We start from the raw sequence: 72,089 nt of genomic DNA, 5'->3' as shown, positions 1-72,089 counted from the left end.
ATCCAAGCCTAAGCGGCTAAACCAAGCTGTCCCTAACTATGTGCTTGTGGCGTGAAGGTGTCAAGTGAAAAGCTTGAGATTGAGCGGTTAAAGTCGTGATCTAAAGCAAAAAGAGTGTGCTTAAGAACCCTGGACACCTCTAATTAGGGACTCTAGCAAAGCTGAGTCATAATCTGAAAAGGTTCACCCAGTTATGTGTCTGTGGCATTTATGTATCCGGTGGTAATACTGGAAAACAAAGTGCTTAGGGCCACGGCCAAGACTCATAAAGTAGCTGTGTTCAAGAATCAACATACTGAACTAGGAGAATCAATAACACTATCTAAATTCTGAGTTCCTATAGATGCCAATCATTTTGAACTTCAAAGGATAAAGTGAGATGTCAAAACTGTTCAGAGGCAAAAAGCTACTAGTCCCGCTCATCTAATTGGATCTAAGTTTCATTGATATTTTGGAATTTATAGTATATTCTCTTCTTTTTATCCTATTTGATTTTCAGTTTCTTGGGGACAAGCAACAATTTAAGTTTGCTGTTGTGATGAGCGGATAATTTATACGCTTTTTGGCATTATTTTTAGGTAGTTTTTAGTATGATTTAGCTACTTTTTAGTATATTTTTATTAGTTTTTAAATAAAAATCACATTTCTGGACTTTACTATGAGTTTGTGTATTTTTCTGTGATTTCAGGTATTTTTTGGCTGAAATTGAGGGACCTGAGCAAAAATCTGATTCAGAGGCTGAAAAAGGACTGCAGATGCTGTTGGATTCTGACCTTCCTGCACTCGAAATGGATTTTCTGGAGCTACAAAAATCCAATTGGTGCGCTCTCAATTGCATTGGAAAGTAGACATCCTGAGCTTTCCAGCAATATATAATAGTCCATACTTTGCCCGAGTTTTGACGACGCAAATTGGCGTTTAAACGCCGATTTCCTGCCCTATTCTGGCGTTAAACGCCAGAACTGAGTTACAAGCTGGAGTTAAACGCCCAAACTGACACCAAAGTTGGCGTTTAACTCCAAGAAAAGTCTCTACACTTGAAATCTTCAATGCTCAGTCCAAGCACACACCAAGTGGGCCCCGAAAGTGGATTTCTGCACTATCTGCACTTAGTTACTCATTTTCTGTAAACCCTAGTTACTAGTTTAGTATAAAAACTACTTTTAGAGATTTATTTTACATCCAGTTTTCATATTTCGAAACTGAGACCATTGTACACATTTGGAGGTTGGCCTCACGGCCATGCCTGGACCTTCATCACTTATGTATTTTCAACGGTGGAGTTTCTATACCCCATAGATTAAGGTGTGGAGCTCTGCTGTTCCTCATGAATTAATACAAAGTACTATTATTTTTCTATTCAACTCAAGCTTATTCTTATTCTAAGATATTCATTCGCACACAAGAACATGATGAATGTGATGATTATGTGACACTAATCACCATTCTCACCTATGAACGCGTGCCTGACAACCACTTCTGTTCTACATGAAAACAAGCTTGAATGCATATCTCTTAGCCTCCTGGTTCACGATCAGAGTCTTCATGGTATAAGCTAGAATCAACTGGCGGCCATTCCTGAGATCTGAAAAGTCTAAACCTTGTCTGTGGTATTCCGAGTAGGATCTGGGATGGGATGACTGTGACGAGCTTCAAACTCGCGAGTGTTGGGCGTAGTGACAGACGCAAAAAGATCAATGGATCCTATTCCAACATAAGTGAGAACCGACAGATGATTAGCCATGCGGTGACAGCGCATTTGGACCATTTTCACTAAGAGGACAGACGGTAGCCATTGACAACGGTGATCCCCCAACATACAGCTTGCCATGGAAAGGAGTATGAATGATTGAATGAAGACAGTAGGAAAGCAGAGATTCAGAAGGAGCAAAGCATCTCCATACGCTTATCTGAAATTCTCACCAATGAATTACATAAGTATTTCTATCTTATTTTATATTTTATTTATATTTTAATTATCAAAACCTCATAACCACTTGAATCTGCCTGACTGAGATTTACAAGGATGACCATAGCTTGCTTCAAGCCGACAATCTCCGTGGGATCGACCCTTACTCACGTAAGGTTTATTACTTGGACGACCCAGTGTACTTGCTGGTTAGTTGTGCGGAGTTGTGAAAAGGAGTTGAGATTAAAATCGTGCGTACCAAGTTTTTGGTGCCGTTGAGATCAAAATTTTGTGCACCACACGTGCGGGCGTTGGATGGAGGTACTCGACACGGATTCGATTTCAAGACACTTTATTAAATCGAACAGGTCTAGTCGGACAAATATTTGAGATAGGTAATCGAATAAGTTATTCGAATAACAGATCGAGCAGTTATGTAAGTGGAGAAGGTTAAGGCTTTTACCACGTGAGGAATTTATGAGTAAATGTTTATCAGCCAAAGGGCGGGAACGGTTACCGCGGAGTGCGCATACAAGGCTGTGTTTTGTAATTAATTATCAGTTACATAAGTAGATTATAAATACTAGAAAGTTTTAGGGAATAAAGGTTAGAACTTCGTTTCAGAAATTACTCACGCATTCTCACATCCCAACGACTTTCTGAGTTTGCCTTGAGTCAATTATCTGTAGGTTCCTTCCATTTGTCTTTACTTTCCATTTATAATTCCAGTAAATTTTATTTTTCAAGCAAGTTTATCTTTCAAGTTAATTTATCTTTCAAGAATTCTTTAATTTCCATGTCCAATTTACATTTCAGTAAATTTAATTTTCAAGTCAAAGCCCTTTGATCTAGTCGAAGGCACCTTTACTGCTTTGTTTAAATTTCAACGCAATCTTTCCAATTTCAGTTAATTTACTTTTTGAAAACTTCATTTTTCATTTCTTTTGTTCTTCTACAAACTTCGATTTATATTTCATTTCGATTCCCGTCTAATCGAAGACGCTTTGATGCACTTATAGAAAACTGGTACCTGCAAAAGAGGAGTTGGTTTCGCTCCCAGACCATTAAAATCGAACCACCATCGATTTGCTAAAAATCGACAAAAGAATTTCTATCCTTATAATTTCACCATAAATCCAATTATACCTTTTAACCTATCACATACATCTCTCTCACTCTCAAACACTACTGAAAAGTGAAAACTATCAAGAACTATTTTTTTATCTTTTTTGTTTATGATTTATTGTGTTTAAAATATGAATATAGTCTTGTTGAACTTTAATATCTTATAAATCATGTTGTATGACTGCAATTTATGAAATTGAACATTTTAATTCAAATATGTTTGGTATTTTGTTGTATATTATGATCAAAAAAAGAATTATACAGGTTTTAGTATACCAAATATGACTAGAATAGTTTATTTTTTTCCGATTAGTTTCAAAACCAAAAATAACAAACAATACTATTCCAATTAAATTAGATGTGGTTTGGTTTACCTTGGATAGGAAAAATCAAACCAACCAATCTAATTAGGGTTCGATTACGGTGCTGAAGTAAAATTTTTTCAGCACCTGCTGAAACGAGGTGGATGTAAGCAAATCTCAACACGTGTTATAGTTGTTGGTGCAGTAGCAGACATAGATTGAAAAATAGCAGTGGTGGCAGGAATTTAAATGGGTTAATTACGATATGAAATCCCGTAATATGAAAGCATTAAGAAGTTATTACTTGTTAATGTGACACATGTTTTTGTTGATTTTTGTTGTTATTGGGTATGGGCTGTTTGGTTTTTGATGGAACTGGATTGGAAAGGCGAAGTTTGGTCAGAAAACAATTATGGGCTACGTAATATGACAAGAATAAAAATAGAAACAAAAGCAAAAATCAAAGAATACTTGTAATAATAAATTAATAATAAATTCAAAATGAAATAGTTAGGATAGTATGCGAAAACAAGCTATTTATCTCTTCTGGTCAATTGTGCCTTCGATTTTGTGTGTGTAAAATTATTGAGTTTATTTTTTAGTGTGTCAGAAAAATTAATAATAATAAAAATAAAGGTATTAAAAAAATAAAAAATTTAGAAGTTATAATTTATATATATTTTTTATTTTTTACTTAAAAAAATATTTTTAACACAATAAATAAATAAATAATATTTTTATATTATTGTACCTAAATATAATTATTAGATAAAAAAATATTTTTATATGAGATAACTAAATGTGAAATTACTTTTACTTTTTAATAAAATTTTTTAAAAATATAATAATAAAAAAAATTTAATACTTTTGATATATGTAATGTATTGAAAAAGTACAAAAATTAATTTTTATAATAATTTTTATAAAACATTTTTTTATAGTATGCTTAATAGAGCACAAGTTAGCAAAATTCTTTAAAAAAATATCGTTTGAAAACAAAATATATCGTAAAAAATCATTCAAACAAGCTTTTTGTTTACTTTGACAAAACATTTTTAACCAAAAATTTAATATCCTATTTTAACATTAGCGAATTAAAAAAAAATTATACACAATTTTAACAAAAACACTTGTTTTTCAAATTAAGAAATTAATACACCCACTAATACTATTAAATTTCTATTTAATTACCACAACTTTTACTAGAGCACATGTAATTTTTTTTCCTTTCCTTCTCATTCTTATTACTATTGCTTTCCCATTTTCTCTTTTTTATGTATTGTTTATAAGAATGTACGACTATACCATACTTTATCTGATGTATGACAACAACAAAAAAAAAAGAAAAAAAAACCATCAATATACCCATCTCTTGATAGGCCCAATTTTAATCCTTAACTGTCTCCAACTTCATTTTAATATAAACAAAATACTGATTCTATTGAATAAAATGATACGTGGCCGGTACAATAAACCCCAACCCACGATAGCAACAAAAAATTTCCTGTTCAACAGAAAAGGCCAAACCCAAATATTTAATCAACATTGGCTACCGATTACGCGGAGGTAATTACGCCCTGCCAAAACTGCAGTGCCTCGAGTTGTCTCTGTGCGTGCAACACAATCAACACACACGTCCTACTCTCCTTCATGCCAAGTCACTTAAGTATGTGCTGAAAGAATCTTACTTCAGCACAGTAGTATCCGCTATCTAATTAAAATCGATACAATTAGAATGGTTTTTTCTATCAAAACAAACCATTTCGCATGCAAACACCCCTTATACCGGTTAACTTAAGTATCTATATATATAAGGCAGAACTAATTTTTTTCAGTCAACATCAATTAATATTTTTAAAATTATTTTATTTATCTTAAATTCTAAATCCTAAATCAACTATTAACCTCAAACTCTAAATTATAAATCCAAAATCCTAAACTTTTCAAAAAAAAAAATTAAGAAGTAAAAATTAGCTAATATTAACTAATTAAAAACAAAAATATTATTTATACATTAAAACCAACCCTTAAAATCACCCACCATAAAATATATACAAAACACGAATATATAATAACCAATTTAATTGACTTTTTTGTGCTCATAAAATATTTGTTAAATTAATTGTTAACATCTAATCTAACAACTAAATTTCTTGTGAGTATTGAGTTACTAATTAATAAGGTTGAGATTCATAGCATGCGCCCAAATTAAAACATCATATTGCAACATATTAGATATTGGAAATTAGCTACTTCATAGCTATAGTTTTCTTCTAACAAATAAAGTGTAATGCATTGTGTTTGTTTTATGGACCTTCAAAAACGTGCACTTACCGGGGAAATAAGAAAAAAACATTTACAACAGCTTCGGCTCCAATTGCAGAAATACTTATTGATGTCATTATATTCTTCCAAGAGTCAATAATCTCATAATACGAAACTTCTTACTTTTCCCTATTAAAATGTAAATACAAAAATAAATTCTTAGTATAAAAGTAGCCAGAAAATGATTATCTTTCAAATTAAAAAACAAAATAGAAAAAAAAAAGACCATGGATATTTAAACAACTTTAGAAATTAGAGAAGCATCTATTGAGGACCTTGTTCAACAACTCCATGCCACTTTGCTCTTGGAATATGCTATTTAGACAATCGTCAACAAAGAAAGGGTGAAGATGATGGGCACATTGAATATGAACATCATGTCAAAACCAATCAGTATCACATTTTCTTTTATTCTATCTAAAGAAATTTCACTTGTCATGAATAGTTTTTGGTTAAGAACCACTAAAGAGGACAAACGTATACTAAACAAAAATTGCTCCATGTTACAAAAATGAAAAAATTAATTGTCCAGAAGGCAGAGGCTATTGAGAGACACCAGTATTTGCGCCTTGGTCAAGATCTGAAAATCTCGAACCAACTTGCGTGGAAAGCCTCATGAATTTTTCGGCGCACCTGAGAACACATGTTTCCTCTTTCTTGGTTAGGGTTTTCCGATAAAATGTATCGACACAATCCTTGAAACATCGCTCCACTAATGAATTATACATCCTTAGACTGCAATTTTAATGTAACAGAAAACAAATTAACAAAATCCACCTTATGCTACAAGTAAACAATTTCTACACCAAATGGACCTAACCATAACTTCTTCATTCACATCTCTTCAACTTCAAACTCTATAAATAGTTGCATTGCTTTAATATATGCACAAAACAGTGTTAGTTTAATATGTAATTTTGCCAGAAACTCGCATTTAAGATTAGAAAGCTATCTCATTTTTTGCTTCAGTTCTTAACAGTTAACACACCCAATTCTAAAGTATCCAAATGAATAAGAAAAAAAGAAATATGATATTTCAAAAAGACTAAAAATAATGAGAAATTCTGCATAAAACAGGGAACTAGAACAAAGCAATTTTTTTCTCATTCCAGCACTATAAGCATTTTTCTACATGGGAGTACATTGATTGGTGATGGCTTCAGACTTGTCTGAAAGGTGCTAGCTACATCTATTGGACCAGTCGGAAATACAAGCTTTCTTGCACCCAAACGGACAGGAGATGAACTCCATTTTCCCCTGGCATGCGACAACTAGTCGAGAAAGAAAGGAAGAAGGCCTAAACAAGCGAGACAAGAAGGAATTAAGGAGCTATTCCCTTAGTCTAGTGGCAGCGCTTAAAAATCATCATCTAACATGAGAAGGCAACATTTTTGATGCATCAACCGCAATAGAAACTATTTTTAAGCCATAGACTTCCCTGATTGATAACCTAATGATCTTAAACATTGAGTCAATTTGAGGATTCAAGATAGAACAGGTCGCATATGACAGGAATCGACAACTATATGGCGCATATAGAGAAGAGTCATTGAATTACTATGTAGAAACAACAATTCAGCTCCTAAAGAATCAATTCACTCAATTCAGCTCTCATACTAAAAAAAACACAACGATTTTAAAAGAAACACAACCCAATATTAAGTTGCCATGCTACCCATATCCTAAATAATAATCTAACAATTTCATATGTGAGCAACATGTGAAGTTCAATCAAGGCTCCATAAGTTCATTGGCAACAAATCAACCTAAAAAAATTAATAATAATTTTTTTTTCTTTTTTTAAGATATAGCTTCCAACTTCAGATCCCAATCTAGCATTCAATCCTCGGGGTAATTACCCTTCCAAATTCCAATATAGAAACCTCACAAACAACTAAATACAACTAAAAAGTGAATAACAAAACAAAAAACGAACCAAAGCTCCGAATCCATTATTTCAAAGCAACATTAAAATAAATAAATAAATAAATAAAATTACCTGTCTCGAATTTGTAGCTGGTCTACCATGGTGGACATTCGTTGCTTATCCTCTTCAGGAAGATCAGACATGCCACTAAAGATGCCCTTATCCATCTCCAATTTACACGAACAAGAATGAAACAAAGCAAAACAAAACGGTTAACAAGGTTTTGATTTTATTTGTAATTTGTTCTCGCTTCTAAGGTATTGGTGGGTTTTTTTTTTTGGTGACTTTTGGTGGGTTTATAGTTTTGTCAACTTTTTAGAGGGTTTATGTTTTAAGGTTTATGACAAGTAAAAGAAAAGGAAAGATAATAAAAAGAAGCGCGCAGGTTAAACCCTAAAACTTGCACAGCAAACAGTTTCAATATACATAAATTAAAGGCTCGATATTGGCCTATTGGGTTGAGTTACGGGTCAACCCGATTTTAAACCAAATAAATGAAAACATGAATTATGGAGAGAAAAAAGTAAATGAAGAACGGGGCTTGGGCTCAGATTTCTATTGGCATTCACATTTCCCCCTTATGGCACTTCTCTGTAGGTCGGTTAGTACAATTGTACAAACGCAGAGCAGATAGGTCTTCTCATTTTTTTTTATTATTATAAAATGTACTATTTTATTATATATTTTTTTTAAGTAAGATAAAAAATAATAAAAAAAATATTAAATGGTAAAAAAATACACTTAATAAAATAATTAAGAGGATCAATTTTTTCAGCACGAATCTCTTATGTCTTTCGAAAGAAATTTGGAACATGGAGATTTCACAAAGATTAGGATGTTACTATGAAGGACGGCTCACAATATTATTCCGGTAAATTCTAATTTATTCAAAAAGAAAATATATAATTTATATGCAGGAGAAGAAAATCATTGAACATGTATTACTATCAAGGTTGCGATAACCGGATCGGTCAATAAACCGGTGAGGTGACTAGTTTACTAGTTTAGTGGTTCGACCGGGATTCAACCGGAGTTCAACCGGTTTAATTAAATATTAAATAAAATTATTAAAAATTTAATATATAATTTTATATATTTGAATTCATGAATTTTTAAGTAAAAAAATTTTAATAGAATTTAAGATATAAAAAAAATTGAAGATGAAAAGTTCATTGATAATATTCAGATTTAGTTAAATTTATTGATAACTTTAAAATAATTAACTGAGGCAGAATTTTCACTCAAGCTGCAAAAAATTAAAGATCTTGCAGGCAACATTGTCAAGCCAAGGCTAATTATTCAACATCAATTCTCTTATACAATTCAATTATCCCTTTTTGGGCTGCCAATATACAATTCAATTGAATAACACATTGATGAAATTTCTTATTGTGCAACAAGCCTCTTATAACTAACCAAACCCTAACTAAATTCAACAAATTCAATGCTTTTCAACAACAAAAACTCAGAATACAGAGTTACAGACAACTCAACCTCCAAATCCAGAAACAGAAAAACTAAGTGAAACAATTCAAATTAAATTCAGACTCACATTAAGGAACAACCCAACTCAGAACACAATCCCAATTCAGAATCTAGTACAAAAAATCAACTCAGAAGCCAGAATCTTAGAAATCAAAACTAAAGAAGCAGCGGCTTACTGGAGACACGGCGAGGGAGGAATGACGGTGGTGACAGTGAGCTCAGAAGAGGATCATCAGTTTCTTTTTTTTATTTTAATTAAAGTTTCAAAACCAGATCAATTTCAGTACTGCACCATTCAAACAAAACAAATCAAATTCAAAACAACACAATTTACACAAAAATGTATACATATATACACAAAATTGAATCAGAGGAAACAGATCTAGAGAGAAAAATAAATTGTTCATAATATATGTAATTTGTTCATGCAGCTTGACAATCACAGAAATCAACTGATTCAGGTAAAATAAAAATTTCAAACTATTTCCATTCAGAAGCAACAAAAATATTCATGAAGCAGCAAACCGAAGCAGCAAACAGAACAGGCAGCATAGAAAATCAAAAACAAAAATCAAGATCAGAACATATTCAGAAGCAGCAAACAGATTGAAATGGTAATAAAAGTGTTCGAGACTCAACACGACTTGAAAAACAGATTGAACCTGAAGCATATTTAACTGGATTCATATGTTTTTTTTTTAAACTCAGATGCCCTGTTATTTATTTTTTTTTTTTCAAACAGAACAGGCGAGCTCGGCCGGTGGTGGTCGCGGCTGCTGTGGTTGGTTGTGGGTGGCGAATGAGGAGGCGGGCTCGGCCGGTGGTGGTCGCGGCTGCTGTGGTTGGTTGTGGGTGGCGAATGAGGAGGCGGGCTAGGTGACGTTCGGCGACGAGAAGGCGGGCTCGGCCGGTGGTGGTCGCGGCTGCTGTGGTTGGTTGTGGGTGGCAATGGTGGCCTTGGTGGGTGAAAGGAGGCTGGCGCCGAATGCTCAGATTAGGTTAGGGGAAAGGGGAAGAAAGGGGAAGAAAGGGTAGCTCAGATTAGGGTTAGTCATTAGTGGCATAGTGGGTTACAGGGTTAGGTTCGCGTACGCCTTCTTCTTTTTTTTTTTTTTTAAACCCAAAACGACGTCGTTTGGCATTGAAGTTGCAAACCACTAAACCGCCAAAAAATCGGACGGTTCTTCCGGTTCGTCGATTAACCGCCGGTTCGACCGGTTTTTCTACCGGTTTTTTGCCAGGCGGTTTTCTACGTTACCCGGACCGGTTAGGTAATCGGTTTCTGGTTTTTTTGGTTGAACCGGCCGGTCCGGTCCGGTTTTTAGAACCATGATTACTATTGTGCGGCTGGACAAGAGTTACTTGGTTTAGAGCTAAATGCAATGTACAATAACGACCGACACTGTAGTGTATTCTATTTGGGTATGTGCCTAACTAACATGTTGGAAAAAAACTAATAAAGTGTTCTAAAGAAGATTTTGAAATTAGTTAGAGCAAAATAGGTATCTTAAGCAGCTCATGTGTAGTTCATTAAAATGGACGTGTTAAAGATTTTTGCTACTATGGTGTCAGTCCAAATGCAAGCTGCTGCGTTTTATCCATTTTATTTTTTTTTTTTGTTAAACAAAATAACCAAATGTAGGATGCGTTAAGCCTTTTCAAGAGTTTAAATTTTTTTTTTAATTTCTGTTCAACCCAAATGCAGGTAACGTTTTATGCTTTTTCAATATTTGAATTTTTTTTATTTTCTTTTTGGCCCAAACGCAGCCTGCGTTTTGGGTAGCGATAGCAAAACGGGTCGAACCCGCCGGGTCAAACCGCCAATATCGCCAAAAAAGTTAATTAGTTTCAACCTTAGGATTGTCAGCTTTGGCGATGTCGATAACTGACCTGTTTTCTCGATAATGGGGTTTTATTGGGAGGAAGATTCTCTCTCTCTTTCTGGTAGAGCATGAAAATTTCTTTTAATATCTCTTAAATGAATGGTAAACTCATTACATGTTGGTGGAGATTTTGACTTGGGTATATTCAGCTATTTACAGCTCAAAAATAATCGATTGACTACCGTTGAAAAATCATGTCAAATTGATGTGCAATGCACTTAACAATCACAACATTCGAAACTCTTTGGGGGTTGAGAAATTTGAATGTGGTCAATTGATGGCTGTGTTGTTCTCCGCTAGGAAGTTTTATTGTATTGATATTTATAACAGAAGATTGTTACAGATGAAGATTTCATGTTAACATTAGTTAGCTACTTTAGTCATTCGGAAAATGGATGATTCCATGTACTGTATTGCTTGCTTTTTTACTGTTACAACATGTTTGAGATTTGTAGCTTCACTGGTTGCTCATATAATTCTCATCATATAATAGAAGCATGTGGCGGTAGTTTCTAGGAATTATGAAACAACATGCTTGGGTCGTGAACTGCGCCTTTCGCTTTGTCCATGAACAATTCTCATTAAATGTGGCTCGCATGGTTAAAATCAAACCCTGTTTGTTTAAGTCACCAAAAAATGAGTAAAAAAAGTCACAAAAAAAACCTTGTTTGTTTAAAATATTTTTTCAAGTAACTTTGGTAGTTATATTCGAAGCAGGATTTTTTGGTAGCCTATTTTTCTTGTTTTTCTTTTACCTAAAATATTGGTAGTTATATTAGTGCCAGTGCTTACGTAACCAGAAGGTGCTTATAATTGTTCATTTCCCATACCTTGGTGAAGTAATCCCATGTACATAGAATAATCTTAAAAGTTGACACTACTAATGTTTGTACTTATTGTACATGTGAGTTTTGAAAATATTTTGTATTGGTTTAGTTATATTTCAATTTTCCATGCACCCTCGCCTTTAGGGGTAGGAGACATCTCCGAGACCTAGATATGGTCTAACCAGGAACAAAAAGTGCAAATACTACAACCACTAGAACAGCCACAAATATGCATCTTAAAAACAGTACATGAAGGTTTACTAAATCATGCTTGATGAATTTAGAGAGGTCCGAAAGACATAGTTGACGTGTAACATAAGCATCCATAAGTATAGTTTGTTTTACAAAAGTTAAGTGTATCTGTTGCACACTCTTTGGAGACTATGGTTGGTTTGTGCCCATTCTTGAAAGGTGCATATCCAGTCGTACCTCATCTGTAACTCCTGACACTATACCTATATCGAGTTTGAACATGAGAACGTGTTATTTTATGATTATAGCGTATTGCAGTGTATTTGAGATGCAGGTTAAGAAAATTTCCACTGCCATAATGATAAATGCATCATATGAGTGAGGATTTTACCTGTGTAGGTCAAATGTGTCATGGGTTACATAAGGAGTTGCATGAAAATAGCCACAGAAGGTTGCCGTACCTAGCTCCCAAGAAGCATTGCACAATTAAATAAGTAGCTGGATTACATAATATTATACAAAAGGTTGTGGTCTCTCAGCCATTAAATATTCAAACAAGCATTCTCAAAAGAGATTTAGGTGAACATGTGGGTTAGTTTGTTGCTAGGAAACTGGTGGTTAAGTTCCTCTAGTATTCCAACGCAGCTTGGATGACCTCCATGCGCTTGTCATTATGGTACTTTAGCACCATGTCAACAGCAAATCTCATACGACTATACTCTGTAATTTTCTGCAACCAGAAGGGGTTTCAATTAACACATTTTCTCATAATACTACAAACAAAATCCTAAGGTCTATGGTGTTTGGGTATACCTCAGTCTCATATGGGTTCCACAGGTGGTACATTATCATCCATTGTGCAACGTACATGCCGCAGTCATTGCTGGAACAAAAAGTGTTTTACTTATGTTATTTTTTTTAAATCTGGTAACACATTATTCTGATTTAAGTGACAAGAGTTAAACCAAAAGGACTTCTAGATGTTGAATCACTTCATCATGCAAAAAAAGTAAAGGATGAAAAAAATATATCATATCATAGATCACCATAGATCAATTGTTGACATCTCACTTAAGTTCATAGACAACCTAAGGTAACGAAAGTAGATGGAGTATCGGGGTACCTTCTGGGGTCTTGCCTGGTCACCTTAGGCTCCTTATTTTCGTAGTCACTACACAGAATCCTAGAATCGTCAGGTTGTCATACCAATTAACACTGTCTAGCACCTCCTCCAGGAAGATAGCCTTATGGTTGCATCACAGCATGCACAAAAAGAAGCATCTGCTCAGATGCTTTTTGAATAAAATGTAATGAAGTAATTAGTTTTTACGGGGTATGATAGACCATACCACTTTTTTAAGCTGCCAGAGCCACTTGGGTCTGTCATCTTTTGAGGGAAGGGAGTCCAGGTACACGAGCTGTCTACGAATGACATCAATCACAAGTAAAAACCAATGTCCATCGCACCAAATGGGATAGTAAATCTGCCGGCAGAAGCTAGCAACGGAATATTCACATGCTGCATTAATTTGGTGTCCACGACGACATTACTAATCTTATCAGGACTTACCTTGCATACCTGGTTGGCTTGGCCCATAAAGTCCTCTCGGATGGCCTTCAGTGTGGCATGTGGAATGGATTCCCTTTTGGTGGCAATTTGCTGTAACGACAAAGAAAACAAAAGAAAACACCATGCAAAGTCTTAAAATAAATAAAATTAGGTTAAACAGGTGAAATACTAATGCACTTTGAAAATGTATACTCGTATAGGGTGTAACATTTTTTAAATGGAGAATATTATGTGCAAAATTATTTTTTTACTTAAACACCCGTTCAACTTAAGTTTTATGTTTTTTTTTCAAGTTAAATTACTGTTTTTCAATCCTTAAATATAATACACCAATTTAATTAAATTTATTACCTACAACAACTTGATCATGGAACAATAAACATTATTTATTTAGACAACAACCAATTATTAGCAGCATAAATAAGGAAAAGATATTTATTAGAAGGTAATAGTCATAGGAGGTCCACTCACTGAGAAGGTTGTCGGCAAGAACCAATGAATCCTAGTGGAGTTTTCAGCCAGCATGTAGGCAAGCAGAATCAACACCTGTAAACACGCACAATGCACAATACTTAGGCATGCACTTCAGAGAAATCACGCAACTAGAGATTTGGGGATCATGTACACAACTTTTTTTATTGATTTTGTACTCACGTCACTAACCATGGGCTTCCTAGGCTCCAGAGTTCTGAGAGCACCCCTGGTAATAGCGCAGTGTTGGCTCCGAACAAGAGGCTAGCTGTAGTGTTCAATATTAGCAAGCATGATTTATTTCGAATTACTTATAACATGAGCTCAAGAATGTAGGTGACCATTCTTCTTAACGAAAAACGCATATCATTTATAACAAATATCTCCAAAAAAACATGCATTAGTATGAATGGTGGAATGAAAAATGTTGCTAGTATAGCAGTGGAACTTACTGTGACAAATAACGTGTACAACTGACATTTCAACTAATCTATTCAGTATATTATGCCATCGAAAACTAGAACAATCAGTCTTGAAACTTACTCTTGGTCAAGTTTTGTGTTGAATATGTACGCAGCAACGCATAGATCAAGGCCTACAATCTTCACGTCCTTGGTGGGGAAGAAAGTTAATGGCATACCCTGTAAGGAGAATCTCGTGTGCAGTTGTTAAGAATTGTAATCTAAAACATTTATGGTTTATAGACCAGTTACTAAGCATAAGGTTGTAAAGGTAGGTAAGAACTTACACGGGAAATATTTTTCCCAATCTCCTTTCTCCACTGGCTCCTATCAACATGCCTAATCTGTAGGAAGTTTTGTTGCTTAGCATATTGGACTGTTGGGATGGAGCTGCTACTGATGTGAGTCTTTTCTCCCTTGCTTCGGCCCACCCTAGAAATGCTTTCGGAGTTAAACACTTTCCTCCCTCCCCTTGGGGTTTCTCCCTTTGGGGCAGGGGTCGATCCATAGCGCCTCTATTTGTTTCTGCGCTTGAAGAGGAAGGTGTTGCCTTCTGGACTAGATGGCAACATCAGAATTGGGAGATAGTCAGGGTCGTTTTCAGTTGTTGTCGGAGTAGCATTTTTCTTTCACTTGTACGTTCGTAAGGTTGCTCCATTTTTCCCAATGGTCCCTTTGGTCATGGTGGTCTTCCCCGTTTTTGGAGAGTTACTTCCAATGTGGGGTGATACAACTTGCTGATTTATCATCTTTTTCACCAGTTCCACATACTCCTCATTTAGGAGTTTTTGGTTTCGGATAACGAATCCCACATCCGTGATGTTAGCTTCAATTTGGTTGATGCGTTCAGCCAAAGACGTGGTTGTGATAGGGTGTACAGTTTTCTGCGAATCCCTCATCCTGCAACAAAACCAAGGTTACTAAGTTATATCTGAAAGAAAATTGATGGAAAGTAAGTGAATGCTAATTTAATGTAAGTATAAATAATCAATGGAGGCATAAGGAAAGCTCTCGGGGCTGACAATGACGCCAGTTCCTTGATCTGTTCTTTGTCCATTGCCGCAATGTCTTGCACTTGAAGAACCTGCTCACACGGATCATGTCGGAATACATAACTATAATTGGAAAACAATGGTTTAGGGATTGCTATGGCAGGACGAAGATGTCTTTGCCGGCAACGTATCTCACACGATGCAGTAACCCATGAAGACAAAGAATGTATAAAAGTTATGCAAATAGGCTAAAACAAGTTATGTCGAGGGAGATGAGGAGATTGAGACCATGGTTGTGTTTGTTCGGTTCACTGGACTCCCACTCATATTACTTGGGCCATGCCACAGATTCAGGCCTCGTTACACCTACTTTTGGGTTAACTTTGTGGGGCCAAGTCATTCATGAATGGTAAGTTTTTAATTAGAGACTATTAATAACTGCTTGTTTCTTTTTTTTTTTTGGGGTTTGTTTGGGCCAGACAACCCAGCCCACCTTACGTCGCTTCGCCGTCCAATTTCCCTTATCCAATTTTTCTCTTGTAAAATAGACATTTGTCGATAGGTTTTTAAGGCTTCTTTCTTAGTCCAACCATATATAAACAAAATTATGCAAACACAAGCTGCGTCTCATTGTTATTTTTTGTTTTTTGCTGGATTCAAAATTTTTACCAATTTTAGTAATAACATGTATTCTTTTTAGATTTCTCAATAATATGCAAAATGATTATACAATTGTTTGACACAAACAAAATATTAATATAAAAGACTGTGAATGAAATCGAATGAAATTAAAATATAGTAATTTATACATATATATTTTGCTTCATTTAGTTTTTGAATAATCCGAAATAGAAACAACATATAACAAATAGAATAACACATTGATTAAGGTGAAATTTAAATTTAAGATCTCATATGTTTTATCTAAATTTTTCACTATAAAAGTACTATTAGTATTTTATTTGTTTCTCCTGAAATAAAAAATATTTACATATATGCGTACGTTAATTTGTGCACAATGTGACAAATATTTTTTATATTTAAATATAAAAAATTTCTAAATCATGGACATATTTCATTCATATGCTAAAAAATATAATAATTTCGTTAATTTATCCTCCGAAAGCGGTCTCAGGTATTTACATAGTTGAGTCTTTGGCCACATACATACACAAATTTGTCATATTAATTGGAGGTTATGAACATAAACACTGAAATAATTATGATCTAATAAGAAAAATAATACACTACTATTTAATAATGAAATGCACATAACATGACCTAACTTTTTGGAGATCAGGTGAACCATTTAATTTTTTTTTTTTCGAAAAAAAGGGTCTTAGAGACAAAGATCTGATAGATATTTTTTTACCAAGTACTTCCAACATATTAAATAAAGACATACCTATGAGGCTTAAAACAAGAATGAAAATGAGGTTTCTCACTTGAAGTATGTCCCACAATGGTAAAAACATGGTGTGAGAATAAACAATATGATAAAGTAACTTCATTTTTTCCATGTGATGTCCATTTAGTTGTTAAGATTCGCATGATGAATTATAACAAAAAAGGCAGGCAGATGAAATGGATATAGATACCTATTTCAGCTTCGAGTTGAACAATAAAAATGCCTAAACCTTCACAGGTGTAGTTCTCGCGGTAGTTGCCGTACTTCACGTAAGCCTCGTCAAAGCTTTGAAAATGTATACTTTTTTCTGATCTTTAAATATAAACAAATTTGTTAGCATGCATATGTGTAGCAACCACGAAGTGTAACGGAGGTGGATGAATTATTTCTTCCGAGACTCTATAGCCATCACTTAGGAAATGAAACAGTGTGGATGAATTACTCTTCTTTAGTCACGTTATTACTAAAAGAAGAATGGAGCTCTTTAAGTTTAGAAAAATAAGGGTAATCCGCATCAGCCCTTAAATTTTCGGTCAGTAGCATGTGGCATGATCCTTCGAAGTAGAGTTGAGAAGTCGATGTGACAATCGCAAATGACAATTGCAATTGAGTTGACATGATCCGCAGCTGGTCGTAACCATACACCATCACTTAACGTTTGCTATATTGGTGCATAATATTTTGCAGGTATCGTCGTCACAAACGACGTCTTATTTTTACGAAAAAACAAAAAAAAATATGAAAAAAACTTTTAACATATAAAATATTCAAAAAATTTATACATATCAAAGTATATGAAAAATATATAACATTAAAATATTAAATATTTAAATAATTTTTTATTTTTTCTTTATCAATATTGATATATTAATAAGTAACAATGTGCTTCTTATGTATACATTAAATGTATAACAATAACGGTAATAACGATAATAATAATAAACGATATTAATCAACATAATTAATCTATTATCTTTTAATTAATAATAAAAATCAAACATTTTTTTCATAAATTATATACGATAAATGATATTTAAAAAAAAAATACTCCACTAGATTTCTCATATACTCATTATATATTTTGTACATTACTTAATAATTAAAAATTTTTAATTTCAACCAATAATAATATAGTTATTTCATTAGATATATAAAAGTACAAAATATGAAAATTCCTTGTTTCAAATGCTTTTTCCTCTAATTTATATTTAAAAATTAAAAATCACAATAAATATTTTATAACAAAATTTTTTAATTTACTAATAAATATTAAAGTTAAACAAACGAATTCATCCTTATAAACTTCAACGGAATAAATTAATTAATTAAGTAATACCAACTATAAATTTTTTATTCTTTATTACGTATATTAAATTATTCTAGGGTTTAGGATTTAGAATTTGCCACTTAAGATTTAAGGTTTAAAATTTATGATTTAAAATTTAGAATTTATAGTTTAAGGTTTAGTATTTAGAGTTTTAGAATTTATAGTTTAAGTCTAAGGATTTAGAATTTAAAGTTTTGGATTTAGAGTTGAGGGTCAAAATTTAGTGTTTAGTGTTTCGATTTTATAGTTTAAAATTTAGGTCTTAGGTTTCCATTGTGATTCATCAAAAAATTGAATTTTGTTTTTGGATTTGAGTTCTAGCCACATGGATTTGGACCGTTCAGAATAATTCTGAGATGTGAGGCTGAAATTGATGAGTGCAGTTTTAGTATTTTCACTTTTAAAATTCATGTATTATAGTTGAAATTCTACCATCTATAATGAAGGCTGAATGTAAGTCAAATTATATTAAGTGTACAACCTAGGACACAGTAGCTGTGCAACCTCTTCTCTTTTGCTGTCTTTTATACTGTCGTTATAATATAAAAATAATTTGTTTCCTGCGTGATAAAGTTAACAGACATATTTGTAGCCACGTTTTTAATTAAATAATAATATATTTTTATTGAAATAAAAAATATATTTCAAACATGTTTCATATAGTTTGATTCGTGATTATTAATTATATTGAAAATGAGAATCATAAAATTAACTGAATGATTCTTGAAATATGAGAAGAGTGAGAAGAAAGACAATTTAATATAAGGTTGCGTTTGGAAGATACACCGAGAGAGATAGAGTCTGAAACTGATTAAATTAATTTTTTGTATTATGTTTGGTATAAAACGTACTATTAGTCAAGGCATTCGTTCTCATACCGAGGCGTATAATAGCATTAGTGCGTGAACCATCTGTCTCTTAAGTATCTTTGGTTTTAATTTTATCTACTCCCAAATCAAAAGTAATAATAGTATATTTAGTTCAATATTTATAACAATAAATAATATCACTGTTATAAGTTATTTAATTAATGTAAAATAATTTAATTTGTGATTATAATTAATATATATATTATCTACAAATAAATTAAAAAATAATAATTTTCCAACAAGATGAAAAAAAATAAAATTACACAACAAAAATCCCAAAAAAATATATTCATAATTAAGAATATATATATATATATATATAGTAACTTATATAAATATTACTTAATAATATATGTACCGTATATCGTTAAAGGTAATAGTACGTATATATTATAATAAAAATGTTACCGAGAGATAGAGTCTGAAACTGATTAAATTAATTTTTTGTATTATGTTTGGTATAAAGCGTACTACTAGTCAAGACATTCGTTTTCATACCGAGGCGTGTAACAGCATTAGTGCGTGAACCATCTATCTCTTAAGTATCTTTGGTTTTAATTTTATCTACTCCCAAATCAAGAGTAATAATAGTATATTTAGTTCAATATTTATAACAATAAATAATATCACTGTTATAAATTATTTAATTAATGTGAAATAACTTAATTTGTGATTATAATTAATATATATATTATCTACAAATAAATTAAAAAATAATAATTTTCCAACAAGATGAAAAAAATAAAATAACACAACAAAAATCCCAAAAAAATATATTCATAATTAAGAATATATATATATATATATATATATATATATATATATATATATATATAGTAACTTATATAAATATTACTTAATAATATATGTACCGTATATCGTTAAAGGTAATAGTACGTATATATTATAATAAAAATGTTATTTATATATCAAAATTAGTCACTAAAATTAACTATTAATATATTTATGTATAAATATATGTATAGTTTAATTTATTTTTAATGTGTATTTATATTTCAATATATATTTTATATTGATAACTAATAACCTTAATAAATAATTTTAGTGTATAAGTAGCATAACTCATATTATTAATGTTGATCTTATTATTCATAACATAATGTTAAGTATTCATCATTTTCAGGGGTGGCCAAATTTAATCAAAATACTACTTTTCATTTCATTTTATTGTTTAAATTAAGAAACAATACTAGTATCATATTTTTACTCATAATAATAACATATAATATCCAAATCATCTCACACAATAATATTAATATATGCAACATGTATGGAGTACGTCTGGTGCAATTTCATGTTTCTTATAAAGAAAATTATATGGTACAGATCTAAATCTGTACAGATTTAAAGATTTGCTTACTTAAACCACACTTTTCAAAGCCACACTTTTCACTTAAAACTGTAGCTCTTTATAAAGAAAAACGTCACCTAATGGAAAAAAGTAAATTAGAAGATTTAAGAGAAGAAATAATTAAGTTATCAAAATTAATAGACCAAAAATTAATGATTTTAACTAATGTTAACTGTAATGACACCGAATTCTTAAAATCAATACAAAATGATTTTTCTCAAAATCTTTATTTTACTATAAGTTTTATTGAAGGACTTCAAAAACCTGAAAAACTTATTTTTCACACGGAATTTCTAAAAAATGTTACCATGGAAATGATTCCCCACATCTTTATCATACTTTTAACCCACAATTAAATTCTATAGTAGATATGCTTGAAGAAATTTTAGTATCCATAAAATTTCAAAGAAATAAGGAAAAAGAGGATCCCAAAGAAGAAAAATTTCAAAATATAATCAACATAACAGATTTAAAAGTAAAACCACCACTAAAATTATGAATATTGAAGAAAAATTAGAAGATGTTACAATGCTTTTTAAACAATTAAAAATGGCTTAAGAAAATAATAGTATGGAACAGAGTTTTCAGATAGAAGACGAATTAGTAAATTCTGAAAATATAGAAAATGAAGAACACATCCTAGATTATTCAAGTGACGAAGAACCAGTAATTCCAATACAAGTAAAAAATGAAGCTGGAACATCTAAGGATAATCAATCTCAATTTAAATGGAAACATGTTTTGATAATTATGCTTTTAAAAAAAGATTTATAAATAAAGATTCAAAATATACAAAAATACCATCAAAATACGTTCCTAAAATCCAGGAAATGGAAGGAGAGAGAATACTCGATTTAGACTGTAAAAAGAATGAAAAAGAAATTTTCGAAAACTGGTTGAATTCCTTCTTATTAGAAGCCTTTACTAATCCAAAACTTAGTGAATTGTCTGGAAGAGACATTTGGAATTACATAGGGTTTCATACTAAAGGAACTATAAGAGATTATATGACATCAATAGAAAACCAAATAATAGAAGAATTAGCAACAAAAACCACAGCTTATGATAAGATATTATATATAATGATGATTCTATATAAAGAATTTTTTGGAAAGAATATTATAGATCATAGACAAGAAGTTTATAATAAAGAATATCAAGAAGCAAAAAACCATTTAGCTAATATTCAGATATATGATCTATGTAATGTGGAGTCTTATATATGTGAATATAGAATACATTATTACAAATTAAAAGAAGAAGATAAAAATCATTATCTTAGCATGTATATAACAAAACTTCCATATCCTGCTAATGAATTTATAATGGGAAGATTTATAAGAGAAATAAATAGAGGAACAATTGAAAATAACTTTGGTGGAGCAACCTCTGTAATAAGAGAGGAAATAAAAGAACGTTGTATGCAAGAAGCAACTCAAAAAAGATTTGCAAATATAATTAGAATTTGCTGTCAAGATAATGAAGAAATACCTCAAAAATATGGTCTTAATAAAAATTTTCAAAGAAAAAGAAAATATCAATTTAGAAAAAGAAAATACTATCCAAACTGGAGAAAAAAGAGATATTTTAGAAAGGAAAATAATAATAAAAACAAAAGACAAAGAAATAATTATTGCCCGAATAAAAAAGAAAATTGTAAATGTTGGTATTGCCAAGAAGAAGGACACTATGCAAATGAATGTCCGAAAAAGAAGGATAAAAAGGATCTTACTAAACAAATAGAAATTGCTAAGTCTTGTTTCATGGAACCTTTAGAAGAATCTGATGATAACTTAGACTATATTTTTGAATATGTTTCGGAAACAGACTCAGAGACTGAGTAATAATGCTACATTTATTACTATAAAAATAACAGAAAAGTTTATAAATGCTTTTATAGATTCTGGAGCAACACAATGCTTTGTTAGTTCAAATATAAAACTTGATTGGAAAAAATTAAAGAAACCATTAAGAGTTAGAATAGCTGACAAATCAATACATAAAATTGACCAAAAAGCAGAGATGGTTGAAATTTTTATTCAAAATTATAGGTTCATTGTTCCATCTATATATATGCTAGATTCTGGAATGGATTTTATCATAGGAAATAATTTTTTAAAGCTATATCATCCATTCATTCAAGAATTAACATATATAGTTTTAAAAGCTCCATACGATTCTTCAATAAATCAAAAATCAAAACGTATAAAAATACCGACTACTACTATAGATAAGATCTTAAAATTTAAAATATTTTCTATATTAGAAACATGTTATTTAAATTTATACTTTCAGATAAATATCCCAAAAAATAATCTTGAAATAAAGATAGAAGAACTTTTAGATAAAATTTGTGCTGAAAATCCTTTAGATATTAAAAATACAAATAACGAATTAGTAAGTATTAAATTAAAAGATCCTACAAAAGAGATAAATGTTCCAAATAAAATTCTTTATTCCGCAAGAGATAGAGAAGAATTTTCACTAGAATGTAGAGATCTTTTGGAAAAAGGAATTATAAGATTAAGTAAAAGTCCTCATGCGGCTCCAGCTTTTTATGTTGAAAACAATAATAAAATTAAAAGGGGAAAACGAAGAATGGTTATTAACTATAAGAAGATGAATGAAGCAACTATTGGTGATGCTCATAAACTTCCAAGAAAAGATTCTATTCTAGAAAAAATCAAAGGAGCAACTTGGTTTTCATCTCTTGATGCAAAATCAGGATATTGGCAGCTTCGTTTAGACGAAGAAACAAAGAAATTAACTACTTTTACTTGCCCAACAAAAGAATCAACAAGTGTGTTGCTCTATGAATGGAATGTATTGCCATTCGGATTAAAACAAGCCCCAGGTATTTATCAAAGATTTATGGAAGAAAATCTAAAAGAGTTAAATGAATTTGTTTTAGTGTACATTGATGATATACTAATTTTTACAAAACATACAGGATAGAGAAGATCATCTTCAAAAATTATTAATAGTTTTGGAAAGATATAAAGAAAAAGGATTAGTTCTTAGCGAAAAGAAAGCAAGAATAGCAAAACAAGAAATAGAGTTTCTTGGATTAATTCTATCCACTCAAGGAAAGCTAAAACTTCAGCCAAATGTCCTAGAAAAGGTAAATTTATTTCCTAGTAAAATAGAAGATAGAAAACAATTACAAAGATTTTTAGGGTGTATAAATTATATTTCTGATCAAGGGTTTTTAAAGAATATAACAGAATACACTAAAAGCTTATTTCCAAAAATAAGTATTAAAAAAGAATGGAAGTGGGATGAAAAAGATAGTATGCAAATTCAAAAGATTAAAGAATTATGTGAAAAACTTCCAAAACTTTATATTCCAGAAGAAAATGACTACTTAATTGTAGAAACAGATGCTTCAGACATAACCTGGTCAGGATGTCTAAAAGCTAAGAAAGCTATAAAAAGTTTGGAACAAGAAAAAGAATCACCAGATTCTAAAGATTCCCCAAAGGAATTACTTTGCAGGTATATTTCAGGGACTTTTACTCCAACAGAACAGAGATATACCACTCATGAAAAGGAAACTCTAGCAGCAATTAAATCTCTTAAGAAATGGAAAATTGATTTACTACCCAGAGAATTTACATTAAGAACAGATTCAAGTTACCTAACAGGTTTCATACGATATAATTTAAAAGTTGATTATAATCATGGACGATTGGTAAGATGGCAATTATTTTTGTTACAATATCCAATAAAAATTGAATATATTAAGGGTGACAAAAATGTTATTGCAGATACATTAACAAGAGAATGGAGTTCGTCTACAACGCATTAGATCAAGAAATTCAAAAATATGAGCAAGAACTCGAAAAATGCAAGCATTGTCAGCAAATAAGGACACAGATCCAATCTCTCAAGAAGGCCATCGAAGCAATGAAATCAACACAACAAGCAAAACCATTAGAGTTCAGCCAGCTAAGCGTGGTGGACAAATCAGGTGAAGAAAAAATTTCAGAAAATAAAACAATTGCTGAAATCATTAAAAAATCCACCCAAGATAAAAAATATTATGTAATTTATAATGGCCCCATGAAAGGAGTATATGATGCCTGGGAAAAAGCAGCACCATTCACACATCAATCAAGGATAATTCATAAAAGAGGGTTTCTAACACTGGAAGAAGCAAAGGAATCCTTCAGGGAATATGAAGCTCTCCATCCAGAGCAAACCCTAAAAAGAGCAGATAAAGCTCCAATTCAAACCCAGAGAACAGGGATAATCAGAAACATTCCTACAAGAGCTGAAATCAAGGAAAAGAAAAGGGTCTGTAGATCAAATCTCAGAGAAACCCTTAACATAGTCCTGAATTGGACTGAAGAAAAAAGGGCAATTTTGGGATATTATCCTATTGCCAAAGAACAGCTAACAAAGCTGGTTATATTTCCAGATGCTTCCCCATCTGACACCTATCAGTTTTTCCAGTATGGATTAATTGATACAATCTTAATTTTTAATGATCTAAAAATTATTAGTGAGTTTCCTGCAGGATTCGTTGATGCAGTAAAGAGATTTAAAAATATGATTGACAATGTAAATCCAAGGGATATATCCCTAAAATTTATAAACAGTCAACCTATTTTTAATGAAGAAGAAGAATGCTTGGTTCCAGCACACCAAGTAATATTCATGTCCGTCTTCCCAGGAAATTTTCAACCAATTGATCAGATTCAAGATTTAACAATTTACAGTCATGAAGGAAGGCTAGCCAGCACATTAGCAAGGGTCTTTGAAAGAACTCAAAAAATAACGAAGGAATCTCACACAAGGATTAATTATAAAAGTAGAAATACTCTGCTTGTTGTAAGACCCTAAATTTTTATTTATTTATTAATAAATTATTTATGATCTATTATATTTATTTAAGATTATAACTTTTTTAGAGATTTATATATAAGTTGAGTAAATACCTATTTATTATTTAGAATTCTTATGATTGAAAAAAAAAATATATATATATATATAGCGAATGTTTCATATGCCTTAATTTTAAATATTTATATTTTTTTAACTTTATCTTGTAAATAAAGGAGAATTAATTTACTTATCTCCAATTTTTATTAAATTAGTGTTTAACTGAAATAAATTATAAATTAGTAAATAAAAAGGTATTTTAAAATGAATATTTTGTATTTAATTTGATTTTCTTAATTATTATTTTATCTTCTTTTATTTAAAAAAAATTAAATTAAATTACATTATTATCTATATTTTATTAATATTTCCTAAAACTACCCAAACCCCCACCCTCTTCCTCACACAGACCTACACACACTAGACACAGAAAACCCAACAGAAAAGAAAGAAGAAAGGAAAGAAAGGAAGAAAGGGAAGAACGAAGAGGGTGAGAAAAGGGGAAGAGGGAAACAGATCTGCAGAGGAGGAGGAACGGAGGAGAGAGAGAGAGATCTGAAGGGAGAGGGAGACCGTGACTGGCGCCACCGCCGCCTCGCCCAGCTGCCGTGCTTCTCGTCGTCGCCGCCGAAAGGAAGAGGGAGAGAGAGCGACGTCAAATAGAACGCGAGAAGGGAGAGGAGCTGTGTTCTGTTGTTAACGTCGCGCTACCACCACGCCGCCGTGCTGTGCAAAGTCATCGCCGTCGCCTCGAGCCTTGCCGTCGTCGCTCTCAGCCCGAGCCCTTGCCTTTGCCGTCACCGATGGGGTCGAATCTGCCGCCAGTTTGAGCTGAGGGAGAGGAAACGCGAATAGGAGAGAGAACAAGGGGTTTCGTGGGAGCTCCGCCACTGCCCAGCCGCCGTCGCAGGAGGAACGTCCCGCCACCACCGTGCTCCGTCGCCGTCGAAATCGGAACATCCGCCGGTAATTCTGCTTCTTCCTTACTTAAAATCTGTTCTGCTTCTATTCTGTTCCACTATTTTGATTATTGTTGGTGTTTCCATTACCTTAATCACTCGGAGTGACGCTACTGCCGTTAGGACGGATGTCCGGGTCAGATTTCTGTTCTTCTATCGCTAGGAGCCGACACCGGAGCTGTTCCTAATGATTCTGGTTGGATATCTTTTTCGATTTTAGGTCATTTAGATGTTTTACTATTTTTTCCGTGCTTATTCTGATTCAATTTCTGAATATATCCTTGTTTGGGTTTCTTGAAGTTGTTTCAGCTACTATAATTGCAATTTGTAATAATGCGGTCGCTATGAGAGGCATTAGAATTGTTGCTATTTTCGTGGGGTTAATGCTATCGCTGCTGCCATGAATTAAAAGGAAAAGGAATTATCACGATAAGTTACGCGGACTCAGCTAACTGAGGTAGGATTTTTCTTAAAATCTAATTTATATTACAAAGTTGTGAAAAATAGATATTAATGTGAGAAAACATACGCCTGTGATTATAATTATTTTCTAAATGTGGTTGTTTACTGGACTGAACGACTGATTGCTTGATTGCTTGAGTAGTTTGTGATTGCTGAAAAGAAATTAATTTGAAAGGTTATTTAGTTGATTATTATGAAAAATGGCTTTTCTTGGTTTTGAAGCTATTTTTGATGATGTAAAGGATTTGGCTTTGGAAATGGTTTAATTTTGAGTTAGTGACTTTATAAATGACTTTATAAATGATTTAGTATTTGAGCTGGTTTGATTTTAAAAAGAGATTTATTATGGGCACTGATTCGCTTTGAAAATAATTTGATATTGGAACTAGCTAAATCTTGGAAAATGATCGAGGTTTTGGAAAGGTTTGAGAAATGTTTGGATGGGACCCGAAAAGGGTGGCAGAATCCAAGTTTTAGAGGAGATGCTGCCGAAATTTTATAAAATTAGAAGTTTCATTTGAAGTAGTTATTTTAAAAGGTTTAATTTTAAGCATTATATGATTTGAGATTACTTCATTTATCAAAGAAAAAGTTATGTTTTGGATTGAGAATTGTTAGTGAACGAAACGGAAAGAGGGATGATGATGATTGATTTGAAATATGATTTTTAAATGAATTTGGAAATGGGATATGGATTGACGAATGATGATGACATTGAGAATGGCTTAGATATTGATGAATGATGAATGAATTATTTATGTGGCTTATGAATTTGAAATATCTGAGATACGAGGTTCCCTGGATTAAGTGTCGTGGCTTGCCACCACGTGTACCAGGTTGAAAACTTGATACTCTGTTGACCCTACGACGTAAGTGTGTGACCGGGCACTATATAAATTCCCGGGAATGTTACCCCCATTGAGTAATATTGATTATTTGAGAAAAAGCTATGCATAGACTCTTGGGGATGCACGTCGGGGGACAGTCTAAGTACAATTCAGACTTGTCGGGTTGGCTGGATAACCGACAGATGAGCCTCATCAGCCATAGGACAGGCATGCATCATATGCATTTGTATGCTTTGCTTGGGTTGGAACTTGTTTTGGTTTGCTTAAATGCTAAATTGTCCTTAACTGCTATTTGAACTATTTGCTGTAACTGCTACCTACTTGTGTTTTCCTTGTCTGTCTTGCCTGTGTTTGTCCTGGCGTGCTACATTTGAGAATGAATTTTGGTACTGAATTAATGATTGTGTTGTTTGATTGCGTGGTTGGTTTCTGATTGAGATTTTCTTATAAGAAAGGAAAGGTTTCGGAATTCTAAAAGATTAAACATTGTTTCTTAAAGTTTTGGAACGATCACCTATTGGCTTTTTAAAAGATTCATAAGGCAATGATAATCACTGAGCTTGAAAACAGTTTTCTTATCAAATATCTTCTTATGACAACTTTGAAACTCTGTGGTGAGACCATGTGGTTAGGTTCTCACCCCCCTACAGTTGTACCTTTTCAGGAACCGGATGAAGCATTATGAAGAGTTATACTACGTTTGGTTTATATGTTGTATTAATTAGATTATTTTCTTCCCTCGTTTTTGTTAGTACAAGTTTGTAAGAGGGATATGTGTTGTATGTTTTATATGTATATTATATTATAAATTGTTATGTAAGGAGTCTTGTATATGACTCTATGCCTGCTTGTATTCTTTCTTAAAATAAAGTATTTATTTCCGGTTTTCAAAGAAATCAGCGATACAGTGTCGAGTCACAGGCTCCTATTTTAGTATTTAGTATGTAAAGTAGTCATAATACTTCTTTCTATCAGAGTAGCGCAGCCGGAAGCGTGATTTCTGATAGTGAGGGTGTTACACTTGTGTCCAGTAAAAGAAACGAAATTGAAGAAAGAGAGATGAGACTCTTGGTGGAATTTGAATTAGCATTTTACAACTTATCTGGACTTTTAGAAAAGCTCCCTGAAAGGATAAAGAGGAATCTCTGCTATTTGATAAAAGACAGAGAAGACCACAAGTGCCAGCTATGTGCCTCAGAGATATCTGAAGAAAGCAATAATGAAACGGAATCAACTCACATGATGAAGGAAGAAGACAATGTATCTGACGGTCACATGATAAAAGAAGAGGACAGCACATCTGAAGCATCTCTCAACATTATTGCATAGTGACGTAAGCACTTAGGTCATAGAGCACCAACAATGTAGCTGGTGAAAGAGAACAAATAATGACGTAAGCAATGACGTCATAAGAAGGGTAAGGATGGGAATTGTCCATCAAACCCAACTACTATAAATAGGTTGCTTAGGCAATTGTAAAGGTATCAGACAATAGGAAGCAGGAGGCTAAGAGTACTCATATGCTAGGAGAGCAAGGAGGAAGCTGCCGAGGCGATTCTATAGTCTGAGGAAGAATTCCCTTAGGGAAAAATAGTTCTAAACTCCCTTCTGGAGTTAGTATCTACAATCTCCCCTCTGGAGATAAAAATCCCTTATGTAAAATATACTGAATAAAGGAAGTTTTTCTCCAGAAAGGTACATCTTCATTCTAGTCTTTCAATTATGAATTATTTAGAAAGTTTAGAATTAACAGAAGAATCTGATTATTATAGATTAACTGCTTTATTAGATAATGAAAAACAGGCTGTTCTAAAAACAGAATTAAATCTCAAATCAAATGAAAACTTTAATAAACAAAATCTTTTAAAAGAAGTTTTTAATAGAAAAAATATAATATACTATGGAAAAATTCAACTTGAAGCTCCTATAAAGATAAAATCTGCCAATGGAGAACTTGAAATAGCTTTGATAAATAATGAAGAATTAAGTAAACAGATTGAGAAAATTAAGGATCAACAAAAAAGATCTAAAATTGGATGGATTCATATTAGTACTATACAAGTTTTAATCAAATCTACATATATGAAAGGAATTAATTCACCCATAAGTTTAGCAATCTGTGACAAAAGAATTACTGATGACCCGATAGATCAAATAATTGGAATTGTTCATGGAAATTTGGCAAACGTAAATGTTAAATTTAATGCCCATCTTGGATATGCTATACCTTTATCAACTGAAAATCTTGGAAGATCTATAAGTTTGGCTTATAAATTTCATAGAAAGAATCTAATGGAACAAGATGATGAACCATTTTCAATAACATATGCAATAAATTATGCTTTAACAAATAGCCATCATAGTATAATATTTAAAAACAGAGAAAGAATTTATGTCGATGAACTATTTCAGAAAATTGTAAAAACAGAAATACCAAAATATAAAGCTATTGAAAACTCAGTTCTATTATTAAAAGAACCATCAGAAAAATTGGTTTCATCAAATTTTCAAATAAGAGAATCTAAAATTAATAGCCATTTAAGTTTATCTAAGTTAAAGATTAAAGAAGAAAATTCTGAAATAAAAGAATTAACAAAAAAGGTCGAAAAATTAAATGAAACCCTAAATACTAAATTATGACAATAAATAAAGAAGAAATATATGTAACTTATCAAGATAAGAAACAAGAGCTTTTTGAAAGAGAAAATCGTTTGAATTATTTACAGTTTTCTGAAATAAATCAAAGAGCATTTAAAGCTCTAAAAATAATCTATGACAAGTTAAAAAGAGAAGTTGAAGAGCTAGAAAAATTAATAGAATCTCTAGAAAATAGTGATGAAGCGATGATAGAATTTGCAGAAATTCTATAATAAATAATGAAGTATACAAAGATTGAAAGACCAGAAAATAAAATAAAAAGAAAAAGAGCGAAAAAATTAAAAAGTAAAATAAAGGAGTATAAAAGGGAATTAAATAATCTTCAGATCGAAATTGATGACCTTATAATAAAAAGGATAGAAATAAGAATAAACATAAACAAGTTGGAGTTAAACTTAAAAAATTTATAAATGCCTGGAAAACCATATTATGACTTAAAAGAATTAAAGCTGTTGAAAGAAAAAATGGAAAATGAGGTTGAAAAATTAAAAAGATATTTAGAAACAACAGAAAATGTAGAAATAAAAGAAGTTTTTGAAGATTTGAGAAATTATATTAAAGAAAAAGACAAACAGATAAAAGATTTTATATACAATAATCCTTGCAAAAAAGAATATTATAAACTAAAACAAGATTGAAAAACTATACAAATGAAATCAGAATTATAAATACTAGTAGAAATGGTCAACATTTTTTATGAATTATACAAATTATAAACTTATTCGAAGTAAAATATGAAGAGTAAAAATTGGTATCAGAGCCAAGTTAACGATTAAGGGTAACACTTTCTCTTTAAACAACACTTTTAATGATACGCTTTTAAACCAAATAAAAATAAAAATCTGTAAATCTATACCAAAATGCATCTGTACACTTTTCTTATAATTCACAAGAATTTTTTTGGCATGAATGTTCGATTTCCGTGTAATTTTTGAAATACGTGACTTCTCTCACATTTTATGGATGACTCAGTTGTTAGTATCAAATTCTCACCTGTAGAGAAAAGTTTTGGTCTATCACCTACCGATTTATCACTTGCTCGGTCCAGTAACCTGCACATTACCATAAAAAAAATAATATAAAAAATAATTTATCCTACTAATGTCTATAAATACTAAATTATATTTAAATTATGCAGTTTTAATTTAAATATTATAACTGTAGTTTAAAGTTAAAATAAATCACTCATTTTAATTGGTGTGGTTTCAATATTACTTCTTTGTCCTATTATAATTATAACTTTTATTTTTGAAATATCTTTATATAAATCAATATAACTTAAAACAGATTAGTATAGATACACAATAAATTATTTTAAACAAAAACGATTTACTAGGATATACATATATAATTTGATTTAATGTGAGATGCAACCTTTTGAGTAAGTCAAACCAATTTAATTAGGTGATTGACCCCAAAATTATATTTAAAAATTAAAATAGATTTTTTGTTGGTATTTACAAACACAAAAAATCTACAAATACTAGAATTTCAAACCCATATAAGAATAAATAAATAAAAAAAATAAAATTCCTTTTATAAAAATAAATTGGTTTTTAAAAATAAAAATAATTAAATTTAATTAACATGAAAAATTAAACAAAAATGGTAACTATATAAACAAAAATGTAGAATAATTACCTAAATCAATCATTAAGATTTTTTAAATCAGAGACTATAATCTCCTAAATTTTAAAATAAATAAAATAGTCTCTAACATTTATTTTCGTTAGACAATTCAGCCTTTTTTCAATTTGATTTCAAGTGTAAAGTATAAAATTGTCCCTAAGAATTTAAAAATATTAAAACAGTTCTCGAAAATATTTAAAAATTTTAAAATAGTAATTTTGATTACAAGAATCAAATTGAAGGGAGACTGTATTGTCTAACAAATGAGTAAACATTATAGATTTTTTGTGTCTGTTTTGAAACTTAAGAGACTCAAATGTTCAATATTAAAAATTTTGAAGACGTTTTTGAATAATAATTAAAAAATATATTACATTATTAAAATTTACTATTTTAAAATCTAAAATTTTTTATATAGTTTTAAATTAATGTTACAACATTTAAATTAAACGTCTATAATTTATAAGACATGTTAGTGTTCATAAATACTAATAGAAATAATAGAATTCTGTAAAAAAAAAAAACAAAGAAAACCAGTAAAGAGAGAAAAGAGTTCCAGACAAAGAAGAGGTGTCATGGAGGGTGTTTTCCTCTTTTTTTTCTTTTTTATTTTTTCTTTCTTGCTTGTAAATTGGATTTCTTTTTCTTTAAAGTCATGTATTGTAAATTTTGTTATCTATTAGCTTCGTCTAAAGAAAAAAAAAAAAGCAAAACAACCCAAGACCTTTTCTCTTTAGTTTTTACCAATTTTTGTCCGTATTAGTATTATGTTTTTCATGTTTTTGTTGGCTAAGTACACAGCCCATACTATAAAGTTCAATTTTTGGTGTCAAATTTTTTATTTTGCTCTCACAGTAACATTCCATGAGTTACTGCACCTTTATCATTCTCACCACTAATTAAACAAGCTTTTCTTTATGAATGATAATATTGTGATTACTGCAAGAATATCACTTACTTACAGTTAATTTTTCTATCCAAAAATTAAAAATTAATGTTATTTTAGATATCTCAATATAAACTTTTTTTATTGTTCAACTAATGTTTACTGCATGTTTTTTTTGTTCTAATTCAAAAACTATGGCTTCAGCTGCCAATGTTTTTGTACAAATTAGCAGAATTTCTATACCAAATGGTTCAAACGTTAAGGTTTAGAAGGATACCGTGAAGATTGTCATTGATTGTATGGATCTGGATATAGCTCTTCGATAGGAGAAACCTACTTCCACTCCAGAAAATCTCAATGAGGTTAAAATAGAAAAATGGGAGAGATCCAATCAAATGAGCATTATGATCATGAAACGCTCAATTCCTGAGACATTTTGGGGCTCAATCACTAAGGATAAAGATGCCAAATAATTCGTAAAAGATGTTGAAAAATTCCTGCTAAGAATGAAAAGGCGGAGGCAAGTAGCCTTTTGAGCAAACTTGTCTCCATGAAGTATAAAGGTAAAGGGAACATAAGGGAGTACATTATGGAAATGTCTCGTCTTGCTTCTAAATTGAAAGAACTAAAGTTAAAGTTGTCTGAAGATTTACTCGTACATTTCATTTTGATCTCCCTTTCTGCACACTTTGGGCAATTTAAAGTGAGTTATAACACTCTGAAGGACACTTGGTCCCTAAATGAGCTTATATCTTACTGTGTGCAAGAAGAGAGGTTGCAGTAAGATAAGACTGAAAGTGCTCACATAGTTTCATCTTCTCAGTATAAAAGAAAGCGTGATACTACTGCGGATACGCCTTCTCAGTAGAAAAAGCTAGGAAATAGGATCAGGTTTCAACCTATTTCTTCTGTAAGAAGGTAGGACACATGAAGAAGAATTGTACCAAATATGCCACTTGGCATGTAAAAAAGGGTATAATTCTTACTTTTATTTGTTTTGAGACTAGTTTAAGTTATGCACCTATTGATACTTGGTGGGTAGATTCTACTGCTACTTCTCATGTAAGGGTTACTATGCAGAGTTGCTTGTGGAGCCGACAGCCAAGTGATGCTGAAAGATACATCTATGTGGCAGACGGTAATATAGTTGCAGTCGAAGCTATAGGAACCTTTAGATTATGTTCAACGAATGAATTTTACTTGAATTTATTTCAGACATTTTAAGTACCGTCGTTAGATAGAATTTAGTTTCTGTTTCTCGTTTGGACAATTCAGGTTATTTTTGTTCGTTCGGAAACAATAAAGTCAGTCTTTTTTATAATTCGAATAATATTTGCTCTGTCGTTTGATGGATAATCTATATAGGCTTGATTTGAATTCCTATAATAACGAAATACTGCAAACAGATACAAAACAAAAACTAAATGAGAATTCGGTATCATTATGGCACAAACACCTAGGTCATATCTCTAAACAGAGATTTCAAAGGCTCGTGTCGGATGGAATTCTTGGATCCCTAAATTTGGCAGACTTTGAAGTCTGCATTGAGTGCATAAAGGGAAAAAATGACAAACGAAAGGAAATTAGGTGCCAAGAGAGCTAAAGATATCTTAGAACTAATGCATACCGATATATGTGGCCTATTTTCTACTGTCTCTTAGAATGGACAACGGTATTTTATTATGTTCATAGATGATTACTCTCGTTACGGGTATCTATATTTAATTCATGAAAAGTCCCTAGCCTTGGATGTTTTCAAGTCTTTCAAAGTTGAAGTTGAACTTCAACTTGGGAAGAAAATTAAAGTTGTCAAATCTGATCGTGGTAGTAAATACTACGGAAGATATGACGGTTCAGGTGAGCAACATCCTGGTTCATTTGTTCTTTTCCTAGAGGAGTACGGTATTGTTCCACAATACACCATGCCAGGCAAACCTAGCATGAATGGTATTGCAGGGCAAAGGAATCGGACTCTTAAGGACATGGTGAGAAGTATGATTAGTCATTCTTTCTTGCCTAAATCACTCTCGAGAGAAGTTTTAAAGACCACAGTGTACACCCTTAATAGTGTGCCAAGCAAAGTAGTTAACAAAAACCCCTATGAAATTTAGACTGGGAAAAAGCACAGCATAAAACATTTACACATTTGGGGATGTCCAGTTGAGGCACGACCTTATAGGCCACACGAAAGAAAATTGGACTCACGAACAATTATTTGCTATTTTGTTGGTTACGCTGAGTGTTCACGAGGTACAAATTTTACATTCCTGCATCAAGGTCTATTTTTGAAAAGGAAAATGCGAGAATTCTTGAGGATGTTGAGTTTTAGGGGGGGAGAAAATATTAAGAATGTTGCTTTTGATGAGGATTCTGTAACTGATAATAATCAGGTCTTTGTACATATTATTGTTCAAGATACAGTTATAGTATAAGAGCACAATGAAAATCCTACTGTAGATCCAATTACAGTACAAGAGAACAATGAGAATATCGTTGTTGCTTAAGATACTACTACGGCACAAGAAAATAATGTGAATCCTTCTCAACCCCAATCCATACAACAAGCTCAACAACCTCAAGAAGTGCCATTAAGAAGATCCAACAGAGAAAGGAGAAGTGCAATTTCGGATGAATATGTAGTCTATCTCCAAGAATATAAGGATGGCATTGGTTTGACAGAAAATGACCCAATCAATTTTCTACATACCATGCAAAGTTCTAACTCTAAAAAGTGGATTGATGCCATGAAAAAAGAGATGAAGTCTATGGAAGACAATGACATTTGGGACCTCGTAGAATTACTTGAAGGTGTGAAACCAATTGGTTGTAAATAGATATTTAAAACCAAAAGGGATTCCAAAAATAATGTCAAGAGATATAAAGCTCGTCTAGTCACTAAAGGCTTTACTTAAAAGGAAGGTATATACTATAAAGATACTTTCTCTTCGGTATCATTGAAAGACTTTTTTAGAACCATAATGGCACTAGTAGTTCATTTTGACTTGGAGCTACATCAGATGGATGTGAAAACAGCGTTTCTCAATGGTGACATTGATAAAACGATGTATATGGTACAATTAGAAAATTTTGTATCAGGTGATTCAAAATCTATGGTTTGTAAGTTAAAAAAAAATCCATCTATGGTCTCGAACAAGCTTTCCGTCAATGGTATCACAAGTTTCATCAAGTCATTACTTCATATGGTTTTGAGGTAAATATTATAGATGAATGTGTGTACCGCAAGTTCAGTGGGAGTGTTGGGTAAATACTTGAGCAATCCGGACATGGATCATTGGATAGTTATTAAACGCATAATGGGTTATCTGAAGAGAACAAAGGATAACATGCTTACTTATCGGAGATCAGAAAATTTGGAGATCATTAGGTACTCTGATTCTGATTTTATGGCATATGGTTGCGAACGTTTATCGCTAAGTTTCGTATAGTATATGACATTGCAAGACTATTAAAGATATTTTGTGACAATTAGTCAACAATACTATACTCCAACAATAATAAGAGCTTGACAAAATCGAAGCATATAAACATTAAAGTTCTTAGTTGTTAAGGAGAAAGTTCAAAAAAAAAGATTTTTATAGAATATATAGGGACAGAGTATATGCTAGCAGACCCATTAACCAAGGGATTGATCCCTAAGGCTGCATTTGTTTTTGAGAACAGGACAAGACAAGACACTTAGAACAAGACATAAAGGACAGAGACACAAAATTGTGTTCTTTCTGTTTGGTGATAAACTAGAACAAATTATGAAAATATAATTTATTCTATTTTTTTCATTCAAACAATTTGAGACGAAAATTATAATAATAAAAAATATAATTATAAAAAATTAACAAGAATAATGAAAGAAAAATGAAAAATAAGTTGTGTCCCTTATTAGTGTCTCCGTGCCCTTTCTGTCAAGATGGACACAAAATATACTAATTCAATGTCCTTGGACACATTGTCTCTGTCCATGTCTCCTCTGTCAAACACGATTTTGTGTCTCTGTGTTCCTATCTCAGTGTCCTGTCTTTGTAAACAAATGCAGCCTAAAGTCTTTCATGAGCACACTACTCATATGGGTGCCAATATTTATGATGCCTTGGTTTAGAAGGAGTTTATTTTATGCTGTATGTCCTATGACAGATATTGAATTATCTTTCTGCAGAATTAAGTTGATGATTTATTTCATGTTATGTGAAATGTTCATTTTGTAATATTTGTTTTATGTTTGATCTCAATAAAGTTTTAAAGTTGGACCAGCTGAAAATAGACATGCATGAGATCACTTGGCACGTAATTTCCATATTACTCATCCAAATTTGATCTATGTCATTAAATATATTAGTATGGTGATCATCGTTGTTTAGTCATAACACTAATGTGATAAAAGCTGCGGTAATTCCATATCTAACATATGAGACGGACCAGATTGTTAAAGTAATAAGGAAAATAACATTCAGATGCGCACATAAAGTTTATAAGATGTAATTATCTCAAGAAAGAATATATGTATAGCACAAGTGGGAGATTGTTAGAAAATTATTTAATTTCTAATTTGTTTGTAGGCAATTAATTATAATCACAAATTATGCTATTTCAAATTAAATGACTTATATAATGGTGATCTCATTTATTGTTATAAATGCTAAATTGAATAAGTCATAATTACTTTTGATATAGAATTAAATGAGAGTAAAACCAGATATTATCTTTTGGACTTTAGATACTACTTTTTATTTGGGTTTTAGGATTTAATGGGTGTCATGCTTAAATATAAATAGTGTCTTTAGAGTTTCGATCCCCAATACACCAAAGCCGCCTTTGTTGCCCTTTTCCCATCAAAAGAGTCACAATTCAACCCTATTAGGGATACAGAAGGTTTTGGTTGAAGAAGATAAAAAAAAATCACAAAATTCAAACTCTTTCAATCATGATTTATATTTATGAATTTAGGTACGTTTCCGCATTCAAGTACTTTATTTTTTAATAATTTAACATAGATAATATTTGGGTTAAGGAATTTTGAGAAAATTCCAACAATATAAACTGCATGATGAATTTTCTAATTTGCTTCAAGTTCCTTTCTAATTTCAATTATAAATTCTTTCCACTATTTCCATAACTTAGTTTGTCGTTCCAAGATTGAGAGCCCGATAATTCTCCATGTAGCTTCTAATTCTGGGCAGGTAAGTAAATAATAGTTGACCGTTTCTTCTTGATTCAAACATCAGTGATATTCTTAATCTTGGGTTGGCTTTTTAGGTTTTAAACTAAGCTCTAGAGAGACTTCTCCCTACTTCGGTCTGGTAGCTGGCTTGGATGAGAGTGAAAGAGTTTGAAAGTAAATGGGTAACTTGAGAATACAGAATATTGGCAGTTCTTCTTTTTTGGCCAGGTAATCCTATCTTCTTTTTGATGAATTTTCGTTTGTAAAATTGTATGAGTTAGTTATAACGGTATGTTGCTAGAATTTTCTCCTGTTTCCATCGTATATACAATGGGTTAATAGTCAAATTAGTTCTTAAAAAATAAGGCATTTTTTAAATTCATCTTTAAAAGATTTTTTTAATTAAATTTATCATTCAAACATTGCGAATTAATCATATTTGTTCTCTAGTCACTCAATTAATAATTTTCTTCAAAGATTGATGTTGTAAAACGTTAATTAATAACATATATAATATTTTATATGTCTAATTGGATATTGACCAAATATATTTATGAAAATGTATTAATTTAGTCATTTTTTTTTCAATTACAAAAATTCTATTCCTAATATGACTTAATGACTAAATTGATAGATTTTCGTAAGGAAAAGTCTAGGAGGCCAGCAATTTTTGTGTTTTCTGACCAGCACGTAACCATCAAAACAAAAGTGAGTGACCATTAGATGTAATCTCACACCATTAAAAACACTATTGATAGCCAATTGATGGTTACAAAACACCAAAATTGCTGGCCCCTTAGCATTCCTCTTTTCCTAAATATATTTAGTCAACCTCTACTTGAATATGTTATGTGTCATGTATGATATCAATTAATATTTTACATCATCAATCGTTGACGAAAATTATAAATAAAGTAACTGAATGATAAATATGATTAATTCGTAACCTTTAAAGTACCAATTTGATTGAAAAAATCTTTTAGGACGAATTTAAAAAATACCTTATTTTTCAAAAACTAATTTGGATAGCATTAATTTTGAAACCCATGTTAGATTATGTTCTGAAATTGGATGGAAAATGATATGAGATTGGTGTGTACTATTTAATCCACAGGTCTTTCATTATTCTGATTTGGTTCCCTCTTCCTATGTATGACCCATAAAATTTCTTTATTTAGGACTTGCTTGCCATCTATTGAACTTCTCCGCCCCAAAATGGGTTAGTGTTTGTCATAACTTTTGGAAAATATAGAATATCTGAAATAATTGCTCTGCCAGACTTTGTGAACTAATAGTGAGTTTTAGTTTGTAATCTTCATCCTTGTTTTTCCAAAAGAGTTAGATTAAAAGCCTTTAAATCCTTCGAATTCAATCCTCCAAGAATTTTTTATCTGCAAGCTATATTCCAAACAATCCATTGCAACTTTTCCTCTATTCTTTTTTGTCCCTACTAAAACCTTAGAACAATGCTCTGTACTTCATTAATTAAAGTATAAAAAAATTTAAAACAACTCAAAGTATAAATAGAAATGACCGTAGTGACTATCTTGATAAGAACTTCTCTCCTATTGATTAAGAGTAAAAATTTCTTTCAGTATTATAATTTTTATCTACTGGTTAATAATATTTTATATTAATAAATCATATTTAAAAAATAATCTACTAATTAAGTTAATCACTTTTTAAAATTATAAAAAAAATAAAAATTCAAAATCTGTTAATTTATTTGTTATTTTTAATAACAACCTATTTTTTAAAAAAGAGACACTTTTTGTCAGAATACATTATTGCATTAGTATTTGTTTTTAAATAATTATTAAGAATAGAAAAAAAGTCAGATATAAAATTTGCTCCAAATGATGTCAACTTAATATAACCAAACTAGCTTGCTTAATTTTGTTTTACTTTATATATCTTTATGTCTTTTTTGGTGATGAAGTAAGTATCACGTCTGTTTCACAAAGACAAAAAATTTGTTTTTTCAACTTGCCAAGTTCATAAACAATTAAACATGCATGTGACTTTATTTATTATCAAACAAAAACTGGGAAGAAGTCCACATGGAATAATGGAGCTCTCATAATTATTTGGGAGAGTGCATAGAAGTGAGAACCCGCAGCAAAGAAAAAATATCTTCATTGATCTTAGTTCATCATACACAACAAAAACCAGAAGGGGTCCATTACTACGACGTTGGAATCAAGAATATGGTTCATAATCATTTTACTTGTTTAGCAATTCACGCAACTTCTTTGTTCTTACCACTTGTAATACTATTCACCATACATCAAGAATTTGTGTATCATTATGAAATTGAGTATTATATCATTATTGCCGTCTTAAATTTGTAGTCTGTAGATCCCATTTTTAAATAGCAAAATTATTGCCTTCTTGGACTATAGTGTGGAAGTTCGAAAACCAAGAGAGATGATATATTTTTTTTAGTAATGGTAGCTCACTTTTAGAAATTAAAAAACATGATTCGAAGAAAATAGATTATTTGTCATAAAGTTTAATAATTATGGGTTAAGACTTATAAGTTTCCACTTAGTTCAGATTTTACTCAATAGAATATATTTTTCATTTATTATAAATTTGATTATTGTATGTTTTTAATCTTTAGTTTATAATAAAGCTAGAAGTTTAATTTTAATACCAAAAAAGTAAGATTTATTATTCAATTTAACATAATAAAGTAAAATTTTTATTCGATAATGTAATCAATTAAATTGCAACCCTTTATTTCACTACTCGTTTTTCTATTAAAAAAATATCATTCATCTTCTAGCATAGAACCTCCAATTAGAATATTTTTCATTTATTAAAAAAATTTTACTATCTTGCATTAAAGACTTAAGGTTACCAATTAAAAATATTTTTATTAAAAATATAAAAAAAAAATACTATAACTCTATAAGTGAACTCTTATTTAAAAAAAATAATAATTAAAGGAAGAGAAGAAGGAAAGGAAAGGAAAGGAAAGGAGAGAAGGCCAGGGGATAAGATGAAGAGGTCAACTAGGATTTCTTTTAGCCCAAAGTAACATTTTTATAAGCAGAGATCGATGATCAAGATTAGATCAAACTTTACACAACACAAGTCAAACCAAACCATATAGTAATAGATAACAAATTAAAGCAACCTTAGCTTAACATACCATCAAACAAATCCAATATAGCAACAATTGGATTTGCCCGAGGTAAAATCAAAAACCATAGCCACTTTATTCTAACATACACGAAAGGTAGGGTTTTGTTCTAACAAAACACCATAGTGCACAAAGCACTCGTATATCTCTGCTTTAATTTTTCACACTACTTGACTCACTTGCAGGTGCAAGGGTCGCATGTGCAGTTAGATCCACACTTGCAGCCACCGTTCTCAGCAGAAACACCCATTTCAGCACCTTCGAACTGTGCCTTCATGGGTGCAACACCCATAACAAGGGTCTCTGTGGAGGACATGCTCTCCGTGTAGCTCAAATCAGGGTACATCTTGCATCTACGTAACAAACACAACGCACCAAAAATTAAATTAGAAAAAAAAAAGATTATCTAATGGAATTAACCAGAGGGGTAATCCTAACAGAAAACTAAATAGGGAGATCATGTGATCATAAAGACAAACTTTTCCTGCAAAATAAATATTAATAGCTCAACTGTTTCGGAAAAACCATTAGGAGAAAATTTGAAGGGGAAAAAATAGTAGTATGGTGTTTTATTTTAATTTTTTTTCAAATGAGTACTCAAAACAGGGTATCCAGAACAACATAAAAATCAAAACGAAAGTTTCCTAAGGAAAAAAAAACTAATAAAACAAGTGATATACTGTAGAAGCAAAAAGAGCATCATGAAAATCCAGCACCATGCAATTATGCAAAGTACGGAAAAAAGCATCATATTTCATAAAATTCAGCCAAAAGGGTACGCAGAAAGCAAATAAAAACACCGACAAACTATGAAATTTAGTAAAATGAAAAACTTTGGTGAAAAAAAAAATTCAAAGAAACCAAACAAAAGAGACTCATGAAAAGAGATAACAGAATCGTTACCCTCCGCAGCCGCTGCCACACTTGCAGTCGCTTCCACAGCCGCAGTTACCGCCACAGCAAGACATGCTTTTTCCTCTTTTTCTTTCTGACGCAAATGAAGGAGAGAAAACGCTCACAGAAACCAAAGATGACGCAGAAAACAACAACGATGAAAGACTACACTCAGTAGAACGACTTTACAGGAGGGAACCACACTCCATTTTATAAGCTCAGTGGGGAGAAAAGTGTGGGATCTACACCGTCCACATGTCCGAATCCCGTGCCGTATAGCGCCAAGAGTCGTACCTGCCCTATTCCCACTTCCCACGTCTTTTTCATGACTCATCTTTCTTCTTTAATCTTTATACAAGAAAAGGATAAAAGAAAGAGTTTAATTTTGAATTTTTAATGCTTCATATTGTAAATGGGTTTATACTTTAGGTGAATATTAAAATGAAGATTTTATAATTGTCTTTATGTGAATATATTTTTTTTTTTATTCTTGGGTGATGGATTGTATGCTTAGATTTTGATATTTATAAAAATGTTATTTTTATTTAAAGTATGGCTAAATAAATAAATCACACTTTTAACCAAAGCATCTTTATAAAAAGATATTTTTGCCATCTTCATTATAGTATCCACTTATATTTTATACCATAGTTAATAGTTAACAAGAACTAAGGCTTTGTTTGGGGTAAAAAGAAATAGGAAGGAGAGAAATTGAGTGATAAAAAATAAAAAAGAAAGAAATTAAAATGAAATTTAATTTTTATTAGTGTGTTTAGATGGAAAAAAATAAGATGAAAAGATATTGAAAAATGATTAATTTATATTGTTGGTTTGAAAGGAAAAATGGAGAAAAAAATGAGTTAAGTTATATAATGACAATTTTATTTTTTATATTATATAGAAATGTTATTATGTGTATAATTATATAAATATTTAACAATTTCATTAAATAATAATAACAAAATTTAATTATATTTATAATATAACAATTTAGGAATATAAATTTTATAAATAATAATAATAATAATAATAATAATAATAATAAAAGCAGGATGATTTATTTAGATATAAATTTTATTTTTGTCTATTATTCATCCCAACACATAAACTGGAGACAATTTTAAGAAGAGATACCTAAATCAATAGTTATATGTACATAATTTTAAAGAGGCTAACCGATCACGTCATATCATCTGATTAATATATTATGTTTTATATTATATTTACAAATACACATCAAAGAAGTGTTACATGATAACAAGCTAAAATCAGCTAAAAACAAAATTTATACATAAAACTAACAAAGTTAACATTGGAACCTCTTTGATCAAGTCATTACTAATAGCATAGACTTTTTTCACTAACTCATTACTAATAGCATAGTTAATAATAGTCATAGTTATGAAAGTCACAAAATACAAAGACATGAGGTATTATCATTATAAGCCTTAATTAAGTCATAGATATGTTACCCACAAAATATAAAGATACTAGTACCTTCCTTGATCCTAAAGTTATATTTGTGCCAGTCTCAAAATATTAGCCACATTACTAGGACTATTGTTCTTAGAGTGCACCTGTTTTTTTCATCAATTCATATAACGTGGCAAGACGTACATTAGGTGGAATACCAAAAAATTCTCTCTTAGCTCTATCTTCTCTGCATAAAAAGCGATAACACCTCATGCGCAATTATGGCATTACACCTAAATTATCTAACTCAGTCCACACATCATTTTTAGAGTAAATTCGAGGCCTACTTTATTAAAAAATCACAAGACCCCTTTCAACTATTCGCACTTGTTGTTTAGCAATTTGAACTTGCTTCTTAGCTACCTGCACTTATTCTTTAGCTGTTAACACTTGCTTTTCAGCAATATTAATTGATCTCTCGTAAAAACGATTCTCATTCTTCATTATCTCAGTCAATGCTTGAATGCCTTGATTCATTCTTTCCATTTCTGATTCTAATTTATCACTCATGGTTGTTTTGCGTTTAGTACCTCTTGATGATGTTTTTTGAGAGCCAATTGATTGGTTAGATAAACCAATTTCAAGACTATGACCCATTGTAAAACTAGTAGCATGAGGAGTAATTGGCTCATCATTCTACTCTTCTTTCATATTTAAGAAACTATATATCATCATCATTTAAATTAATTGTTTCTTTATTCTTCTCCCATCTTTTGACTTTTTCTTTGGCGCTTTCAGCATGTTTTTTTTTGTTGCTCTGTATGTACCATATATCTCAAATAATTTATCGTAGTGTTTGATTGAAGTATGCATCCACTTTTTCACTTCTGGTTTTGCCTAAATAAAATAGAAAAATATTTACTATGAGTATGTTTATATGTAAATATATATTATTGATATAATTCTTGAATATTTACTAGTGAAATTTTTAACCAAAAAAGAGAATAAATGCATAAAGTTTACCTTAATCAATTCTTTTCAAACTTCAACTTCAGCCTCAAACATCTTTGTAATTGGATTCCAAGAAAATCTTCTAAGCCTATGAAAATTATCATAACAAATTCCAAAATGATCCTTTAAAGTCTTGAGTCTATTCTTAAGATTCTCTTTACGGAGATGGTTACTATAGATAGATCTTAAAAGTGAAAGCATATTGTCATATGCCATTGTAATAAATGTGTCATCCACTCTATTTCCTTTGCAACAATCTTCAATCAAAGCATCAATGAAGGTTGTATCCATTTCGTCAGTCCATCTTAAGGTATCCTGACTAGTGGCCTCATATTGGCATGATGCTTTCTTTGCCATTAACACCTGTCAATCTACAAAACAAGTAGATAGAAACAACATACCATAATCTTAAATCAAATTATTTGTAAACCATCTTATCAGTTATTCAACAAATAAAGATTCAATACACTTCATAAGTACAATATGTGACAAGTTGATTCAATAATTGCACACCAAAGTCATAATGTGGTTCAGTGCCACTTGTGATTATTGCAAATCTTTTCTTTAAAACTCCAAATAACATTTCGATAACATTTTTCAATGAAGCATGATGAAGATTAAATAATTCTTTTTTATTTTTTGCGTCACGTCTTGCATGCTCTTTTAAGTGATATTTTACACCTCAATATGGGGTAATTAATCCATGCTTTAGCATGAATCCAGCATCTCCAAAGTAAAATTTTTCTACAAAATCTATCATTTAAAATGTTTAATTTAGTATAAATACACAAACTACTAATCTTTACCTACTAATAAGATAATGATGTTTTATGTATATGCTCACCTTGTGGAAGTTTAAGATTATCATCCCTTGATAATGCATTCTTAAGAACTTTTGAGTCAGATGCTGTTCCTTCCCAACCCGTTAATACATAGGTGAACTTCATATCAAAATCACATGCAGCTAATACATTTTGTGTCGGCCACTCTTTTCTCCCTCGAAATTTGACACAAAAATGTGTTTCATCTATAGTTCTAATATAATCCTAAATAATAGTCTATTATTTAATAAAATAACATGAAATTGGCTATATCAATCAAAATATTTATTCCTGTAATTATACATGTCCATACCTTAAAATAAGGATAAAATCTATGATTGTGAAGGATCGCCGGAGAAATAATGGTTGCAGATGGTTGTCGAAAAAATTCTTCTTCTAGTAAAATAATTGTCCATAATACAGTATGGAAGTGACGGCTAACAGTTTTCTCCAGACCGGTGGTAGAAAAAAGAAACGGTTCTAATTTTTATATTATGAGCTATTATATACAAGAACCTAGCAACTTGCTCCTCTACTGTAACATGTTTTGTATCTCTCACTTGACATGTTGCTCTTAATTTCTCACACAATTGAAGAAATGCATCACGACCCATGCGTAGGATATCACGATACCTATGAGTTTCACTTAACTATTGCATTAAAGTAGCTCGAATTTGTTCTTGCCCAACCATTTTATAGAAAATGAATTTGTCAACTTGCGTAAACATCAATCTTAATAAATATAACATGAGCACGATGTAACATATCAGTGTTATTGTGCATAATTTCTGTCGTCTTTTCCAATCCTCCTTCAAAACTGTTAATATATGTTCTTAGTTTTCAAGGGTTAACATATTTTCGTGATTATCAACCCCAAACTTAAAGGAACGGTTTAGTGGAAAATCAGAATTAAAGATGTCTTCCATAACCAAAAATTTTTTTTCATGATCATCTTTATCCATTTAACAAGTACTTTGTAGATTCAAATGTACATATCATAGATTTACAGCACCAAAAAAAAAAATATATATATATATATATATATATATATATATATATATATATATATATATAACTGCTTTGCCAATGCACTGATAGCTATGATTCTTCGATCTCGAAAGTGAAAAGATAAGGATTGGATGCTGTTCAAAGATCTCCCCTGCTTACCTTTAGCTAGAACAATTATGATCCGGAAGTTAATCCGGGGCAAGTGTTCGAATCTATTATGACATAAGATATAGGCGCTCAACGGACCTTTTTGAATCCTCTAAAACTCCTTCTGGACTTTGAATTGAAATTCAATAATTTTTTTGTGCAACCGGGATTCAGATATATATATATATATATATATATATATATATATAGCATCATATGTTAAGCATAAGCAATGCAATTAAATAACTAATATTTATATATATCACATCCTAATCAAAGAATATATTTAATTGTAAAAAAAATTTCAACAAATTAACAGATAGCTATTTTTTATAACTTTCAAAAAAACTTAAACATAAACTACATATTAAAAAAACAAAATAAATAGAAAAAGAAAGCACCCAACCATGATAGAAGTTGCGTGCTTACATAAAGAAAAAATTGTGATCTTTTTTAAACATTTATTATATACAAAAAATAGTTGCACTACTCTATAGTCTATACACATGTCAATTCTCCCAACTCTGATGAACTTATGAATCAGTATCTTTACATTTTTTTATTGGAGCATTTTATCAAACAGTTTACAGATATAAAAATTAACAAACTAATAAATCAAACCAAAATGTAATCTCTGTCCATATACTTCAAAATTGAATCACAAACACATAGATCCATGAATATATAGAGTGAAATGTGAAATAAGAGCAACATACAATACTTATCTATAGTCTATCACATGTCAATTCTTCCAATTCTAATGAACTTATGAATCATTATGTTTGTATTTTTCATTGGAGTATTTTATCAAATAGTTTACAGACATAAAAGTTAACAAACTAATAAATCAAACCAAAATATAATCTCTGTCTATATACTTCAACATTGAATCACAAACATACAGATCCATAAATATATAGAGTGAAATGTGAAATAAGAGCAATATAGAAAACTTACCTAATTTCACTAGTAGATGCAAGACGTTGTGACCAGACTAGTTAAGCAGTGGTGGAGGAATGAACTGTTGGTAACAGCTGCAGTGGTTGATAGTGCTAGAACTGAGTAGCATGAACAGCTGAATCGCAAGTTGAAGAAGAGTCTTGGAAGAAAGGAGAAGGGTAGGGTTTGGAATTACGGAGTAGAATCATTTTTTCCTTTTGTTTTCTCACCTAAGTTGAGAAAAATTTTTGGTGGACCCGTTTCACTTTTTGGCATTGTTGCATATTTTTTTTTTTATATTTTCTTTCAAAACCAAATAGCTGAAACTTCACATTTTCCTCCTATTTCTTTCCTTCTGTGTTGAATCTCCCTATTTTCTATCTAAATAAGCACAGTGTAAATGGATCATCGAACCGGTTAAATTATTAATTTAGTAATTCATTGGTTTAATTAGTAAATTATTAATTAAATTAATTAATTTAATCTTATGTAAATAAAAAAATTAAATAATAAAAAATTAAAAATTTAAATTTAAAATATATACATTTATTAATATTTTAAAAATAATTAAATCTTAAATTTTAAAAATAACTAATATAAAAATAAATATAAAATTAGTCAATATTATTATAATAATATTTTAATTTGACACAATAAAAATAATAATTTATAAACTATATTCAAAAAATAGTTTCAAAATTTAAGTATTTTTATATAATTAAATAATTATATATAAGCTTATTTTTCTTTTCAGAATAAGTCATTTTTATTTTATTTTTATATTAAATTAATTATTTTTTACTTTAATAATTCATTAATTAATTTATATTTATTATATTATTTAAGTATATGTTAAAAAAATTAATATTAATAGATCATATAATTATAAATAGCAAAAGTATTTTATGATTAATAAAAGCATTTTTATTTATTTTTTAATTTATAGATGTTTAATAAAATTTAATGTTTATGTTAATAATTGTATACAATTAAAAAACAATGAATTTTAAAAATGTTGAATTTAAAAATATTGAATTAAGTATTTCTTTGTATATATATGTATGTTAATTAGGATATTATATAAAAATAATATATATACTTTAAAAAGCATGAAAGATAATAATAAAAAAAAAGATTGGCATTATGGCATAGTAGTTGTCAGCTTCGTGTTCATACTGGAAGAGCGAAGTTCAACTCCTATCGGGTTGACTGTTGATCGTGCATGTTGACTATTTGACCAGTTTATTTTCTTAAATGTTTAGAACACTAATCCAGACCGAATTAGTATCTGATTTATCGATTTTTTTGTCAAATCGATCGGTCTAATCCAATTTTTACAACTATAGTTTATAGAGTTATTTAATCAAGGTTTTAAAATCGAACCGAATTGATTAGTTGAATCAATCTAATTGGAAATCAATATTAAATTCGGTTCAATTCTTAAGAAAAAAATTGTCTAATTTTTTCGAATTGACAATGGACCGTAAAAATATTTGAGAACTAGTAAATTGGACCAAATTGAAATCTAGATGATTTTTAGATATTACACTGATTTTTGGGAAAAAATTAAAAGAAAGAGAATCAAATTTGCAGATCAGAAAGGAATGTGGCGTAAAAAGAGGTTGTGAGCAACAACGTCTTGGTCGTGAAAAAGGCCAGAGATGGCAATCTCAACTCTGCCAACGAAGACCTCGAGCCGACGTGTTGAAAGGAGAGAGGTTCTCGGAGACGGTGAATCTCAGTGATGGAGTGACGCAAGGTATGATGTGGAATTAGAGTGTATTTATGTAAGACGATGAGTATAATGAAGATTGGATGAATGCTTGGCTACGCCTTGCCAAATCAGGCGATTTGCACATCACACGCTTTTTGGAGGTAAATGCTAGCACACGCCTACCCATATTAGGCGGTCCAAATGCCAGCCACTTTTTGGGTTGGTGGCATCTTCATAAAGAGCCACGTGGGGTTTGTAGTAGGAAGACAAATGCATCAGGTGTTGGCATCAGATTTAGAGGATGTATCCCATATTTGAGTTTGTAGCCAATCTTAGGGCAGCATTTAAAATATGGAATATTTTTGGAAAATTTTGTAAAATCGTGTTTCTATCTTAGAACGGATCATCAAAATTGGACTTCATAGTGGGCAGTCTCTAGTGGGCCAAAAATCCATGTTGATCACGTAAAAAAATCAACGGTAGAGCCAAAAAAAACTTTCAACGCCACAGAAAAAGAATTCAATATCTAATCTAGAAAGAAAATGAATTCAGTTATGGAGAATTGTTAGTTTCTGGTATTATTTTGTGAGGTTTTTTTTATTATTTTATATTGTGCTTTACCTATATGTCGTGGTTCCTGTTAACCCATTTTAAACAAAATGTAGAGACGTTTGAAATTGGACATTTCTCATCCACCATGGATGAGAGTCTGAAAAGATACCTTTTCTTTGTGGTCACAAAAGGGAAGAAACCCGGTGTGTACTATAGCTGGGAAGACGCCAACGAGCAAGTTGCCTCTTGCACTTTTTTGGAGCTCCACGGATTCAATAGCTACGACCAAGTGTTGTTGGCTATCAATTCCATAATGTCGAGCATCCATGCAGAGAACTCGGCGAAGGCTAAGATGATGGGATCTTTGTGCGAAGGAGGTGGGTCATCTGGAGGTAGCTGGCGACGTTCAATTATGTCGTGTAACTCAATTTAAGGTTTTGTCTGAAATTAATTAATGTAGGGTTACTTCCAATTTTCGTTTATAGGGAGATTATTATATGGAAAATGTGTGTATGTTAGTCTTCGTGGGATTTGGAGTTGTTTAACTTTCTTTCCGTTTTGGTGGTTATGTAGGGCTACCTATAATTCCCTAAGAGGAACCTGAGTGGGTGGTGTGCGAAATCGTGATCATTCCTTCCTTGGTAACGACGCTAAAAACTCAATACGCACGTTCATGTTCTTAATTCTATTTCACAACTTCGTACAACTAACCAGCAAGTGCACTGGGTCATCCAAGTAATAAACCTTATGTGAGTAAGGGTCGATCCCACGGAGATTGTCGGCTTGAAGCAAGCTATGGTCACCTTGTAAATCTCAGTCAGGCGGATTCAACTGATTTTATGAATTGATAAGTAAAAGATAAATAAAATATAAAATAGAATAGTGGTACTTATGTAATTCATTGGTGAGAATTTTAAATAAGCGTATAGAGATGCTTTCGTCCCTCTGAACCTCTGCTTTCCTGCTGTCTTCATCCAACCCTTCCTACTCCTTTCCATGGCAAGCTGTATGTTAGGCATCACCATTGTCAATGGCCACATGTCCTTTCAGTGAAAATGGTCCAATGCGCTGTCACTGCATGGCTAATCATCTGTCGGTTCTCGATCATACTGGAATAGGATCCATTGATCCTTTTGCGTCTGTCACTACGCCCAGCACTCGCGAGTTTGAAGCTCGTCACAGTCATTCAATCCCTGAATCCTACTCGGAATACCACAGACAAGGTTTAGACTTTCTGGATTCTCAAGAATGGCCGTCCATGGGTTCTAACTTATACCACGAAGACACTAATAACTCGGACTCGGTCCCCTGTATTAGATATCCAAGAGATATCCATTCAATCTAAGGTAGAACGGAAGTAGTTGTCAGGCACGCGTTCATAAGTTGAGAATGATGATGACTGTCACGATCATCACATCCATCATATTGAAGTGCGAATGAATATCTTAGAAGCGGAACAAGTTGAATTGAATAGAAAAACAGTAGTACTTTGCATTAATTTTTGAGGAACAGCAGAGCTCTACACCTTAATCTATGGTGTGTAGAAACTCTACCGTTGAAAATACACAAGTGATAAATGTTCAAGCACGGCCGAATGGCCAGCCCTCACAAAAGTCTAAGATAGCATAAAACTAATCAAAGATGATCCAAAGATAGTAAAAAGTCCTATTTATACTAGACTAGTTACTAGGGTTTATAGGAGTAAATGATGCAGAAATCCACTTTCGGGGCCCACTTGGTGTGTGCTTGGGCTGAGCATTGAGCTTTACACGTGTAGAGGTCTTTCTTGGAGTTGAACGCCAGCTTGTAACCTGTTTCTGGCATTTAACTCCACTTTGCAACCTGTTTCTGGCGTTTGACTCCAGAATGCAGCATGGAACTGGCGTTCAACGCCAGTTTACGTCGTCTATCCTTAATCAAAGTATAGACTATTATATATTGCTGGAAATCCCTGGATGTCTACTTTCCAACGCAATTAAGAGCGCGCTATTTGGAGTTTTGTAACTCCAGAAAATCCACTTTGAGTGCAGGGAGGTCAGAATCCAACAGAATCTGCAGTTCTTCTTCAACCTCTGAATCTGATTTTTGCTCAAGTCCCTCAATTTCAGCCAGAAAATACCTGAAATCATAGAAAAACACACAAACTCATAGTAAAGCCCAGAAATTTGAATTTTAATTAAAAACTAATAAAAATATACTAAAAACTAATTAAATCATACTGAAAACTATATAAAAATAATGCCAAAAAGCGTATAAATTATCCACTCATCACAACACCAAACTTAAATTGTTGCTTGTCCCCAAGCAACTGAAAATCAAATAGGATAAAAAGAAGAGAATATACTATAAATTCCAAAATATCAATGAAACTTAGCTCCAATTAGATGAGCGGGACTTGTAGCTTTTTGCCTCTTGAATAGTTTTGGCATCTCACTTTATCCATTGAAGTTCAGAATGATTGGCGTCTATAGGAACTTAGAATTCAGATAGTGTTATTGATTCTCCTAGTTCAGTATGTTGATTCTTGAACACAGCTACTTTATGAGTCTTGGCCGTGGCCCTAAGCACTTTGTTTTCCAGTATTACCACCGGATACATAAATGCCACAGACACATAACTGGGTGAACCTTTTCAGATTGTGACTCAGCTTTGCTAAAGTTCCCAATTAGAGGTGTCCAGGGTTCTTAAGCACACTCTTTTTTTTCTTTGGACCTTGACTTTAACCGCTCAGTCTCAAGTTTTCACTTGACACCTTCACGCCACAAGCACATGGTCAGGGACAGCTTGGTTTAGCCGCTTAGGCTAGGATTTTATTCCTTTAGGCCCTCCTATCCACTGATGCTCAAAGTCTTGGATCCTTTTTATTTACCCTTGCCTTTTGGTTTTAAAGGCTATTGGCTTTTTGCTCTTGCCTTTTAGTTTAAAGAGCTTTTGGCTTTTTCTGCTTGCTTTTTTTTTTCTTTCTCTTTTTTTTTCGCCATTTTTTTCTGCAAGCTTTTGTATTCACTGCTTTTTCTTGCTTCAAGAATCATTTTTATGATTTTTCAGATTATCAAATAACATTTCTCCTTTTCATCATTCTTTCAAGAGCCAACATATTTAACATTCATAAACAACAACTTCAAAAGACATATGCACTATTCAAGTATACATTCAGAAAACAAAAAGTATTGCCACCACATCAAAATAATTAAACTAGTTTCAAGGATGAATTCGAAACTATGTACTTCTTGTTCTTTTGTAATTAAAACATTTTTCATTCAAGAGAGGTGATGGATTCATATTCATAACTTTAAGGCATAGACACTTAGACACTAATGATCATGTAATAAGACACAAATATAAATAAACATAAAGCTCAAAAATCGAAAAACAGTAAAATAAATAGACAAGGAGATTAAGAAATGAGTCCACCTTAGTGAGGGTGGCGTCTTCCTCTTCTTGAAGAACCAATGATACTCTTGAGCTCCTCTATGTCTCTTCCTTGTCTTTTTTGTTCCTCCCTCATAGCTCTTTAATCTTCTCTAATTTCATGGAGGATGATGGAGTGCTCTTGATGCTCCACCCTTAGTTGTCCCATATTGGAACTTAATTCTCCTAGGGAAGTGTTGATTTGTTCCCAATAATTCTGTGGAGGAAAGTGCATCCCCTGAGGCATCTCAGGGATTTCATGGTGAGGAATTTCCTCATGCTTATGTTGAGGTACATGATCTCTTGTTTGCTCCATCCTTTTCTTAGTGATGGGCTTGTCCTCTTCAATGAGGATATCTCCCTCTATGTCAATTCCAGCTGAATTGCAGAGGTGGCAAATGAGGTGAGGAAAGGCTAACCTTGCCCAAGTGGAGGACTTGTCAGCCACCTTGTAGAGTTCTTGAGGTATAATCTCATGAACTTTCACCTCCTCTCCAATCATGATACTATGGATCATGATGGCCCAGTCTATAGTAACTTCAGACCGGTTACTAGTAGGAATGATTGAGCATTGAATGAACTCTAGCCATCCCCTAGCCACTGGTTTGAGGTCATGCCTTCTTAGTTGAACCGGCTTGCCTCTTGAGTCAATTTTCCATTGAGCTCCTTCCTCACATATGTCTATGAAGACTTGGTCCAACCTTTGATCAAAGTTGACCTTTCTTGTGTAGGGGCGTGCGTTTTCTTCCATCATTGGCAAGTTGAACGCCAGCCTTACATTTTCCGGACTGAAATCTAAGTATTTTCCCCGAACCATAGTGAGCCAATGCTTTGGATTTGGGTTCACACTTTGATCATGGTTCCTTGTGATCCATGTGTTTGCATAGAACTCTTGAACCATTAGGATTCCGACTTGTTAAATGGGGTTAGTGAGAACTTCCCAACCTCTTCTTTGGATTTCAAGACGGATCTCCAGATACTCATTCTTTTTGAGTTTGAAAGGAAACGCAGGGATCACTTTCTTCTTGGTCACAACTTCATAGAAGTGGTCTTGATGGACCTTAGAGATGAATCTCTCCATCTCCCATGACTCAGAGGTGGAAGCAATTGCCTTCCCTTTCCTCTTTCTAGAGGTTTCTCTGGTCTTAGGTGCCATAAATGGTTATGGAAAAACAAAAAGTAATGTTTTGACCTTACCAAACTTAAAATGTTTGCTCGTCCCCGAGCAAAAGAAGAAAGAAAGAAGTAGAAGAAGAAGAGAAATGGAGGAGAGGGAGAGAAAGTAGGTTTCGGCCAAGTGGAAGAAGATAGGGTTGTGTTATGTGAAATAGAAGAAGGAATGAGGGGTTTATATAGAAGTGGGGAGGGGTTTAGGGTTCGGCCATTTAGGGTTGGGTTTGGGAGGAAAAATATTTTGAATTTGAAGGTAGGTGGGATTTATGGGGAAGAGAAGATGGATGTGAGTCGTGAGGGGGTGATGGGAAAGAGTGATTGAAGTGATTGGTGAAGGGCATTTAGAGAAGAGAGTTATGAAAAGGTGTGAAGAGGAGAGAATAGGGTTAGGTGGGGATCCTGTGGGGTCCATAAATTCTGAGGGGATCCTGTGGGGCCCACAGATCAAGTGGGGCCAAGGGCTTAACATCCCTGCCTCAATTAGGCGTGTAAAACGCCCTTATTGTGCAATTCTGGCGTTTAACGCCACTTCCATGCTTGTTTCTGGCGTTAAACGCCAGCTCCATGCTTGTTTCTGGCGTTAAACGCCCAAATGGAGCTTGTTTCTGGCGTTTAACGCCAGCTTTCCTCTGGGTGCAATCCTGGCGTTTAAACGCTAGACTGCTGCTTGTTTCTGGCATTTAACGCCAGTTTCATGCTCTGTTCTGGCGTTAAACGCCAGCCAGATACTCTTTACTGGCGTTTAAATGCCAGTAAGCCCTTCTTCTAGGGTGTGCTGTTTTCAATGCTGTTTTTTATTTTGTTTTTGATTTTTTAGTAGTTTTTGTGACTCCACATGATCATCAACCTAATAAAACATGAAATAACAAAGAGAAAATAAAATAAAAATGATTAAATAACATTGGGTTGCCTCCCAACAAGCGCTTCTTTAATGTCAATAGCTTGACAGTGAGCTCTCATGGAGCCTCACAGATAATCAGAGCAAGGTTGGGACCTCCCAACACCAAACTTAGAGTTTGGTTGTGGGGGTTCAACACGAAACTTAGAGTTTGGTTGTGGCCTCCCAACACCAAACTTAGAGTTTGACTGTGGGGGCTTTGGTTGACTCTGCAGTGAGAGAAGCATTTCATGCTTCCTCTCCATGGTTACAGAAGGAGATCCTTGAGTTTTAAACACAAGGTTGTCCTCATTCAGTTGAAGGATTAATTCTCCTCTGTCCACATCAATCACAGCTCTTACTGTGGCTAGGAAGGGTCTTCCAAGGATGATGGATTCATCCTCATTCTTCCCAGTGTCTAGGATTATGAAATCAGTAGGGATGTAAAGGCATTCAACCTTTACTAACATGTCCTCTACTAGTCCATAAGCCTGTTTTCTTGAGTTGTCTGCCATCTCTAATGAGATTCTGGCAGCTTGCACCTCAAAGATTCCCAGTTTCTCCATTACAGAGAGTGGCATGAGGTTTATCCCTGACCCAAGGTCACATAGAGCCTTCTCAAAGGTCATGGTGCCTATGGTACAAGGTATTAAGAACTTTCCAGGATCATGTTTCTTCTGAGGCACTCTCAGTTGATCCAGATCACTCAGTTCATTGGTGAGCAAGGGAGGTTCATCTTCCCAAGTCTCATTACCAAATAATTTGGCATTTAGCTTCATGATTGCACCAAGGTACTTGGCAACTTGTTCTTCAGTAACATCCTCATTCTCTTCAGAAGAAGAATATTCATCAGAGCTCATGAATGGCATAAGGAGGTTTAATGAAATCTCTATGATTTCCAGATGAGCCTCAGAGTCCTTTGGTTCCTCAGAGGAAAACTCCTTATTGATCTCTGGACGTCCCAGGAGGTCTTCCTCACTAGGGTTCACGTCCTCTCCCTCCCTTGTAGGTTCGGCCATGATAATCAATTCAATGGCCTTGCACTCTCCTTTTGGGTTTTCTTCTGTATTGCTTGGGAGAGTACTAGGAGGGGTTTCAGTGATCCTTTTACTCAGCTGGCACACTTATGCTTCCAAATTTCTAATGGAGGACCTTGTTTCATTCATGAAACTTAGAGTGGCCTTAGATAGATCAGAGACTATGTTTGCCAAGCTAGATGGGGTCTGCTCAGAACTCTCTGTCTTTTGCTAAGTGGATGATGAAAAAAGCTTGCTATTACTAAACTTGTTTCTTCCACCATTATTAAAGCCTTGTTGAGGCTTTTGTTGATCCTTCCATGAGAGATTTGGGTGATTTCTCCATGAGGGATTATAGGTATTTCCATAGGGTTCACCCATGTAATTCACCTCTACTATTGCAGGGTTCTCATGATCATAAGCTTCTTCTTCAGAAGATGCCTCTTGAGTATTGTTGGATGATTCCTTCAATCCATTCAGACTCTGAGAGATCATATTGACTTGCTGAGTCAATATTTTGTTCTGAGCCAGTATGGCATTTAGAGTATCAATTTCAAGAACTCCCTTCTTCTGAGGCGTCCCATTACTTATAGGATTTCTCTCAGAAGTGTACATGAACTGGTTATTAGCAACCATGTCAATGAGTTCTTGAGCTTCTGCAGGCATTTTCTTTAGGTGAATGGATCCACCTGCAGAATGGTCCAATGACATCTTTGATAGTTCAGATAGACCATCATAGAATATATCCAGAATGGTCCATTCTAAAAGCATGTCAGAAGGACACTTTTTGGTCAGTTGCTTATATCTCTCCCAAGCTTCATAGAGGGATTCACCTTCTTTTTGTCTGAAGGTTTGAATATCCACTCTAAGCTTACTAAACTTTTGAGGAGGAAAGAACTTGGCTAAGAAAGTCGTGACCAGCTTATCCCAAGAGTTCAGGCTATCTTTAGGTTGAGAGTCCAACCATACTCTAGCTCTGTCTCTTACAGCAAACGGGAAAAGCATAAGCCTGTAGACCTCGGGATCAACCCCATTGGTCTTAACAGTATCACAGATCTGCAAGAATTCAGTCAAGAACTGAAAAGGATCTTCAGATGGAAGTCCATGAAACTTGCAGTTCTGTTGCATCAGAGAAACTAATTGAGGTTTAAGCTCAAAATTGTTTGCTCCAATGGCAGGGATTGAGATGCTTCTTCTATGTAAATTGGAATTAGGTGCAGTAAAGTCACCAAGCATCCTCCTTGTATTGTTATTATTTTTGGCCATATCTTCTTCTTTTTCGAAAATTTCTGTCAGATTTTTCCCAGAGAGTTGTGCTTTAGCTTCCCTTAGCTTCCTCTTCAGAGTCCTTTCAGGTTCAAGATCAGCTTCAACAAGAATGTTCTTATCCTTGTTCCTGCTCATATGAAAAAGAAGAAGAAAGCATAAAAGAAAATATGGAATCCTCTATGTCACAGTATAGAGATTCCTTTATGTGAGTAGAAGAGAGTAAGTATAGAAGAAGGAAAAGATGAGAATCCAAACACAAGGGTGAGGATAGAAGTGTTAATGGATGAATAAATAAATAGAAGAAGATTAGAGATAAGAGAAGAATTCGAAAATTTAACAAAATAAATTAAAAAATTTTAAATTTAAATTTAAAATTCGAAAATTAAAATTGAAATTAAATTAAATTAAAATTAAAACAATTAGTTAATTAAAACGAAATTTTGAAAAAGAGGGAAGGGATTTTCGAAAATTAAAGGTAGAGAGTTAGTTGGGTAGTTTTGAAAAAGATATGATTGAAATTGAAAAAGATATGATTGAAACAAAAAGATAAGATTGATTGAAAAAGATTTGAAAATCAAATTTGAAAAGATAAGAAGTTAGAAAAGATTTTGAAATTGATTTTGAAAAAGATTTGATTGAAATTTATTTTGAAAAAAATTTGAAAAAGAAATTTAAAAAGATTTGATTTTGAAAATTAAAGTTGATTACTTGACTAACAAGAAACTAAAAAGATATGATTTTGAAATTTAAAGATTAAACATTTCTTAATAGGCAAGTAACAACTTGAAAATTTTTTGAATCAATCACATTAATTGTTAGTAAAAATTTGAAATTATGAAACAAAATAAGAAAAAGATTTTTGAAAATCATTTTGGAATTTTCGAAAATTATGAAAGAAAAATGAAAAAGATTTGATTTTTGAAAAAGATTTGAAAAAGATAAGATTTTTAAATTGAAAATTTGATTTGACTCATAAGAAATAACTAAATTTTAAAAATTTTTGACTAAATCAAATCAAATTTTTGAAAATTATGAGTGAAATGAGGGAAAGATATTTTTTTTTATTTTTGAATTTTTAATGATGAAAGAGAAAAACAACCCAAAGACTCAATGCATGAAAATTTTGGATCAAAACATGTGATGCATGCAAGAACACTATGAATGTCAAGATGAACGCCAAGAACACTTTGAATGTCAAGATGAACACCAAGAACTTATTTTTAAAAAATTTTCAAGAAAAGAAGACATGCAAGACACCAAACTTAAAAATTTTTATTCTTTAGATATTAACAAGTTGAAAATGCATATGAAAAACAAGAAAAGACACAAAACAAGAAAATATGAAGATCAAACAAGAAGACTGGCCAAGAACAACTTGAAGATCATGAAGAATGCAATGCATGAAATTTTCGAAAATAAATTTTTTTTGAAAATTAAAAAGATGCAATTGACACCAAACTTAAAACTTGACTCTAGACTCAAACAAGAAACACAAAAAATATTTTTGATTTTATGACTTTATAAAATTTTTTTGATTTTTTGAAAATTAATTGGGAAAAACGAAAAAGAAGAAATTATTTTTTTTTGTATTTTTTTCGAAAATAAGAAATAAAAAGCTTAAAATTAAAATAAAATTACCTAATCTGAGCAACAAGATGAACCGTCAGTTGTCCAAACTCGAACAATCCCTAGCAACGGTGCCAAAAACTTGGTGTGCAAAATCGTGATCATTCCTTCCTTGGTAACGGCGCTAAAAACTCAATACGCACGTTCATGTTCTTAATTCTGTTTCACAACTTCGTACAACTAACCAGCAAGTGCACTGGGTCGTCCAAGTAATAAACCTTACGTGAGTAAGGGTCGATCCCACGGAGATTGTCGGCTTGAAGCAAGCTATGGTCACCTTGTAAATCTCAGTCAGGCGGATTCAACTGATTTTATGAATTGATAAGTAAAAGATAAATAAAATATAAAATAGGATAGTGGTACTTATGTAATTCATTGGTGAGAATTTCAGATAAGCATATAGAGATGCTTTCGTCCCTCTGAACCTCTGCTTTCCTGCTGTCTTCATCCAATCCTTCCTACTCCTTTCCATGGCAAGCTGTATGTTAGGCATCACCATTGTCAATGGCCACCTGTCCTTTCAGTGAAAATGGTCCAATGTGCTGTCACTGCATGGCTAATCATCTGTCGGTTCTCGATCATACTGGAATAGGATCCATTGATCCTTTTGCGTCTGTCACTACGCCCAGCACTCGCGAGTTTGAAGCTCGTCACAGTCATTCAATGCCTGAATCCTACTCGGAATACCACAGATAAGGTTTAGACTTTCTGGATTCTCAAGAATGGCCGTCCATGGGTTCTAACTTATACCACGAAGACACTAATAACTCGGACTCGGTCCCCTGTATTAGATATCCAAGAGATATCCATTCAATCTAAGGTAGAACGGAAGTGGTTGTCAGGCACGCGTTCATAAGTTGAGAATGATGATGACTGTCACGATAATCACATCCATCATATTGAAGTGCGAATGAATATCTTAGAAGCGGAACAAGTTGAATTGAATAGAAAAACAGTAGTACTTTGCATTAATCTTTGAGGAACAGCAAAGCTCCACACCTTAATCTATGGTGTGTAAAAACTCTACCGTTGAAAATACACAAGTGATAAATGTTCAGGCATGGCCGAATGGCCAGCCCTCACAAAAGTCTAAGATAGCATAAAACTAATCAAAGATGATCCAAAGATAGTAAAAAGTCCTATTTATACTAGACTAGTTACTAGGGTTTACAGAATTGAGTAAATGATGCAGAAATCCACTTCCGGAGCCCACTTGAAGTTGAACGCCAGTTTGTAACCTATTTCTGGCGTTTAACTCCACTTTCCAACCTGTTTCTGGCGTTTGACTCCAGAATGCAGCATGGAACTGGCGTTCAACACCAGTTTATGTCATCTATCCTTAATCAAAGTATGTACTATTATATATTTCTGGAAAGCCCTGGATGTCTACTTTCCAACGCAATTAAGAGCGCACCATTTGGAGTTTTGTAGCTCCAGAAAATCTACTTTGAGTACAGAGAGGTCAGAATCCAACAACATCTGCAGTCCTTCTTCAACCTCTGAATCTGATTTTTGCTCAAGTCCCTCAATTTCAGCCAGAAAATACCTGAAATCACAGAAAAACACACAAACTCATAGTAAAGCCCAGAAATGTGAATTTTAATTAAAAACTAATAAAAATATACTAAAAACTAACTAAATCATACTGAAAACTATATAAAAAACAATGCCAAAAAGCGTATAAATTATCCGCTCAACAGTGGGATTTCGAGATTATAAACGATATGGAAGAATGATTGGTAAAAGTTTGCCACAAGAATGAGATATTTGGGCCATATTTCTTCAAACGATATCTGGAAGATTCTGGCTCGTTCTTCGGATTCACGGTGGTCATTCTTGGTGACCCATTTGAAGTTGAGATGGATGCGATGGGTCATTTTTGTTCAGAGGAGAAAGCAGCTCGAGAAGATGAAGTTGTGGAGATGCTTGGTCACATCCTGGAGATCATACGAGAAGTTTAAGTTCAGTTACCAGAACCTTGCCAACGCCCACATTGAAGGCAACTCTCCTTGATATAAGTGTAACTTACCAAGTTAAGTTGCCATTAGTTCTAGTTGATTATTTTGTCTATTTGGTTTAATTCACTGAACTTGTTTAGAGATAGGTGTAATGCACTATTTTGTGCAATAATGTGCTATACTATTTGTGATCTATTAATGTTTGATTGCATTACTAGAATAAATGATGGTTATTATTTGTAATTGTTGTGGAGACCTAATTTGTGATTTTTTCACAAAATGTTATTTGTCAGTTTGTGTTGTTTTTTGATACAATGCATTGAATGAGTTTGAAGTGAATCTCTATAGTCAGGATTCTCTTTTCTTTTTTTTTTTGAAAAAAAAGATGTGTTAGGTGCCGAAAGGCATATGCTATGTAATTATGACCCTAGCATGTATGTCTACAGCATGGCGAAAGCATGTCAGGAATTTTTGTCCTCCTAGTCAGTTTAGGGTGCAGTTGGGGACAAACATTTCATAAACGAGGTTAAGAAAACATTTTTGCTGGTTAGAAAATAAATCATCAAGCAACCACACATAAAACTAAATAAGGCATATAGCATAAGTAATCTCAGTACAATGCTCACTTGATTAAAAAAGAGGACGGTCTAACTTGATTAAAAAAGAGGATGGTGACACATGTTATACATTTTAATGGAATAGTTATTAAACGCTAAACGCTACACACACACACGAGCTTATGAGGACATTGATTGATTGATTTTTGACGCCCTTTCCAGGTGCAAGTAACAGTTGAATTTAAGTCCCATATGCAGTGATGCAAAGGACTAACCTAGCAATTACAATCTCAAGTAGAGCATGTACCAGAAGCATTACATTAGTTGTTGTTGTCTCTTCTCTAGTTGGTAACATGTCGTCCCTTGGATTTCTTGTTGTATTGAAAGGGGTTGGTCTTCTTGCTGCATTGAAAGGGATTGATCTTGGATTATATATGTAGCTAGCCATGTTGGAAGAGATAGTTGTGGTAGATGTTCGACTTGAACTACGTCCGGTATAAGCCCAGCTTGGAGGTTAGAGATACAAGTTTCATTTTGGTGGGATGCGTAACTGTTCTAAGCCATGATTGCTTGTTGTGGGTCTCTATATAAGCAATATAAGCTCCCGCTGAAGCCGCCGACCTGTTGATGACAAGCTGGCCAATTGTTGTATATTTCTGTGACTCTCCCATGGAAAACCACATAGGTTTTGGCCTTGGAAAACACCATTGGTTCGATTTGGGTGGTTAGAATGAAAGGGGTTTATTTGTTTTGGAGGGCTTTTTATAGTTTGGGGTACTTTTGGATGCCCTTTTAAAATAGGTTGAGGGATTCAGTTAGTTGGAAGCAATTATGATCTAGTTTAATTGGGTTTGTTTGGCCTTATCTACCTTGTACTCTCAAGAAACGAGTTAGAAAAAAAGTTGTGTGTTGTCTTCATATGAGACTTAGTTATGTTAGGTTTTGAGAGTTATATATTAATAATAATAATAATAATAAAAAAGATAATTTGGAAAAATGATTTGGCTCTAGTTGTTTATCTATGATGCACTTGTCTATTTATTGGAAGCAACGCCGTTTTATTTTATTTATGCGTCACTTTTTAATTAAAATATTGATTTATGCATTACTTTTTTTTATTGTATGAGATATTTTATATAAACAATGGCAAGCATGGGCATTTGTTGCATGGAGGTGTTCATATTTGTCGTTAAAATACGAAACCAACATCCATCCTTTTGACTTCCAAAAATGCAATCTTAGCCATCTTCTCTCACATCACCTTTCACCCAAGTTCAGGAGGAGCACGCTTCTAATTACCTCTTGGACAGTCCACTCGAGGCTAGCCTTCCCAAAATGCATAACCAAGTTGCTGATGGTGCTCCTATAAGTCCCAAGAACATTGCTCTAGATACTAAGGAGGGTAACCCTGCTAGAAAAGTAACTGCGGCCACCATCAAAGGACGAAGGCTATTACATTTCTCTCCTGATCAAGTAGCCCAATCATCCCTTGACAAACGTTCCAGGGGCGGCTCTATCGGGAAAATCTCCAAGGTAAGTTTATTTTTGGTTTGATGTTGTTGCTGCAGTTTTATTTAGTGTAGCTACTAAAGCAAGTATGATGCATGTAAAAGACCGGCGGGACTAAGTTTAAGCCCATGTATAACATGGGCTTGAACCAGGCAGACACCATACTTTTCAACTACTTGTTTTCAAAGGGGCATAACTTGGAGTAAGTAATTTCATTCTATTGTAATGGAATACACTGGAGTATGTTTGTTAATTAGCCTTGTAATGATGCTTCATATTACTGCTGCAATACTGTCCTCATGATGGTTCAATGCTGAATGTCGAGACGTCATATTCAGACCCTAATTCTAAACTGTGCAATGGATGGTCGAGTGGTTGAAAAGGTGGCGATGAGGAACACCCGTCCAGCATGTGAAGCATGTGTACTTATGGACTCTCCAGACACGTTTTGCTGTGAGTTGTATGCATGTCGCTTTATCTATGTTTGGTTATGGATTGGTTGTGAGTTAGGAGAAGATATTTTGACTCATAATTTAACGTTGTACGATGATGTGGGCAACAACATGTTGACCGAGGAGCTCATAGAAACGTACGTCTCGTTTTGGATTAAACCAAGCCAATAATTTCTGAGCTGTGTAAGTTTTGACTTTGTTACACTCATTTTTGTGAATATGTAACCGTTCCTTTGATCATTGCATTAGTTTTAAAATATATTTTTATACCGATTGAGGACATATTCATGCACTAGTATTGCGTGGTTGTTGATTTTGGGGATAAGGCAGTATACCATCTCGACTCATATCCCGGCCAAAACATGGTTGCCGAGAGGGAAAAATTAATGTGAATCATGGTAAGCACACTGCGCCTTTGAGACATAGTGATGTATATGATTAAATGGTTTTGCTTTGGTTTGTGTTTGAAGTTGCTTATTACCAGCTTGGACGACTTCATGAGATTATGACTTCCGCGAGCTACGGACCCTGATGAATTTACACCCCACCAGAACTTGCAGATTGGCCAATACGCAAAGGACATGGCATCCCTAATTGCAACACAAGGTAGTCCAAATCTGGTACAATGAAACCTAATTTGACTCCCATTATTAGTCGTCTATTTTTATGCTAGTTATTTCTTTAAGTAAAACATTTAGTGTGTATTTTATTCATGTAGTGATAGCTATGCATGTTGGGTTATATCTTGGCTACACCCGAAAGGTCGGTTTAATCCGCCGGAGATTAGTGGAGTGGTAGGCCTTACATTACTGGCTTCATGATGTTAACATTGTTAGTCCTTTTGCTATTATAGGCTCTTTTCGTTGAAGCTCTTATTGTGTGTGCATTGTTTTGACTTTTCATTTAGTTTGAAGATTCCACTATGTGGGAAAATACTGCAGTTTCACTTGTAGGAAGGCCTTTTAAGGCGCTTGGAAGCTCCGTTAGGCTATGGGCTTCTCATTGGATGCGCTGTGGAGCCCCATGAAGAACACCAATTCACCCATGAATGTCCCTTTATAGGTGTTATTGATGAACGGTTTTTTTGCTAGTAAAGAATTTCACAAAAGTAATCACGTTGCAAGTATAGTTTCTAAACCAACAATAATCCTTTCATACAAAAATTTGGTTGTCACTAAAGCAAACCCAATAAAATAAACCGAAGTATTTAAACCTCGGGTCGTCTCTCAAGGAATTGCAGGGAAGTGTACTTATAATTGGTTATGAAAAAGTATCTTTTTGGGTTTTGAATAAGGAACAAGAAAAGTAAATTGCAAGAATTAAACTAATAGTTAAGAAAGGCTCTTGGCCAGGTATGAAAATTAGAAGTCCTATCCTAGCTATCCTTATCGATTGTGATGAGAATTGTTCATTGCTCCCACTTAGTTAACCTCTAACTATGAAGAAAAGTCAAGTGGACAAATCCATTTGATTTCTCAAGTCCTAGTCAACTCCTAAGGAAAGACTAGCTTTAGAGGGATCCAAATCAACCAGCAACTTTCAATTATCAGTCAACAAAGGAGTTTGATAACTCAAGAGTCTCCAATTACTCAACCAAGGCTAAGAACATAAAAATATAACTTAAAACCCTCCCAAGCATTTTGTCAAACACTTGGTAGGCACAAAATAAAAGCATAGAAAAGTAATAATAGAATATAAGATCTAAAACCAATAATTGCAAGATCAATGATAACAAATAAAGGAAGAAGCAATAAACATGAAATACCTCAAATTTCATTAATAAGGGAAATCAAATCTAACATGAGAATTCATAAACCAAATTGTCAACTGATGAGCGGATATTTTATACGCTTTTTGGGGTTAATTTCATATAGATTTTAGAATATTTTAGTTAGTTTTTAGTTTATTCTCATTAGTTTCTAGGCAAAATTCATATTTCTGGACTTTACTATGAGTTTGTGTGTTTTTCTATAATTTCAGGTATTTTCTGGCTGAAATTGAGGGAGCTGAGCAAAAATCTGATTCAGGCTGAAAAAGGACTGCTGATGTTGTTGGATTCTGACCTCTCTACACTCAAAATGGAATTTCTGGAGCTACAGAAGTCCAAATGGCGCGCTTCCAATTGCGTTGGAAAGTAGACATCCAGAGATTTTCAGCAATATATAATAGTCCATACTTTGCTCAAGGATAGACGACGTAAACTGGCGTTCAACGCCAGTTCTATGCTGTTGTCTGGCGTCCAGCACCAGAAACAAGTTACAAAGTGGAGTTCAACGCCAGAAACAGGTTACAACCTAGCGTTGAATGCCCAAAACAGCCCAGGCATGTGAGAAGCTTTAGTCTCAGCCCCAGCACACACCAAGTGGGCCCCAGAAGTGGATTTCTGCACTATCTGTCATAGTCTACTCATTTTCTGTAAACCTAGGTTACCAGTTTAGTATTTAAACAACTTTTAGAGACTTATTTTGTATCTCATGACATTTTAGATCTGAATTTTGTACTCTTTGATGGCATGAGTCTCTAAACTCCATTGTTGGGGGTGAGGAGCTCTGCTGTGTCTCGATGAATTAATGCAAGTATTTCTGTTTTCCATTCAAATATGCGTGTTCCTATCTAAGATATCCATTCGCGCCTAACTATGGAGAAGGTGATGATCAGTGACACTCATCACCTTCCTCAATCCATGAACGTGTGTCTGACAATCACCTCCGTTCTACATCAGATTGAATGAATATCTCTTAGATTCTCTAATCAGAATCTCCGTGGTATAAGCTAGATTGATGGCGGCATTCATGAGAATCCGGAAAGTCTAAACCTTGTCTGTGGTATTCCGAGTAGGATTCTGGGATTGGATGGCTGTGACGAACTTCAAACTCGCGAGTGCTGGGCGTAGTGACAGACGCAAAAGGATAGTAAATCCTATTCCGGTACGACTGAGAACCTGCAGATGATTAGCCGTGCGGTGACAGCGCACCTGGACCCTTTTCACTGGAAGGATGGATGGTAGCCATTGACAACGGTGATCCACCAACACACAGCTTGCCATAGAAGGACGTGCGTTCGTGAATCAAAAGACAGAGAAAAGCAGAGATTCAGAAGACAAAGCATCTCCAAAACTCCAACATATTCTCCATTACTGCATAACAAGTAACCTTTAACCCATGATCTCTTATTTATTCGCAATTCAACTGATAAATATAACTGACTTCCTGACTAAGAATTGCAAAATAACTATAGATTGCTTCAAACCAACAATCTCCGTGGGATTCGACCCTTACTCACGTAAGGTATTACTTGGACGACCCAGTGCACTTGCTGGTTAGTTGTGCGAAATTACATTGTGAAGTAATTTTCGTGCACCATCAACATAAAGTAATCAACAAGGAAAATAAATAAACTAGAATGCTAGAACAAATAAAAGTAGAAGAGAAACTAAATTAAAGGAACATTGAACCTGGAATTGAGAAGAAATAAATCTAAAACTAAGAGAAATCCTAAAACCTCCTCTCTCTCTCTCTCTCTCTCTAGAAACTACAACTAAAACCTAAATTGTGAATTAATGAGAAGTTGTGTGAATGAATGCCTTGATTTTCCCACTCTGTAGCCTTTAATCTGTATTTTCTGGGTTGACAACTGGGTCAAAAGGAGCCCAGAAGTCGCCCCCAGCGATTTCTGATACGCTGAAATTTTGCACAATCCATGCGTACGCGTGATGCACGCGTGCGCGTCGCCTATCTTTAGGACAACTATGGCAAATTATATATCATTTCGAAGCCCCGGATGTTAGCTTTCCAACGCAACTAGAACCGCCTCATTTGAATTTTTGTAGCTCAAGTTATGATCAAATTAGTACGAAGAGGTCAGGCTGGACAGCTTAGCAATTCCTTCAGTTTCTTATATTCCTTCCACTTTTGCATGCTTCCTTTCCATCCTCTAAGTCATTCCTGCCTTATAAACCTTGAAAACACTTAACACACATATCACGGCATCGAATGGTAATAAGAGGAGATTAAACATAGCAAATTTAAGGCCAAAGAAGTATGTTTTCAATTATAGCACAAAGTTAGGAAGGAAAATGTAAAACATGCGAATTATATGAATAAGTGTAAGTTTACTAGATAAAATCCACTCAATTAAGTACAAAATGTACCACGAAATAGTGGTGCATCAAATCTCCCCACACTTAAACATTAGCATGTCCTCATGCTAAGCTCAAGAGAAGCTATAACGGAGTGAAGAGGAATGGTAAAACTTATGAAATGAAACCTATCTATATGAATGAAACTAAATGCAAAAATACTTCCATCTACTTGGTTAAAAGTAAACAAATTCTCCAAGACAAACATAAATTAGATTCCACTAATTCAAATCACACAATAAGAGACAAGTAAACTTGTAAGAAGATAGCTCATGAAAGTAGAGAACATAGAATCAAGCCTTGAACCCTCACTGGTAGTGTATATGCACTCTAATCTCTCAAGTGTCTAGGATCAATCACTCTGATCTTCTCTAGTTATGCTTTCTAAAACTTTGTTCTTCATCTAACTAATCAACAAATATTTAATATACAAATGCAAATATCATGAGGCTTTTTAAGGTTGTAATGGAGCTAAGGTAAGGATGAGGATATATGTATGGCCAAGTGAGCTATAATATGAATCTTTGACTAGCCTAAGTTCACCTAACACACACACACACACTCTATATTATTCTAAAATCATGCCTAGCTACCCAAAATTTCACTTTTGTATAATTCACATACTCATGTATCAACTTTTCTTTAATTCCACCACATATGCATTGATCTTTTATTAAACTTAACAATGGGGTAATTTTGTCTCCTATTTATTTATTTATTTATTTATACTATAATACTTTTTTTTATTTTTTAATTTTTTTTTGAAATTAAAAGCAAACATAACATATCAATGCACATGGTTTTTCTGGTTTCACATGAGTATGCACCCAAATTTCCAATATTTTTGTTAATAGAACATAATACTTTTTCATCAACCCAAGTTCCCATAATTCTCCACACTTAATTGATACACAATCTCTATCTTAAGCTAACCAAAGATTCAATTGGAGTAATTAATTGTTTTTCCGCTTAAGGCTAGTGATGTGGTAAAATACAGAACAAATGGGATTAAAAGGCTCAAAGTGGCGAACAAAGGTAATTGAAATGGTAGGCTATTTGGGATAAGTGAGCTAATAACAAATGATGGCCTCAATCATATGTATGCATGAATATACACTAAACAATGGACATATAGAATGGAACAAACCATAGATTGCAATCATAGAGAAGAAAACACACAAGAATAAAATTTATGGTTAAATAATGTAACCATATAATTAAGTTCAAAATCTCGCAGGTTGTGTGTTCTTAGCTCAAAAACCATGTTCCAAATTAAAATCTTCAAACAAGTTTAACAAAAATGTTTTAATTTAAATTAGTGAAATGCAATAAAAAGGGTCTTGAAAAAGAACTTATCACTCCAACCAAGTAGTGGTAGAAGAACATGAACAAAATCAAACAAACATGCAATCAAACATGCAAATGCAACAACTAATTTAATAAGGAAAATTAAACATTGGTGTTGACATAGGAAATAACTAACCCATGGAAGTCGGTATCGACCTCCCCACACTTAAAGATTGCACCATCCTTGGTGTATGCTAAGATGTGCAAGTGGACGGGTGGCTCTAACTGACGTTTTTTCTCCAAAGAATGTGTAGATGGACTTGTCTGTCATCCCATTGAGAAGCTTTTTCTTTTCCTTCTCGGTGGCCATTCTGAAAGAAGGGAAAAAAGAAGAAAAATAACCCAGAAATAAAGATAAAAAAACAGATAAAGTATGGGTGGGTTAATGCCAAATAATGAGGGTCTTAATTACATGGTAGCTACAACATGCAAGTGAAAAGACAGTAGAAGCAGATGGCATATCAATAGTGTAAGAATTGCAACAATGGAGAAGAGATAGTAGGTAATGAAAGACAATATAAATTCATGTCAATGCAAAAGGAGCACAGGTATCATAAAAGATTGGCACTGACAGATAAATAATATCATCCAACAATATAAAACAAGTCACGAAGCACCAAAATAAACGAAGAAGAGATGCAACAGTTGAATAAGAACAATTAACACCAATGGTAAAATAATAAACTTAGAAAAGAAAATAAAACAAGCACAATATTAAAATGCAATGAAGAAAAATATGTAAATGCAGTAAAGATAGAAGTTAAAGAAATGAAGAAGAAGAAAGGGAGAAAGGAGAAAGAAAGAAGGAAAGAACATAGAAGAAAAGAGAAAGGAGTGAAAAACGGGACGCGACGCGCGTGCGCAGGGCACACGTGCGCGTGAAAACTGTATCAGCCATGCGACGCATATGCGTCTGGCACGCGTACACGTGGGTGGTCTGAAAGTGGAAGGACGCGCACGCCTCAGGGATGCGTACGCGTGGGTGATTTTGTGCCTCTAGCATAGTACCAGCCCCAGACCATCACATCTCTCTGTTCAGCACGCTTTTACGCCGATTTTCATTCCCACGCGTACGCGTTGCTGATGCTTACGCGTGGGTTGAACTTTCTACAGGGGACGCGTACGCGTGCGGTACGCGTACGCGTGGTGTGGCTTGTGCGCCATGCACCCCTCCCGCGCGTCTCTCGCGCAACTCTCTGTTCAATTGCGCATACACGCGCGCGTCGATCCCTCTTTTTTTATGCAAAATGCGGATGATGATGCAAAAATTATGAATGAACACTGATAAAAATAAAATAATATAAAACTAGGAATAAAAAGGGACGATTATACCATGGTGGGTTGTTTCCCACCTAGCACTTTTAGTTAAAGTCCTTAAGTTGGACATTTGGTGAGCTCCTTGTCATGGTGGTTTATGCTTGAACTCATCCAGGAATCCCCACCAATGTTTGAAATTCCAATAACCTCCGGGGTCCCAAACTAGGCACATAAAGCCCTCGAGCAAGTTAAAGCAAGTGACAAGGCTCCAGGGGTGTTGATTGTCAGAATGAATTTCGGGGTCCCAAACCTTGCTTTTGCACCCGTCTTTGCTTTGATCTACATTGTTCCAACCGGGTGGTACGCAATCTGAATTTCCACTAAGATACCCAAATAACTTCTGAGACCCATTCAATCGAGCTCTACACCAATCCTTGTACTTCAATTTGGAGCGTGGAACCTTATTGAACCTTGCCTGCCAACTCCAACTACTAACCATTTCCCTCTTACTCTTAAAGCCACAAAGAGCTCTAAGCTAACCATCTGTCTCAAGTAAACCATATTCAAGTGGGAAAGTAAAGGTGAATACTAAGGATTTTACCCACTTGAATGTTGTATTGGGTGGTAATGGCTTTGGGAGAGGTGTATCTAATGGTCTTGCAGATTCTACTCCCTTGTGCTCTTCCTTGAATTCCTCTACCTCCTTGCAAACCTCTTCAACTTCAACCGCGCCCTCGTCAAAATCTTCTGATTCTTCCCCTTCACTTACGTCATAAGTTGGAAGTTGAGAAAAGTCTACCTCCACATCATCTTCATATTCACTTGGGGAAGGTTCTTCAAGCTCAAGGGGTTCAATTGCGGATGCAAGTTCATCACTAGGGGGTTTGATTCATGTTCATCATCACCAAGGGAACCTGCTACTGGATATATTCCGTCCAATTCTTCATAAAGAACATGCATTGGAGGTCGTGCACTATCCTCCTCAACATCAAATTCAAATTTCTTGGCGGAATTCTCTAGGACTCTCGATTCCCATGGAGGTTCAGCATCTCCTAGGTCTTCAACCACTTCTTCTTCATCAATAATTACGGCTTCCTCCAATTGCTCTAATACAAAATCAAACTCCTCATTGACGTCTCCCCTCACCAATTCTTCAGCTACTCCTTCATCTTCAAGCTGATCCCTTCTCTCTTGTTCTGTGTCAATAGCATTATTGGGATCATGCTGCTCTTGGATTGATGCATCTATTCGAGATATAAGAGTTTGGTAGAGGTTAGACCAGTGAAAGCAGAGATAAGTATGGTTTGAAGCTCTAATTGCCTTTGGCGAATCACATTAAGGATGTTGAAAGCAGAGATAAGTATGGTTTGAAGCTCTAATCATTATTTTGGAGAAAGAGTTCATAATACGGAGATGGTTCTTCTTGATAAGGGTATGGAGATGGTGAATATGGAGGTGGTGGTTCATGAGAGTAATTATGTTGGAGTTGAGCTGAGGTGGTTCCATGTATGGTTCATATGGTTCCTATGATGGTTGGAATGGTGGATAAGGGTTAGGGTCATATGGAGGTGAATAATGGAAAGGGGCTTGGGAGTACGGTGGTTCAAAGCTATGTTGAGGAGGGAGTTCATAGGTATACTGTGGTGGGTGTCGATTGTCACGAGGAGGTCCACCATAACTATTGTCTTGGTAAGCATCATAGAATGGTCGTTGATAATACCTTGGAGGTGGTTATTGCTAAGAGGGTTGATCAAATCCTTGTGGTTCCTCCCATCTTTGATTGTCCCATCCTTGATCCAAGCTCTCATTGTAATCTCCTCTTCCTGCAACATGATTGTAACTAAACTTATAGCCAAAGGGGGTGAGAATTCATAGTAGTAAGAGAAATAAAAACTAATAAGAATTAAT

General features: G+C 33.2%; 2 protein-coding genes and 1 non-coding gene across 3 annotated transcripts; 1 reads left to right on the top strand and 2 right to left on the bottom strand.

Moving 5' to 3' along the window:
• Nucleotides 1-5,713: 5,713 nt before the first annotated feature.
• LOC107628439 (mitochondrial import inner membrane translocase subunit Tim9) lies at nt 5,714-8,075 on the bottom strand. Its single transcript, XM_016331109.3, has 2 exons — nt 7,661-8,075; nt 5,714-6,396 (listed from the first exon to the last, which is right to left on the bottom strand). Exons 1-2 carry the CDS (start codon nt 7,753-7,755, stop codon nt 6,204-6,206), a joined length of 288 nt encoding a protein of 95 aa, XP_016186595.1. The 5' UTR covers nt 7,756-8,075; the 3' UTR covers nt 5,714-6,203.
• A 32,892-nt stretch (nt 8,076-40,967) lies between these two features.
• Nucleotides 40,968-42,165, bottom strand: LOC107625568 (metallothionein-like protein 2). The gene is made up of 2 exons (XM_016328241.3): nt 41,996-42,165; nt 40,968-41,445 (listed from the first exon to the last, which is right to left on the bottom strand). Exons 1-2 carry the CDS (start codon nt 42,058-42,060, stop codon nt 41,268-41,270), a joined length of 243 nt encoding a protein of 80 aa, XP_016183727.1. The 5' UTR covers nt 42,061-42,165; the 3' UTR covers nt 40,968-41,267.
• A 14,668-nt stretch (nt 42,166-56,833) lies between these two features.
• On the top strand, nt 56,834-56,941 carry LOC148575011 (small nucleolar RNA R71). Its single transcript, XR_015905497.1, has one exon. It is a non-coding gene; the product is annotated as a small nucleolar RNA R71 (small nucleolar RNA).
• Nucleotides 56,942-72,089: the final 15,148 nt, after the last annotated feature.

The sequence above is a fragment of the Arachis ipaensis genome, chromosome B2, assembly GCF_059453495.1.
Source record: "Arachis ipaensis isolate K30076 ecotype BB chromosome B2, ASM5945349v1, whole genome shotgun sequence".
Classification (NCBI taxonomy): domain Eukaryota; kingdom Viridiplantae; phylum Streptophyta; class Magnoliopsida; order Fabales; family Fabaceae; genus Arachis; species Arachis ipaensis.
This window is presented reverse-complemented; position numbering and strand designations above follow the sequence as displayed.

Bases quoted from the DNA above. Each gene is read 5' to 3' on its own strand.
- LOC107628439 (XM_016331109.3), bottom strand. From the start codon at position 7,755: ATGGATAAGGGCATCTTTAGTGGCATGTCTGATCTTCCTGAAGAGGAT. The intron at 6,397-7,660 runs GTAATTTTATTT...TTAAAATTGCAG, and splicing joins CAGCTACAAATTCGAGACAG to TCTAAGGATGTATAATTCAT.
- LOC107625568 (XM_016328241.3), bottom strand. From the start codon at position 42,060: ATGTCTTGCTGTGGCGGTAACTGCGGCTGTGGAAGCGACTGCAAGTGT. The intron at 41,446-41,995 runs GTAACGATTCTG...TTTGTTACGTAG, and splicing joins TGTGGCAGCGGCTGCGGAGG to ATGCAAGATGTACCCTGATT.